The sequence below is a fragment of the Trichosurus vulpecula genome, chromosome 1 (genome assembly GCF_011100635.1).
Source record: "Trichosurus vulpecula isolate mTriVul1 chromosome 1, mTriVul1.pri, whole genome shotgun sequence".
Lineage (NCBI taxonomy): Eukaryota > Metazoa > Chordata > Mammalia > Diprotodontia > Phalangeridae > Trichosurus > Trichosurus vulpecula.
In genome coordinates, this window is record NC_050573.1 from 195,827,211 (window position 1) to 195,899,299 (window position 72,089).

The window sequence follows — 72,089 nt, forward strand, 5'->3', positions numbered from 1 at the left end:
AGAACAAGGAAGATGGCAAGCTCTTAAAATTCTGCCTCAAATTACATTTGGAGTAGCCTATTGTCCTGGACCCTGTATTTCAGAAGGATAGACAATCTGAATAATCAGAGAGGACAAAAAGAATGGTGAGAAGGGAGAATACAATACTTGTCTTCAAGTATTTGAATGGTTATCACATGTAGGAATGATTCAACTTCTGCTGGGCTCCAGGGGACAAAACTAGGAGCAACAAATGGAAATGGCAGAGGACAGATTTAGCTTTGATGTAAGGAAAAACTTCCCCACAATCAGAGATTCCACAACAGAATGAGCATCTGTAGAATGTTCCCTTCACTGGAAGTCTTGAGATCTGTGGAGGGGATCCTTTTTCAGGTATAGCTGCAACTAGAAAGATGCCACAGGCATCTGTGAACAATGAAAGACAATTGGCAATGGGATAGAGACAAAGAGGGTGAGAATGGAAAGGTTATAGGCTCAGGAGAAGTGGGCACACATTCTAGATCTGCCAATAATTAGGCAGGTCACACTTTTTCTGAGCCTGTGACTTATCTATAAAATGAAGGAACTGGGTATATCAGACAGTAAATTCTCTTCCAGTTTTGACACTGTGATTGATCTATCAGAACCAAACATAGAATGTGCTGCTTTATTCCTTTCCCAGTATGAATCAGTATCAATATCTTGTGTTAATTTTCACATACCAAAATTGATGTTGTAGAACTTTCTTTTAAAGTGTGTCAAACATAATAGAAAATTCATAAACTAGAATAAAAAAGCAAAAGAGTCTGGCTCTTCATGCCTTCTGTTGGTGTACAGGAGCATGGTGTGCTCATAATCTATTGAATACTTGGCAATTATTCTAACCAATGTGACATAAACAAGCTCAGAGAGGTTGCCATCCCTCTACAATTAAAACTAAACCCATGTGTCTTGGCCACTACTTTTTGCCCATTTAGCATAGTAGACTTTAGGTAAAAAAATTTTTTTTAGTTTTGTTTATGATGTTTAAAATAATTAGCATTTCATCATTCTTAACATCCAGAGTTTTCTGGTTCATTAAAGTTATATATTGAAATTGGTAGCTTCACACATTTAAGAACATAAGGATAACAGGATTCAGCTGGATGGAACAGTAACACAAACATTATAAATCTGTGTGAAAAAGCAATTTCCTATATTCTAATATCTGACACGCAAAAGTCTACTTTGTGTCAGCCACCATCCCACAGATGTTCTGAGTACAGCTACAAAAATAACTTGCCTAGAATTAACTGCATTGCTAACTAATTTTTGGCTGAACACAAAGCAGGGGCATTAAGGAAGTGAATTGGGTTTTCCAATCCAGAGTTTCTTTAAAATGAGTAGCATCTATCATTATTATTATTAAATCATGCGTATGAAAGAATTTTTTCCTCAGTTCCAACAGGTAAAAATGTGGTCCCCTTAACAGGGCCCCTTTTCTAAAAGGTACATTTTGCTTGCATCTGTTCTCCCAAGATAGCACCTTGGTGCTTCTCCTATTTAAGTGAATTTCCCAGTATCGTAAAATTTTGATGCAGGACTCTCCATCCTTTCCCTGAAGTTGCCCTTTGATTGTTTTACACAGCCAACCACATTCTTTATTTGTCAACATATAGCAGAGCAAAACTAAAAGAAAAACCCAATGTTACCTCTTCATCATAAGTTGAACTAAGCCAAGAACAACAGGGTAGGGAAAATGCGAGAGTAGAAAGAATACAAAATACTCAAGCAAAGTTGTACAAAGCCAGTCTAAAAATATCATTAGTGCAAATCCATTTGTCATTCATATTCTTCAGAATAAACAGTTGGTGGAATCCCATCACGGGCTCTTCATCTACCTTTTAAAAAGAAGGGGGGAAGTTATTCTATAGTATTTGGTTTTTTTTTAATATTTGGTTTTTTATTAAATTTTTACTGACTTTTTTTTACATCACCATAATTTCCCAAGTATCCTTCCCCTCCCTCTCATGCTTCCAGAAAGCCAACCCACATAACAGTATTTTTAAACAAAAAAATAGAAAGATAAAGAGGGAAAAATCAGCATCACTGATCAATACATTGAAAAAGTCTGAAAATATGTGCAATGTACATTTATGGACTTTCCAGAAATCCATAAGGGATGAGGTGGGGATAATTTATCATATCTCTTATTTTGAGCCATGCACATTTTTTCCTAATTTTGAAACATTGAATTTTAATTTTAATTCACAGTTGCCTTATTTATTATAATATTGTAATTATTGTATATATTGTTTTCTTGACTCTGCTTATATAGTGTTTTAAGTGGCATCTGATCACCATTAGTAGGAATTAAATGCTCATCACTATCAGACTGCAATAGAGGAACATATTCCTCATATATCCTTTCTTAATAAAATACTTCTTGTTTATCAAGACAGAAAGCTTCTATAATTTTGCTGTGAATTTTACAACAGTGGGAACCTATACATCAGAAGTGTATTTCATTGTGATGTTCTCCCTTTCCACAACCTTTGAAAAGATATGTGTGTTTCACACCTTTGTTGAATGAAGAATACTAATTTCCTACTCTCCTCTCTCTACTCCATTTTCACAATTGCTTCATTTGCCCAATTTTGTATATTCCTTAGTTTCATTAGCTTTCTGAAGTATGGTAATAAAGACTGCAGTATTATGGAATATAATATTTCCGATGTGGATTTATTAAATAAGGGCAAGATCATGTTTTTATACTTATTTTGATGTCTCTTACTGACATATAGTGGCCAATGTTCTCAGGAAATTATCTACAACAACTACTAGGTTCCTGACCTGAGTTATAGTTGTTGGGTCAGAACTTTGCTTTTTACCTATAATTTAGATAATTTATTTATAAGTGCATAGACTCATAATATCTTTTGGTATTCTAATCCTTATCTGTTGGGCACCTTCCCTACCCAGGAAAGTTGGCTATCATTCAATGATCTAGAGATTTCACTCTTCCAAACCAACCATCATTTTTTTTTATCTTTAAACACATTTGTCCTATGAATTGTCAAAGTATTGTACATGATTTTTCAAAGTATCCTTTGACTTTCCTGATAACCAGTTTATATCTAGCCTACTTCCCTGGGGCTTCTCTGTTCTCACATGACATTTTAATTTTTTAAGGGAAAGAAATCCTTTTCCTTTTACCAAGACAGTTTCTTGACTAGTGCTAGTTGGCCATAAACCCATAGCACACATTTTTCCTGAGACTTCAATATAGTGCTTAAATAGTCTCCAGGTTTCTTATAGGTTACTGACTTCTTTAATTCTATCTCTGTCTTTTCCCCAAACATTTATATTTTTCTTTTATTTCCTTCCATAAAATTGAAGAACCCTTGATGTCTTGGTTTTCTTTCTCCTGCTATGGTTGAATTTACTTATCAATTCTCAGACCAGTTTCTATTCAATAATTAAGCCAAAGTCTAGTAATTTTCCCTTCTATCCTGTCCTAGGCATCATTTAATGCACATAGGTAAAGCTAAAAGGTTTGACAGGATGTATTCAAGGAGCTAGGATAGATCATTTTACGAATGATAAATTCTATGGTGACAGATAGTAGATTACTTCACCCAAGGTTGAGGTGTTTATACCAAAGTTTCAGTAACCTCGTATGGGTAATCTGATCATTCAAGTAGAAATTAAAAAAAAAACCAAGGCTAATGGGCAAGGAAAGAACTTAAAGAGGCTAATGAAAAGATGGTCAGTTTTGAGATCAAGGAATGATTCTGGGAAGTGTAGAGGGATTGCCCACAATATAATAAAGAAATGAGAAACAACATTAAAATTTTGTACTTACCAAATACTCTTCTTATATGCATTAAGTAGCACTGTTTTTTTAAATCCTTACCTTTAATTGACCCACAACCATACTAAGGATACAATTATCTGGAGCTGGTTGGTGATCTTGAGATGTGATACTGTGCTGGATTTTTTGGAATGGAAGATTCTGATAAGAAGGGGGGAGGGAAACATAGGCATAAAATATTTGAACTTTGAATAGGTAAACATTTATTAAATTTTACATGAACAAAAACAACAAATGATACATTTACTTAGGAATTAACACCACTAAATTCCTAGATAATTTTTAGGTAGAAATGCATTATTGCATTTTATTTGTTCAAAAAGCTACCATAAACTATTCTATTTCTGCTATTGCTACGGAACTCTGAAAAATCTAAACTCACTACTCTATTTTTAAAGCTGGATTACTGCAAAGATAGAAGAAAGAAACCCTAAGAGACAAGATGAAAATAAATGGATAGGGACCATTTCATGTTCTAAAATCATATACTCAAAAGTCCTATTCAGATGACCTCATTGTGGTAGGGAAATGATCCTGGTTCTTTTAGGTTTTGCTGATTGAGCACCAATTCTAGCCAGTCCTTTGTGAAAAGACTTCAAGTATTGGATCAGTAACAGACTATGTTCTTCAATATTGATTCCAGAAGACCATTTTCCATCAGCATTATGCCTCCTCAAGGATAAGCTGATCCCCTGAAATCTCATCACTATGCAGATGGACTCAGTTTTTGATTTATAGAACCTTCTCAACTCCTAAAGAGTGCCAGACCTCGAGTCAGGAAGACTCAGCTTCCTGAGTTCAAATCTAGCCTTAGACATTTATTGGCTGTGTGACCCCAGGCAAGTTTCTTAACCCTGTTTACCTCAGTTTCCTCATTTGTAAAATGAGCTGGAGAAGGAAATGGCAAACCGCTCCAGTATGTCTACCAAGAAAACCCCATATGGGGTCATGAAGATTGGGGACATGACTGAAGAACAAAAACCACAACTCAACTCTCTCAGGTACCTCTTTTCTTTGATAAGAGAACTGGAGGGTAGAACAATAAGCTCCTCCCAAAGCCTCCCTTTATAAAGGCCTCAGAACTTTCCAGGTAACCTTCCATTTCCCGTCAGCAGCTCTGCTTGGTTTCAACTCCATAGAGAATCATGTCTCCGTGCTGGGTTACACCCTAACACTCTCCATTTTCAGCTTCCTTTTGTGGGTTGCTGACCCCCATTAGATTGTAAACTCCTTGATGGCAGGGATTATCTTTCTTATTTGTATTGCCAGTGCTTTAAAAAGTGCCTGATACATGGTAGGTACTTAAATGTTTGTTGAATTGAGTTGATTACAAATGTAAAAATATAGACATGGGTACTGTGTCAATTGGTTTTACTTAACTTTTTTTTTTTTGGCAACAGAAGGAGAAGAGGATTATTGAGAAGTAACCATGCCATAAAACAAAAGCATCAATAAAAACTTGTAATGGGGATTTGTCATATGCCCAGATCAGCCAAGATGGAGGGACCCACAAGGAAAATGCCAGGGACCTACTTCTGGGAGAAGACCATGCTGCTTTGGCCTACCACATTGTTGGGAACGGCCTTGGAAATTTCCATGGGCTATACAGCCAGAACTGCCTGTGTTTAAAAATCTGCCTCACTGAGGCACAGTCTCTCTTCTTACAGTGTCAAGGAGCTTATGTAAGAATCCAGTGGAGGAAAGACAACATGGAAACAAATATATACAAAGCAAGCTATATGTGCAATATAAATAGGAAATAATTAACAGAATGAAGGCACTGGAATTATGCAGTAAGTTGGGTAGGGAATGAGACACCTTTTCCTTCCCCTTAGGCCTTGTGGGCCTAAGAAATAGACTTGGGGTTTGGGGTTTGCTTCATTTGTCCTTTTTAGTTCTAAAGGAGGGGAATGGAATTCCAGATATACAAGTTTAAGCTAAAGTGACCTTGGCGGGCAAATTGTTTACATCCCTATATGGGAGAATGATATTTGTTAAAATGTGTTTTAAACCTGGTTCAGCTTTTAGGTGTTCTTAGTTTATTGCAGACATTTTTAATTTTTACCCTTATTACTTACTCCTAATGCCATTTTAAGTTTTTGTACCAATAATGCTGAGCTTTACTGTAGGAAGTAATAGGGTGGAAAGCATGATGGATTATACCTCAAATCTTTAAATTTGCCAGTATATATGTCTAATTTTTTTTTCTGTTGACAAGTAAAAGAAAAACTTTTAAAAACTCAAAAAAAATAAAGTGACCTTGGAGCCCAGGAATACAGGCAGACATTGACACCAGTTTAGCAAGGAAGTCCAGAGAGGCCAGGGAGTGATTAGGGATAAAAGCCTAGGGGGGTGATTTGGACTTGAAACCTGTTGGGATTAATGCTACATAAGTACTGAGCTAAATTGTGGATTTAATTTTCTTCCTTTTCCCAGAAAACAAGGGCATCTAGGAAGGATTATGCCCCTTAGTTGTTGGGGTAAATGTGTCTATGCTTATTCTCATTATACAAGTAAAAATTTCTTCAAAAAGCTAACCCGATTGCTAAATAGTTAAATGGACCTCCGGCATGTGGTCCCCTAAAATTAGGGCAACACAACAGGTTGTGGCTTGAGCCAATAGCACAGACATTCCACAAACTCTTAAGGATATATACAGAAAGCCTTGGAGAATTTGGTGAAAATATAACAGACTTGGTCTTCAGGCAGTGGAAGTCACTGTTGCACACTTAACTGAAAAAGACTACAGTCCAAGGAGGCAGCATGTGGACAGGACATACAGGTACAGTGGAAAGGACATAAAAATTGGGGTCAGAGGACCTTAGTTCAAATCCCAGCTCTGCCACTTAATAACTGTGTGAATGAACTTCGAGTAAGTCACTGAATCTCTACAGACCTCAGTTCCATCATCTATAAAAGGAGGGCTGGATGACTTTTAAGGTCACTTTCATCCCTAAATCTATGATCATATGAAAATTACCTCTCCAGGTAAGTTTGGTGAAGCTCATCACCACAAGGTTTGCCTCCAAGGGATGAATTTTTTTTGGCCACAACAACTGAAGGATTATCTAAAATTAGGCAGCCAGTCTTTTAAGCATTTATTAAGCAATTACTCTGCGTCAGGCACTATGCAAAGGCTGGGGATACAAAGAAAGGAAAACAGTCCTGTCCTTAAGAGGTTCACATTCTAATGGACCAGCAACCATGCAAATAACTATGTATATTCAAGACATATACAGTGTAAATGAGAAGCAACCTCAGAGGTAAGACATTAGCAATGAGGTGGACTGGAAAAAGCCTCCTGTAGAAAGTCAGATTTGAGCAGAGTCTTGAAAGAAGCCGGGAAATCTAGGAGGCTTCCAGGTATGGAGAACATTCAGTATGTATACATGGAGTTGGGAAAAATGGTTTTATGTGTCAAGAATAGCAATTAGGCCAGTGGAGCTGGATAGAGGAATGCAGAATAAGAAATCTGGTAAGGTAGAAAAGAGCCAATATGAAAAGGATTTCATATGCCAAACAGAGGTCTTTATATTGATCCTGGGATTTATACAAAATCACTGGAATTTACTGAATAGTGAGGAGAAGTGATAATGGTCATGCTTGTGCTTTAGGAAAGTCACTTTGGCAGCTGAGTGGTGTATGGAGAGACTTGAAGCAGGGAGATCAATTAGAAGGCTACTGTAATAATATAGGCAAGAGAGGATGGAGGCTTACACTAGGCTGGTGGCTCTGTGAGTAGAGAGAAGGGATGTATATGATTGGATATATGAAGTGAAAGCAAATGAAAAGTTAAGGATTATAATGGATTTTGAGCTTGGCTGATAGGAAAGATGGTGGTGCTCTTGAGCATAATAGGGAAATTGGGAAGAGGGTAGTTTGGGAAGAAGGGGAATATAATGAGCTCTGTTTTAGATATGTTGAGTTTCACATACCTATAAGACATCAAGTTTGAAATGTCCAAAAAGCAGTTGATGATGCAGGACTAGAGCTCTGAAGGGAGACTAGGGCTGGACACATAGATCTGGCAATTATCTGAGTAGAGATGATCCCTGAAACCATAGGAGCTGATGAGATCACCAACTGAGAGTGTGTAAAGAAGGGCTCAGGACAGAGCCTTGGGGGGACAACTAAATTTAGCAGTTATGAACTGGATGAGGAGCTAGCAAAGGAGATTGAGAAGGAGTGGTCTGACAGGTAGCAGGAGAACCCGGAAAGTGCAGTGCCATGAAAACCTAGAGAGGGGAAAGTATCTAGGAAATGATCAACAGTATAAGAAGCTATAGAGAAGTCAAAGATGAAGATGAAACACTCCATTAAATCTGACAATTAAGAGATTGTTTCTGTCCATAAATTGGAAAATGACTAAAGAAAATATAGTGTATGAATGTAATGGGATGTTATTATGGCCTGAGAAATGACAAAAAGAATGGTTTCAGAGAAACTTGAGGAGACTTATATGAACTTGAAAAAGAGTTAAATGAACAGAACCAGGAGAATAATGTATGTAATGACAACAACCTTATAAAGACAAACAATTTTGAAAGACTTGAGAATTTTTATTGATGCAACGACCAACCATGATTCCAGAGGATGTGTGCCATTGACTTCCTGACAGAGATTCAAGATACAGAATGAGACATATTTTGGGCCAAGAACAATTTGAGAATTTATTTTGCTTGAATATGAGTATTTGTTACAAAAGTTGTGCTTTTCTTTTTTCTTCAATGGGAAGGAGAGAAAATAAATGATTGACAAGAGAAAATTTTTTAAATATATAAGCATACTTTAAGAGATCATTGGTAACTTTGAAGAAGAGTTTCAAGTGGATGTTGAGGCTGGAAGCCAAAAAGCAAAAAGTTCAGGAGTGAAAAGAAAGAAAGTAGAGGCAGCAATGATGGACTCCTTTCTCATTGAGTTTAGCTGAAAATGGAGAGATATAGTATGACAGGTACTAAGGGTGATTAGATCAAGAAAGAGGGTTTTTTTTTAAGGGTGGGTGAAAAATAGGAATTTGTTTTTGTTTTTACAGCAGAGAGGAGTCCAGAAGAGACGGAAAATGAGGGAGAGTGTGGGGATGACAGTAAGATCAAATTGATTGAGAAATCATGAGGAAATGCGGTCAAGGACAAACATAGAAGGGTTTGCCTTGGAAAGGAGAAAGGCTACATCCTTCCTGGAGACCAGAGGAGGAAGAGATCATGGAAGGAGAGTGATGTGAGATGGAGAGGAAGGAGGATTTCTTGGCAAATAGCCTCCATTTTTTAAGTGAAACATAAAGTGAGGTCCTCAGCTGAGAGGATGGGGGATTGTGCCATGGGAGAATTGCAGAAGAATGATGCTTTAGGCATTGTGGTAAGTAGAAGAGCAAATCAATTAAAGAGATATAAAAGAACTACCTTGCTACAGGGAAGGTCCAGTTGAAATTATGTACCATAAATTTATAGTGGAGTGGACACAATCAGCACAGTTTCATCATTTTCCCCAGTTCTATTCTGTAGCATGTGAACAGAAGAAGAGAAGGTTGATGTAGGAGTAATGCAAAACATGACCAGTGATAGAACAAGTGGAAAGAAGATTCAAGTGTAGAGGGTAGTGTAGAGTTGGACTGATTTACTTAAGGGTTGAAGAAGAGAAGCGAGAAAATTTAATAGGTGTGGGGGATATGACCTAGGAAAGAATTGAGGGATATAGGGACTTCAGGTGAATATGAAGAATGGGATCAAGGGCCATAAGGCAGAGGGAAAGATGCCATATTTATACTTTTATTCTAGTTTTATATTAACCTTGGTCTTTGTTCTATCAAGTCGGTGCTCTAACTTCACAGGTAGCTAATTGTTGAACAACTTCCATATCAACAATGAAATCTTTCCTTCTCCCCTTCTCAGAGAACTATCCTATATAACAAAGTATTTTTAAAAGGCAAAAAGAAAATGAAGAGGAAAAATTCAGTATGACCTATCAATGCACCGAAAAAGTCTGAGAGCCTATGCAACGTGCAACATCAGTGGAATTCCTACCTCCATGAAACATCAGGTGGGTGGAGGGCAGGATTTGTTAATATCTCTTCATTTGGGTCATACTTGATCTTTATAATTTTGTTAATTCATTTTTGATTTTATGTATGTAGTTGTTCTTTCCATTTACATTGTCTAAGTCCTTGTGTATATCACTTTCTTGGCTCTGCTTACTTACGCTCTGTATTGAGGCCTCTCTGTACCTATCACATTCATCATTTATTACAGCTAGTAATTTTTTACTACATTCATTCCTTCCATGGCATTCACAATTTATTTAGCCATTCCTTAATTGATGGACATCTAGTTTGTTTCCAATTCATTGTCATCCCCAAAAGTGCTGCTGCAAATATTTTGGTGTATATGGGGACTTTCTTCTTATCAACGACTTCCTTAGGAATATAAGCCAAGTAATGGTATCTCTGGCTCAAAGGGTATGACATTTTTGTCACTTTATTTGCATAATTCAAAAGTGCTTTCCAAAATGGTTGTACCGTTTCACAGCTCCACCAACAATGTATCATTGTGCTTATCCCACAACCCCTCTAACACTGACTATTGTCATTTTTAGTTAATTTTGCCAATTTGCAAGGTGTGAGGCAAAACTTCAGGGTTGTTTTTGTTTTGTATTTCTATTATGAGTAGTGATATTTTGTTTGTTTGGGTTTTTTTTGGAGATAATTGGGATTGAGTGACTTGCCCAGGGTCATACAGCTAGTAAGTGTCTGAGGCCAGATTTGAACTCAGGTCCTGATGACTCTAGGGCTGGTGCTCTAGCCACTGTACCACCTAGCTGCCCCTATTATTAGTGATTTGAAGAATTCTTTGCTGTGGTTGGTAATACTTTGTAGTTCTTTCAAGAACTGTTCATATCCTTTGGGCACGTATCTACTGTTGAGTGCCTATTACATATTCAGATAGATGGATATAAATTATTTGTATATCTTAGATACCAAACCATTATCAGAGAAATTTAATAGAAATATTTTTTCCCATTCAACTACTTCCCTTCTCATCGTAATTTTGTCTGTACGTAAGTTTTTCAGCTTCATAGAATCAAAGCTATCTATTTCATATTTTGTAATTATATCCCTTGTTTGATTGAGAATATATTATCTACCCATAGATGTGAGAAGTATATCATCTGTTTCTCTTCTAATTTTTAAAAATCATTTGTCTCTAATATTAAGGTCACATATCCATTCAGACTGTTTTGTAGAATATTGTGTAAAAAATTAGTCTAAGCCTAGTTTCTCCCAGATTGTTTTCCAGTTTTCCCCAGCAGTTTTTTTAATCAAAAAAAGTTTTTTTCCCCTAGGTAATTTGTTTTCCATTTTATCAAACAATGGGGTTGTTGTAATCCATTGTTTCTGATTTTCCCTTGTCTAGCTGTATTGGTAATTAAGGTGGGACTTTTTTTTTTTTACTGTTTTCTCTTTTAGAAATGCTAAAGTAATCAAATGCCCTTGATTAAGCCTTACTAGGTGCAAAGTCCCAGGCCCACACCCTTTTGCTAAGTAGGCTCTGAGCCCTCAGAGCCCTGAACAGGATATAAAAACTCATTTTTTTGAGGTTTTTTTTTGAGAATTTTGTCTAGGGCTCTCACTCCTGGAGGAGCATTGACGTGGAGACTCTAGGCAGCTGTTCTAAGAGCCTCCCAGCTTGTGAAACCAGATGTTGATACTTTCTTGGTAACTATGAATTGTGATTTGGTCTGTTTATATTGTGTATGTTTGTAATTTGTTTGTGTTTGCTCTGAAATTTAGGTTGCTGGCTTTTCCTCCTGAACTAAGTGAATGATATTTGTATGTTGGATTAAAGTAAGATTGTTAACCCCTTAATGTTGCTTTTCAGTAAAGCAGATCAAAGAATCTGTGCAGGCAACTCTTGTTGCTGCTCTTGTTTAGTCTTACAACTCAACTGCAGCTGCTGGCCAAATTGGTGCTAGTCTGTTCAATTAGTCTATCAATTTTTAAATTGATAAAAGATGATTTTGAGGTCCACTGCTTTAATATAGTTTGAGATCTTGAAGTGCCATTCTCCATTTATCCCTACCTCTTTTCACCACTTCTCTTGGTGTTCTATATCTTTTGTTTTTCCACATGAATTTTGTTATTATTTTTTCAAGTTGGATAAAGTATCCCTGTGGTAATTTGATTAGTATAACATTAAACATATGAATTAATGGTGGTAGTATTGCCATTTTTATTATTTTGGCATGGTTATAAGTACTGAATATTCTTCTAGCTATTTAAGTTTTTTTTATTTCCTTGAGGAACCCTTGTAACTAAATCCATATAAGTTTTTTGTGTGCTTTGATAGAACAGTATCCAGATACTTTATGCATTTTGAGAAAGAGAGAGAGAAAAAAGAAAAGAAAGAAGCTTCAATTTGTATTCTGAATCTATCAGTTCTCTATGTTGAGGTGGATAGTTTGTTTCCTCATGGGTCTTTTGAAATTGTAGCAGATCATTGTTTGATAGAGTTACCAAGTCTTTCAAAGTTGGTTATTTTCATAATATTGCTGTTATTATGTAAACTGTTCTCCTGGTTCTGTCTTCACTTTGCATCAGTTCATACAATTCTTCTCAGGTTCTTTCTTAAACCATTTCCTTCAACATTTCTTAAAGCAAGATAATATTCAATCATATTTATATATCATAACTTATTCAATCATTCCCCCATTGATGGGCATTTCTTCAGTTTCCAATTCTTTGACACCACAAAAAGAGCTGCTATAAATATTTTTGTACATAGGGATCCTTTTCCTCTTTCTTTTATCTCTTGGGGGAATATGCAGAGTCTAATAGTCATTTAGAAATAGTTCAAAATTGCTTTAGAGAATGATCAGATTAGTTCACAGTTCCACCAACAATGCAATACTGGACCAATTTTCCCACATCCTCTCTAGCGTTTTTTTTTTGGTCATTTTAGCCAACTTGATGAGTCTGAGGTGGTACCTCAGAGTTATTGTAATTCACATTTCTCTAATTTTTGTGATTCAGAGTACTTTTTCATACTACTTTGAGAACTTTGATATCTCCCTCTGAAACTATCTGTTTACATCCCTTGACCATTTGTAACTGGAGAATGGCTCTTCTTGAAAATTTTACTCAGGTCCCTATATATTTTGGAAATGAGATCTTTATCCAAGAAACTGTTACAAAGGGTTCTCCCAGTTTCCTGCTTTTCTTCTAATTTTAGCTGTATTGGATTTATTTGTGCAAAAATGTTTGTATTTTACTTTAAAATTTTGCATCAATACTCATTAGGGTAATTGTTCTATAGTTTTATCAGTTTTGAATCTTCATGGCTGGGGTATCCAAATCACAGTTATGTAATAAAAAGAAATTGTTAGTACTCCTTTACCTATTTTTTCCCCAAACAGTTTATGTAATTTTTAAATCCTCTTGTAAATACATCTGGTCCTTTTTTTTTCCTTAGGGAGCTCATTTATGGTTTGTTCAAATTATTTTTTCTCTAACATGGTATTAAATATTTTAGCTGGGCAATTTATATTTTTGTAAATATTCATCCACTTTATTTAGACCATCAATTTTTATTGGCATATTGTTGGGCAAAATGGGTCCTAATACTTGCTTCTATTTTATCTTCATTGTGAATTCACCTTTTTCACTTTTGATACTGGCAGTTTCATTTTCTTTTTTAAAATTAAATTGCCTAATGTTTAATCTGTTTTATTGTTTTTAAAAAAACCAGTCCTAGTTTTATTAGTTTAACTATTCTTTCTTTCAATATTGTAAATTACTTCTTTGCTAACATTTCTATTTTGTTTAATTGGGGTTTTTAATTTGTGGTTTTTCTAGGTTTTTTTTTAGTTTCATCCCTGATTAATTGATCTACTCTTTCTCTCTTTTATTGATGTAAACATTTAGAGATACAAAATTTCCCCTAGGTACTGCTTTGCCTGTACCCCCAAGACTTTGGTAGGTTATCTCATTATTGTCATTATCTTTAATGAAACTGTTAATTGTTTTTATGATTTGTTCTTTGACTTCTATGCCTATTTTCCAGGATTAAGTATTTATATAATCTATGCTTCCAAGTTCCTTTATTGAATATTATTTTTATTGCATTTTGGTAAACAAAAGATGCATTTAATATTTCTGCTTGTCTGCATTTGTTTATGAAGTTTTTATGCTCTAAAACATAACCAGCTATTATGAAGGTGCCATGCAAAGCTGAGAAATAGGTATATTCCCTTCTGTTTTCATTCAACATTTTCCAGAGGGCTAGGATATCCAAGTTTTCTAAAATTCTATCATCTCCTTAACTTCTTTCCTGTTTATTTTATGGTTAGATTGATCTAGAGAGGGGGTAATTGAGGTCCCCTACTATTATAATTTTACTATTTCCTCCTATAAATCATTTAACTTTTTCTTTAAAAATTTGGATGATATGCCATATATGCATATTTTCAGTATTGATATTAATTCATTATCTATGATACCTCTTAGCAAAATGTAATTTACCCGTTTTTCTCTTTTAATTACTTCCAGTTTTGCTTTTGTTTTGTATAAGAGCATGATTGCCATTCCTTCCCTTTTTAACTTTAGCTGAAGCATAATACCTTCTGCACCATCCCCTTGTTTTAATTCTGTAAATATTTTCCCTTTCAAGTATGTTTCTTGTAAGCAACATGAAAATATGGAAGGTTTCATGAATTTACATGTCATCCTTGGGCAGGGGTAATGCTAATCTTCTCCTTGTTCCAATTTTAGTATATGTGCTGTCAATATGAGTACGATATAGTTGATTTTTAAGGGTTTATTTTGTAATCTGCAACTTTGTTGAAGCTACTATGTCAATTAGTATCTTTTCTGATTCTTTAGGATTTTCCAAGTATACCATCATCAAATCAGCATAGTTTTATTTCCTTTTCACCTATCTTTATGCCTTTAATTCCTTTCTCTAATCATATTATTGTTATTAGCATTTCCAGCACTACATGAAAGAATAGTGGAGAGTTTAGGCATCTTTATTTTACTCCTATATTTTTCTAAAAGGTTCTAGTGTATCCCCACTGCATATAAAGTATGTTTCTGTCTGAGAGAGATGCTTTTTTGTGATATTAAGAAAGGTCTCTCCATGCCCATATTTTGTAGAGTTTTTTTTTAAACATAAATGAGTGTTATGCTTTGTCAAAAGCTTTTTCTGTATGTCCTGAGGTAATCATTTGGTTTGTAATGTTTGGAGTTTTTAACATGATTAATTCTGTTGACTCTTTTCCTAATGCCGAACCATCCTTCCATTCTGGTATAAATCCATCTTGGTGATAATGAATGATTTCTTGGATAAATTGCTGTAGTCAGTTTTAAAGGATATTTAAAATAATTTTTAAAAATAAATATTCATTAATAATACAAGTCAGGGGTGTGGGTTGGATCTCAAAGCTTTCCAGCTTCCTCTTACACTAAACAATTCACACTTTACCAGCTTAAGGTCTTTATCCCAAGTGACTTTTGAGGACAGAACTGGCCTCTGATGGATGCTAGGCTCTTTCCATCAGGCTTGGTAGAGGGCTACTTAGCCCCACCTACTACTTCTCCCTTCCCTTCCTTCTCTACAGTATCCTATCCTATGTACTTCATTCCACAGTTCTCTGGCCCAACAATATAGAGCATTGTCATGCTAGTACTTTTGTAGCCTGTACTACTAGGGTAGTGGTGTCAGGGTATGAGGTTGAGCTCTATTTCAAGGCCAGATGTGTTCTGCCCCTTTCCCTTTGTCCCCCATGGCTCTGGCTATGAAGCTTCAGTAAATTTCTACAATTTGGATCTTAGACCTCCAGAGCACTGGAAAGACAGAGAAAGGACCATAGTAAGGGAATCATTTTGTTGCAAGCTTGTGGGTACAGTCGTGCTGCTGATAGAAGTAGGGGGTTCTAAGTGAGATCAAATAAAGCATTAGTTCATGGAGTTTTTAATGTTCTTTTGGGTTCTTGGTTTACTAGACCATGGAGACAGCTGAAGTTGCTTTTAGTTTGGCACATAATTTCTATTTAGTACGCCATCTTGTTAGTCACATGACCCATAAGTCATCTCAGTCATACATGCTTCTGAATGATCTATAAGTCTTTGTCTTTTCTCAGTCCTTACTCCTAAACCATACTGTCCATCATAAGTTCTCACATTCCCACCTTTATACTACAATCACAATACAGTAAATGGCTTAATTTGGAGAGTCTTAATACAATTTTTTTGTATTTTTCTAGCTCTCCATCCTTTGCAACAAATGTAGGTATATAAGATACAATTACATTCATGTTGGACACTTTGTAAATAATGATCATAAGCACTGGAACTAAGAATGACCAATGTAGTGACAAAGAAACACTCTTTCTTACTGCCTTTGGATGGTCACATCAGCTCCTACTTTTGTCTTTCCAAGGAGAATTTGTGATCCATCCTTCAATTTGGCTGCTATTTCCTTCTGTGATCTGGATTTGTTTAGATAGAGCAAGAATATGTCAAGATTGGTATGATAAAATTACTCTCATAGCATGTCCACTTAGTCACTAGACAAAGAACTCACCTTTAGAGTATCAATAGCAAAGTTTCTGTTTACAGTCTACTAAAAAATATGATTCTTAGCATCTTATGGTCTCATCATTGCAGAAGTGGAAGAGTGCTGCACTGGACTTGGGGCCATTTTGTATTTTTTGTTGTTTCGTGGATTACTGTAGCCAAGAAAGGCAGCACTGTGTGGCCAGCTTCCTAGTAATGTACCTCTGTGAGCTTAGCTAGGCTTTCCACCTGACACAGTTACCATCTTGACGGGACCTTACTTAAAACACTTATGGCATGGTAGAAATGATTAGAGTTTGTGGTCCATTGCATAGCCTTCAAAGACCCAGGGTCACTTCTTCTCCTTGACCAAGCATCCAAGTAAGACTTTGTGAAGGATAACAAAGGTATAAAAGGTACAACAGCAGTGTGTGAATTAAACAAATGGGTGTTACTAACAAGTGGCCTAGAAGTTTGGAGAAGGGCACGTGGGCTGGAAATGACCAGAAAGCCTTTGTAGGATAGTGACTCATACTTGTTATTCTGTATATTGGTCAACTTCTTTGCAATTATCATACTCCATTCTTAACTGAGAAAGAAATAATAGGAGATAAAATTGTAATCACTGTACAGGGGAGATATTTTCTGTATCCCCAGAATAAACAAATCATAGTTTACCCATTACCCAATGGCAGGAAGGTGGTACAGTGGATAGAGTGCCAGGCCTGAAATCAGGAGGCCTCATCTTCCTAAGTTCAGATCTGGTCTCAGATACTTACTAGCTGGTGACCCTGGGCAAGTCACCTAACTCTGTTTTCCTCAGTTTCCTCATCTGTAAAATGAGTTGGAAAAGGAAATGCCAAACCACTCCAGCATCTTTGCCAAGAAAACCCCAAATGGGGTCATGAAGAGCCAAACATGACTGAGAAACTGAACGACAATTATCCATTACCCATAGTATGTATAGACCCCTACCCTGTAATGACTAGTATATACCATAGGCATGAACAATTCCTCTCCTCCAGAAAATTACACTCTCATCTCAACTAAATGTATTGATAATGTAAATATATAAGAGTGAAGAGTACCTAAATATGGTATATATGTACCAGGTGGGGGGAGTATCCTGATTGAACTGGATATGGGCACTCAGTCTAAAAATTCTTTCTGTCTGGTCAAGAAGGTGTTGATAAAATGATGTATCGATCTGCGAAGGACATGTTTTTTATTTCATCTAATTATAGTCCACTTCCAATCATATTCTCTACAAATAAAACACTAATTTTAAACATTTCATTGAGGCTTTTTTGATAAATTTTTAAAGTATCACTTATTAGATAAATCTATCTTGGCCATGAACAAAATGCAGCAATTCACACATTAGAATGCTTTAAAATATACTAGTTCTTTTCTGGTTACATGAAAATTACTTCTGCTGTCTTTAATGTAAGAGTTTAGCACTTGGAGGAAAGAGATTTAATTTATACTGTTTTACTTATACAGTCATAGGATTCAGAGTTGGAAGGGAGATTATCTAATCTAAAATCCTAATTTTACAGATAAGAACACTGAAATCCAGTGAGTACAAGTAACAACACAGAAGCAAGGAAGGCAGAACTCTAAAGTCATTTAACCCATACCTGAATAGGGACACAACAACTTCCCTAATATAGTTTGAAGTACTGTACAGAGGGAGAACTTTCTAGAGATAAGACCTTTCTGCTTTTGGATGTCTCTAATAGTTAGGAAAGGTTTTCCTTACATCAAGACCAAGTCTTCATCTCAGTAACTTTCACTCAGAAGCTTATCAAGCTTAATCTTCCTTTCATTATGATAGCTATCTTTAAGTATAGAGAAGGAAATGTCAAACGGCTCCAATATCTTTGCCAAGAAAAACCTAAATGGGATCACAAAGTGTTGGACATGACTAAAACTACCAAATAACAACAAATCTTTAAGTATTTGAAGAACTACCGATTTCCCCAACCTCACGTCTTCTCTTCTCCAAGCTAAATATTCCCAGTTCTTTCAGCCAATTCTTATATGACATGGTCTCTGGCTTCATTCTTCTGCATATATTCCAGCAGACCAATGTTTTTCCAAAAACGTGGAACACACAACTGAACAAAATCCTCCAAATATGGTCACCTCCAAGGTCTTGGATACTATGTCTCTCAATACAGAGTAAGATCACACTAACTTTTTTGGCTGCTATATCACCCTGTTGAATCATAATGAATTTGCAGTTCACTTAAAACTCACAAACCTTCTTCATACACTACTGTTTAGCTATGATGCTGTATGTGTGAAGTTGATTTTTTAAAAATTCAAGTAGGAGACTTACAAGTGCATCTATCCATACGTAAATTTCATCTTATTAGAAGCAGACCATCATTTTAGCTTGTTGAGATTTTTTAAAATCTTGATTCCATCATCTAATGTGCTAACTGCTGAGAGAAATGATTATTTCTCTCTTACATTAAAAACTAATTATTGTATTGAGACCAAGGTTTTTCCCCTTTTCTACTTCCTTACATAGAAATCAAGCAGCATAAGAAATCTTAGCCAAAGGCTTACTCAAGCCAAGATCTAATCAAACAGTAAAAGAAATTCTAAGTTTGGGCTAATGGGAGGATTCCTGCTCATTGTATTTACTCAGATAAGTCTGGGAAAATGGGGATTCTCCCTTTTGTCAGACAGGTGATATGGAAATTGATAAATCTCTTTGACCCAGACTTGGGTGATCCAAATCACATACCCCCAACACCCTCATTGCACTACAGCCCACTTCCCATTATAATATGCATTTCCTCATTAATCGTTAGCCAATCAGAGTTGATGGCCACCCTCAGAAACACCCACTCTTCCAACAGTATATAAACTGTGAACCCACCACTGTGAGAGTCTTTGGCATTCAAGAGTGTCAACTGACCTCTTTCCATTAATAAACATGCTAGCCTTATTAATAAAGTTATTAAATTACCCAGAAACTATGTCTCTTGAACTTTTTAAATGTCACACTACCAGTCTAGATTCATGTCATATACAAATTTGACAAACATTCCACCCAGGTCTTTTTTTTCATATCGTCATTAAAAATGTTGATAGGACCAAGGGCAAATTTCTAGGGTACCTCCTTTCAAGCAGATATTAATTAACCCATTAATAGCTACTACATTTGTTCATTCAACCAGTTTTGAATCCCTATAGTTGCATCAACTAAGCTCATACGTAGACTTATAATGCTTTATTAAAATCTAGGTATAGTATTTAATTGATCGACCAGTCTAGTAACACTATCAAAAACTGATTACATAGGCCATCTGTTCTTGGAAATCTAAGCTGGATTTTAGTGATCCCAACTTCCCTTTCCAAATATTCAGAAACCATTCTTATACCAACATTAAATATTTGCTCAAAGTCACATGGATATTGTGTTAATACAGCCATGATTCAAACACATGTCTCCTGACTTGAAGTCCAATGCTCTGTATATTAAAATTGCCTCCCCAACTCCCCTTACATTCTGTACACAAAGCACATACCAGCATCTTCTCCATGATTGCTGATTTCCCTTGGAATTGTTCTCCTTCCCATGACAAACAAGAAGCTTCTGTCTGCATGTGTAGTGGATGTAATAAGGAAAAAAGAAAAAAAAATCTTAGTTTCTTATATGCTCCCACTAACACAGTCAAAAATAAAGGGCAGAAGGGAACATATGTACATTTATCAAGGGAGAAGAGGAAGTATGTAGATTCTTATATTAGTCAGGGTTGAGAAATCCATGATCTGGCATTTAGCAGGATAAACATTAAAACAAACAAACAAATAAAGGTTTTTGTTTTTTGTCTTTATTGTTTTGTTTTTTAAGATGAATTGGGCCAAGGCCAAGAGTAGAGACTGGCTCCTTCAGGGAAATCAATGAAATCCTAGAGTCCAGCCAGGAAGTCAAGTTAGTATATATATCCATCACTATTCAGTAATGATAACCTGATAACCAGCTCCCAAACGAGGAGGACTGGCAGTGAACAGCTTGACGAATATATCCGTTAAGAGCGTCTAACTCTCTTTGTTCTCATTTCATATTCACCAGGCAACTTTCTGGTACTAATTCTCTTCCCCAAGTACATTTTGTGCTGACGTGGGAATGTTTTAGTTCTTCATGCAAATGAGTAAATGGGCTATGAGTCTCTTATGAATTTGGTCATTGTGAATCAATTCTTTAGTGCCTGATCACCCCCTGGGGAAATTGATGATGTCAAATTTCTGGACCTGCCAGGCTGAGAACAGTATCCTGGACCACAGAAGAAACAAATGAGAAAGGCCCTGGATAACTGCTACAGTTTTACTATAGCACTCTTCCTCCCTGTCATGTGGACATCTCCAGAGGAGTGGAACAAAAAATCTAGCCTTGTTAACCACAGTAAATTTCAGTGTAAATTTCCTGCGAATGCTTTTGTAGGGCTAAGAAACAGAGGACCTAAGTCTATCTCTATGATTAGGTCTTTGTAAAAGTCACTCCGCCTGCCTACCCCAAGCCCTCTTTCTTAAAAAAAAAAAAAAGACAAAAACCCAAAACCCTTCCAGTTTTCCAATTGTAAAACGAGATTACATTGAGACTATCTACTTGTAAGGATAAATAGAGGCTAACTATAATTCTAAGAAGCAATTAATATACATACACATAAAATATTGCCTCTAAGGGAATTTCATTGCATTTATTTCTTGTAACAATTAACTTTGATTAAAAAAAAAACCAGTAAGGTTTTGTTTTGGATTGGGATGAGCAGGAGGGGGTTATTTGTTTTTAGTTATTTACCAGACCTATATTTAAATGAAATGAACTGGAAATACAATCAGGATTCTGAATTTCTAGTTTCTCTTTCAGTTAACATTTCCTGAAAGTTTATAAATGGTAATATTCAATGTAGAAAACAAACTTCAGAGCTGAACCTTATTCTATATCCTCTGTACAAGGACTAACAAATAAATAATTATAATAACTTCAATCCAAGTCCACAGGAAACAAACATGGTTTGTTTGGTCACAGGAAATACAATGAGAAGGATAATTCTTCAGTCATATCAATCGATAGCATTTTTAGTGTATGATAACCTAACCTATCCTAACAGGACTAATCACAGGAGAAAAGACTTTTCTTTTATTTAATATTTTAGTTTTCAGCATTGATTTTCGCAAGAGTTTGAATTACAAATTTTCTCCCCACTTCTACCCTCCCCCCCACTCCAAGATGGCATATATTCTGGTTGCCCTGTTCCCCAGTCAGCCCTCCCTTCTGTCACCCCACTCCCCTCCTATCCCCTTTTCCCTTACTTTCTTGTGGGGCAAGATAGATTTCTATGCCCCATTGCCTGCATATCTTATTTCCTAGCTGCATGCAAAAACTTTTTTTTGAACATCTGCTTTTAAAACTTTGAGTTCCAAATTCTCTCCCCTCTTCCTTCCCCACCCACCCTCCCTAAGAAGGCAAGCAATTCAACATAGGCCACATGTGTATCATTATGCAAAACCCTTCCATGATACTCATGTTGTGAAAGCCTATATTTTGCTCCTTCCTATCCCATCCCCCTTTATTCAATTTGGGAGAAAAGACTTTTACTCCTCTAAATAAAAGTACAGGATATTCAAAGGAGAAGGAACAAAGGTTAGGAGAATTTCTAGGTATTTTAATGCTGTTTAACACAACAATATATGCACTTTTAAAAAACGGATGCAGTGACTGAATGTTTATAATTCAACTACAACACCATATATTACATGGAGGTGTATATTAGGGTTGTGGGGGTTAACTTTATTTTTTAACTGTGAAGATTTGTGTAACTTGTGAATATTTCTGAACCTGAAGTGGCAGCAGTAGGCTCTTTCCCAACTCAAACCAGTATAGATGCTGTGATTCTTGTCCTGGATTGTTACATTACAGCCTATTTAGATCTATGGGAGGTTGGGGGAGAGGGGCAGGGTTGGAAGAAGGGAAACATTTGGAAAACACAGATGGTACAAAATTCAAATGCTCATTTGCTTAATGACTTCATCTGTAGGAGGTTTATTAACATACCTGTATGCCAATATCCACCCCATCCCAGATGTATTTTAAGGTACAGCCCCAATCTATTCCTCATAGATCCTTTAAAAAGCAAACTACAGCACTGAAATGGATTAGAACACATACTCCAAGGGCATATTGGGGAACAGATGATAAGATCAATATAATCACCGCTGTGTACTCTAATCAGCAGGAGAGCTGGCACATTCTACACCAACTACACTCTGTATTACCTTTGATATTTCCCTTTGCCACAGAATGTCAAATAGCTGCACAAGATTTGGTTTCTTTCTTAAAGAAAAGAGCAATTTCTTTCACTCATTTTAGATTCGGAAGTTCTCAAAGTGGGCAATATCACTCCTTGGAGGGGGGTGCTGGAATGATGGGGATGGCCAGTAGTAGCCTCCAGTGCAGTTGGGGGATGTTGAATAAAAATAAGGGGGTGGTAGAAGCATAAGGAAAGAAGCGAAGACAAGAAAATTTTAAAAACTGTTCACACATGTTTCACCTGTTGTGTAACAGAGTTAAAGTAGTAGAGATTACATCATTTTCCTAATAAACACACAAAAGGCAAGTTATAACTGATCAGTGGTCAAGTTCCCCCACTAGTTTTAACAAGTAAGTGTTGGCAGGCAAGAGTGTCACGCATTGTCGGGAAGTCCAGCATGCATCAGTAAGAATATGTGCATGTAATGACTTGTTTCTACTTGTATAGTATACGATTGCATGACACAATATTGCAGCATCAAAATTTCAGTGCAGGAAAAAAAACCCACAAATTTACAATAAATTATTAAGTTTAAGATGAGTCATTTAAAAAATGTGTATTTTGAAATGCAAATTTAAAAAAAAATTAAAGGGTTAAAGGAAGTAGATTTCCAGAGGGGTGGTGAGTAATTTTTAAAAATAAATTAATAAATTAAGCTAACAAATTAATTAATTAAAAAACTTTTTAAAGGCAGTGGTAGGCCAAATAACTTTGGGAACCTCTGATTTAGAAGGTAGAGGAGATAACTTCATTCCCACAAGCAAACAATTTTTTGATGTCACAAATTCACAGCTATGAAACTTTATAGACACTTTACCACTTGACTCTTTCTGCCAACACCATCTTCCTCTTGTTTCATCTTATATCCACAGAAGACAGGTGACAAGATGACCTTCAGGCCAAGCTCCAAAGGGCTTCCTTTGTCTGGGCACTTTCCACTCCTCCTTTCTTTGCAGCCATACCCATTCCCTGATTTCCAGCCCCATACAGCTGCCTGATGTCTAGAGTCAGCTCCATCAGAGACTGAACCTCAGTTGACAATGATAACCTACCTGAACTTGTTCCTCAATAATTATTATACTTCCCCTTTGTTCTGTTCATCCCATACCAGTGATTATGAACTGCCGTTGCCGTTGTTCAACTCTATTCTCTTCCTTACTTTCAATAACCACTCCCTTATTCTCATTCTCTTCTACCAAAATCTCACTCTAAGACTACCCAACCCTTGCATTGCATTCTGGAATGCCCGTTCATAGGTACAACTGGATTTCATCTTAAATCTTTTTCCTTCCTTGATCCCTCCAACTTCTTACTGAGACTGGATTCCCTCTTGATGACAAAGATTCCCTGGCTACCTTTTCCAGCACTGCTTGTGCTTTCACTTATACCTCCTGATTCACTGGTCATGGTGAGAATGTTGAATTACTCCTTATTCCCCGCTTTCACTTCCATGCTCTCTCTCTACCACCATCACTCAGTAATTTCTCCTTTGAAGTTCATTCAATCCATATCTATCATCTAACCAAGATTCTTGAAGCTGTCATCTACCAATCTCCAGGAAACTCTCTTTCCTTCTTCCATGAGTTTAGTGCCTGGTTCACAGGCTTGTCTTCTTCCCTACCCCTGCCCTCACACTAAAGGATTTCAACATACTTACCAAGTAATGCTCAAATGCTTTAACTTCCTCAACTTCTTCATTTCTCATGACCTACTCCTCAACTTTACCACAGCTACACACAAAGGTGGTCATCCCCTTTATTTTGGCATCACCCCTAATTGCTCTGTTCATGAACTCCAAGATTCCTTTATCTGTTCATAATCTATTGTCATTCTACTTCTCACTTTGCCTTGCAAGTCCAAACCTCCTTCATCTTTCTCACCACCATCTCCAATCCCCGTATACCTCAGTTCTTTCCTAGGCCTTCACCCTTGCACTGGTTATACTCTCTTCCCTTCCCCATCTTGACCCTTTGGTGAAATTCTTGAGTCCCTTGGTGCTTCATCTTTTCAAAGATCTTGCCCTTCTCAACCCCAGTCTTGAATGGCTTCCACCACCCTCTGCTTTGTCCTTACACAAGAGCTACTGAATGAGGCTAGATCCTCTATGAATTTATGTTACATGATCTCAACTGGGCCCTCACATTGGCAAAGCAATCTTTGCCAATCTCCCTAATCAATTCACTATTGCACTCTGCATAGCAGATTGTCAAAAACTTTTTTGTCTCTGAGTTCAAATCAGGCACTACACATTTCCTTAGCTGTATGACTTTGGGCAAGTCACTTAACTTCTGTTTGCCTCAGTTTCCTCAACTGTAGAGATAATAATATCATCTATCTCCCAGAGTTGTTGTAAGGATCAAATAAGATAATATTTGTCAAGTGCTTAGCATACTAGGTACTATATAAATGCTAGGTATTATTACTATCATGGCTCCCTCTGCCCTCACCCTATCAGCTGAGAGACTCCTTGTATCATATTTCATTGTGAAAATTGAGGCCATTCACCAAGAGCTCCCTCTTCTTCCCTGTTCTTCATCTCACATTACTTAGATGACTTTTGCCATTATCTCCAACTTCATTCATTTCACATGAAGTGGTAGCTGTTCTTACCAAGACAAACCCCTCTAATGTGTACAAGTGATCCTATTCCACCTGATCTCCAGCAAATTGCCTACTCTAGCATCCCTACTCTCATAAATCCTCAGTCATTCCTGTCCACTTACTAGCTGCTTCCCCACTGTCTACAAACATGTCCATGTTGCCTCCACCATCAAAAAATCCTTCCTTGATCTTTCCATCCCCACTAGCTATTGTCCTGTATCTTTCCTCTCTTCCTGACTAAACTCCTTGGGAAGGTGTATACAGTATGTGCCTCCACTCCTTTTCCTCTCATTCTTTTCTTCTTTTTTCTTAAATTTAATTTATTTAATAAATTTAGTTTTTAGCATTGATTTTCACAAGAGTTTGAATTACGAATTTTCTCCCCATTTCTACCCTCCTGCCCACTCCAAGATGGTGCACATTCTGGTTGCCCCATCCCCCAGTCAGCCCTCCCCTGTCACCCCACTCCCCTCCCATCCCCCCCCCTCGCCCCCTCCCTTCTTCTCTTGTAGGGCAAGATAAATTTCTATGCCCCATTGCCTGTGCATCTCATTTCCTAGTTGCATGCAAAAACCTTTTTTTTGTTTGTTTTTGAACGTCTGTTTTTAAAACTTTGAGTTCCAAACTCTCTCCCCTCCTTGCTCCCCGCCCACCCTCCCCAAGAAGGCAAGTGATTCAACATAGGCCACATGTGCATCACCATGCAAAACCTTTCCAAAATACTCATGTTGGGAAAGACCAACTATGTTTTGCTCCTTCCTAACCTATCCCCCTTCATTGAACCCTCTCCCTTGACCCTGTCCCTTCTCTAAAGTGCCTGTTCTTGACCATCTCCTCCCCCTGTCTGCCCTTCCCTCCATCGTCCCCCCCTTCCATCCTCTTCCTCCTTCTTTCCTGTGGGGTATGATACCCAATTGAGTGTGCATGGTATTCCCTCCTCAGGTCAAATCCGATGTCCTCTCATTCTCTTCTTAACTCTTTGCAGTCTGGCTTCATCATTCAACCAAAACTTCTTTCTCCAAATTTACTAATAGTCTCTGAATTGCTAAATCCAATGGCCTTTTCTCAGTCCTCATTCTTCTTGACCCCTCTGTAGTCCCTGAGACTACTGTTCACCCTCTTCTCCTTGATATTCTTTTCTCTCTAGGTTTTTGTGACACTGCTCTCCATTTCTTCCCCTACATGCCTGACTTCTCTTTCTCAATCTCTTTTGTTGTATTTTCATCCAGGTCTTGCCTGCTGATCACTGAGGTCTCCCAAGGCTCTATCCAGATCCTTCTTTACTCCTCCCTCTATACTATTTCACTGATCTTATTAGATTCCATGGCTTCAATTATCATCTCTATGCAAATGACTTTCAGATGTATTTGTTCAGCCCTATGCTCTGCGCTGACCTCTAGACTCTAAGCTTCAACTGCCTACTGGACATCTCAGATTGGATATAATGCAAACATCTTAATCTCAACATGTCCAAAACTGAACCTATTTCCTTTCCTCTTTATGACTTCTTTGTTACTATGGAGGGCACCACTCTCCTCCCAGTTCCCTAGGCCAGGGCTTCTTAAACTTTTTTCATTCATTGCCCTAGGCTAGCAACCTAAGCGTCATTCATAACTGACTCCTCACTCTCTCATCCCCCATATCCAATAAGTTGCCAAGTCCTGTTGTTTCAATCTTCATAATATTTCTCAGATATTCCCCATTCTATCCTCTGACAAGGCAACCTCCCTGGCCCACGTCCTCATCACTTCATGCCCGGACTATGATGATAGTTTGCTGGTTGGTCTCCCTGCTTCATGAATCTCCCCACTCCAACCAATAGCTGTCAAAGTGGTCTTCCTAAAATGCAGGACTATCTGTATTACCTCTTTATTCAATAAACTCCAGTGACTTGCTATCATCTCAAGGATCAAATATAAAATGCTCTGTTTGGCTTCTAAAGCCCTTCAGAACCTGGCTCCTGCACATTGCAAGAAGGGACTGGTTTTTTGCCTTTCTTTATATCCCCAGCACTTAGCATACAGTGAGTGCTTAATAAATGTTAGTTGACAAGAGAAGATGCAACTAACTCCCTTCTTGTAAGGCTAATGATCATGTACATTTACTCCTCTTTGAGGTGTAAAATAATTATGAATATTGTGATTCCAGAAGATCTGTAGAATTATTGAAATGAACCCTGGGTTAAGTCAAGAGGGCTGGGTTCAGATCCCAGCTCTTCCACTCTCTAGCTAGATGAATTTGGACAAATCACTTCACCTTTCTGAGTTTTTGTTTCCCTATCGTAGACTTCAGTTTAATAACACATGCCCACTTCACATGGCTGTTGTAGCAACTGAGATAATATGTGAAAGTTTTCATAATTGGTAAAGACTGAAAAGTTGTTACTCTCATAGATATGTAGAAGTTGTCTATTCAAAATGCTTATGGTGAACTTAAGGTTAATTATTAAATGACATTAAATTAAATCTCCTCTCTTCCAGAGGTGACATGAATAATAGAAAATATGAAAGACCAAAAGAAGAAACTGGATTTCAAAACTACAACAAGTGTTTTGTTTTGTTTAATCATAAGGATAATGGAATGAGGCTTCTCACCAGTAGGCTATAGCCAAACATTCAAAAGAAGAAGCTCACTCATCAGATTGGCAAAGTTGACCAAAATGGGAAAACTGACACATGCTGCAGGGGCTGTAGGAAAATAGGAATATTAGTGAGCTATTGATTGAGCTATGAACAGATCCAGCCGTTCTGGAAAGTGATTTGGAACTGTCCCCCAAACTACTAAACTATGTATACCCTTTGACACAATAATACCACTCATATATCTATACCTCAAAGCGCTAAAAGAAAAAAGGAACGGATCCATATGTACAAAAATATTTATAGCAGCTCTCTTTTTTTTTGTGGTCCTAAAGAACTGGATATTGAAGGATCTCTTATTAACTGGGAATTGATTCAACAAGTTATAATGTATGTATGTAATGGAATGTTATTATGCTATAAGAAATAATGGAGGGGATGGTTTCAGAAAAACCATCTGTATTAAAATCACAGAAAACTTGTGTGAACTGATACAGAATGAAGTGAGCAAAGCTGGAAGGCCAATGTACACTATAATAGTAATGTTGTAAAGACAACAATTTTGAAAGACTTAGAAAATCTGATCAACACAATTCTCAACCATAATTCTAGAGCACTCAAGATGAAATGTGTTACTCACCTCCTGACAGAGAGAAATGATGGATTCAGAAATTGAGACATATCAATATATCTATTTATCTGCCTCTATCTATCATGTTCAAATATATAGATAGATATTGATAGATAGGTATATCTATACCTATCTATACATATGGATAGATTGATAGGCATACCTATCTATCAAATCTATCTATTTGGACATGGCCAACAAGAGAATTTGTTTTGTCTGACTATATATATATTACATATATATATTTTTTATATATATTTATTTTATATATATATATATATATGTATTTGTAACAAGGGTTTTGTTTTTCTTGCTTTCTCAATTAGTGGGGGTGAGATGGACAGGGGAGATGGTGAGGAAAGAATGTGGATCTGAAAATAAAATTTAACCTAATGGAAAAAAAGAAGAAATAAGCTTAATTATTTAAGACGACATTAGTTACTTTAAGTTTAAAGAACTTTATTTCCCTTCTTAGCTTTTCATTTAGCTAAGGGATAACTCCCTCAATACCAGTGTTTGGCTAGGAGGAATACAGTCGGGGCGAGGTTCTGGTTGGTGGGTCATCATTATCTTTACAGAAATGGCAGCTAGTCATATAAAACCCTAGTCAAGAGTATTCAGAACCCTATGATTGCTGGGGGTGGAGGAAAGTCAACCCCATATATTTCCTTTTTATATTTTCCTCAGTACCTGTGTACAAATATGTACCTGTGTACAGATATTTGCCAGAAATATGCAGCTTCCAATAGCTGTGAGCTCATATGAGACACTAAACACTTGAAAAATTAAAAATCAAGTTAATTCCCACTTTGATCACAACAAACGAATCATTTCTCTGCATTGCAATTCCCCAGGCTAAATACATAATATCAGACTTTATTATTTATTCGCTGAGAACATCTACAATAATTGATTCCTCCCACTTTTTATAAACTTCCCACCCCACCCCATCCCAATCTCAGTTAGAAAATGGAAAAAGTAAAATACATGTAAATAGCTCTGCTGTAGGACATCAAACATAAGCACTGGACCAAAAAATTAAGGGTCATACAGTTTGGGAGGAAGGGTGCTCTGTTCATGTATACATTTATCTTAAAAATGTTACCTTTCATAAAGAATTTTCTGTCAGTTTGTAAAGTACACTAAGCCCACCAGTCCCCAAAATAAATTTTGTCACTCACGTAGATCAACAATGAAGAAGAAAAAAATAGTTTAATCACATTCAAATTGGTACCTACATATAGAGCACTTAGTTGTACCCTGTCAGCATCAAAGTGGCGGTAATAGAGATGCACAAAACTTGCTCCAACTTGCTCCCACATAGGACTTTCAGCCATTTTTCATTCAATGCCTGTCAAAGAAGCAAAGACTGCTTTAAAGACCTTGTGCCAACAACACAAAATGCTACCATGTTAGTAAGATTGCTGGAAAATGCAGACAAATTTTTAAGACAAAAGGAGAGGGGAAACGTTCTTTCTTCCACGGTATGCAGTGGGAACACTACATGCTGAGTAAATGCTTTTCCATGAAAACACTTATATATCAATTCATTTCCTACTTACCACGCTATTCAGGACCCACCACAGGAATTCATTAAAAATAAAGTGACAGGCCACATGCAGAGCCTATATATAAACTCACAAAAGAGCTTTTTTTAAAGGGAAAGGGCAGAGCACAAAAATTTCGATGAAATTTTTCCACCACCAAACTTATAGAAGATACCAAGTTGAACATGAGAATAAAAATGAAAGTTCTGAAACACAGCTAACACCCACAATCTTTTAAAAGAATGAGAGGTAATCACAGGGCTAGAAACTAATCTTCAGGGACTACCTTTTAAAAAAGGAAATCTGGAAATTAGAAAGTCAAAGTGTAACTAAAATATCTGTCAACTTTAACCTTGTTAAATGCAGCCAAGATATTAGGTTCAGATTGGACTAGGAATGAGAAGACATGAATTTAAATCCTAGCTCCTACTTGCTAGTTACATCACCTGGAAGAAGTCACTTTTAACCTCTATGACCCCTTTTCCTCACCTGTAAAATGAAACTATACAGACTATATCTGCACTACTTAACCTCCCAGGATTGTTGTAAGGCTCAAATGATATAATATGATGCAGTTTCTCAACAGCCATTTATTAAGCACCTTCTAGGTTACAGGTATTGAGGAATACAAGTCTAAAGGATGAAACACTCTCTACTCTCAACTTTACATTTTAATAGGGGAGACCTATAATACACATACATACACATACACACATATGTATACACATATATACATATATATCTATATCATACATAAAGTGGATAAATACAAGTACATGCAAAATAGTTAAATACAAGGCAGTTTGGGAAAGAGGTAACTAGCAGTTCAGGCTCTCATCACCTTTCACTTAGGTTATTTCAATAGTCTCCTTTCCTCTCCAGTCCATCCTACACACTACTGCCAAAGTAGCGCAGAATTCTTACGTGCAGATCTGACCATGTGTTACTCCCCTACCCAGTCAATTCCAGTGGCTTCTTGTAGTCTTTAGGATCAAATATAAACTCCTCTGTTTAGCTTTTAAAATCCTGCACAACCTAGCCTCAACCTACCTTTCTAATCTCACTGACATTCCCTCCCCCACCCCACCTTCCTGCACTCTCCAATCCAGCTAAATTAACCTCCTCCATTTCCCATCTTTTTGCCTTTGCATTTGCCATTCCCCATACCTGGAATGCACTAGCTCCTTAAATCTACCCCACAGACTTCCTCTCTTCCTTTAGAATATAGTGCAAGCACCATTTTCTGCATGAAGTCTTTCCCGATTTCTCCCCAACCCCAATTGCTAGTGACCTCCTTCCCAACCTACCTTATATTTAACCACTTTGTATATATGTTTCTTTACTACCTCTCTATTTCTATGGTGTATACAATATTTATATATGTACTTATTGTCTCCTCAGTTAGCATGTAGGCTCCTTAAGAGTAGGGACTATTTCATTCTTTGTCTTTAAATCCTAGCACCTAGAACAGTAACCAGTACATAGTAGGCCCTAAATAAATAGATGTTTTTTTGTTGATCAATTAATCCTTTTTGCCTGGGACTTCTGAATAAATTCTATAAATAGAATGGTAAACAGGTAACAAGTTTTGTTTTTTTTTTAAAAGGACAAAAGGACAAAGGTATAGATTTTCATCCCTTTGCCAGTTTGGGGCATTTTTAAACAACATGGTCTCATGGGCTACTTGTAGGGTCTGGTGAGGATTACAAAGTGATTTACCAAATACCATGCAAATCCTGTTTAAGTGTTATAAGCCAACTTCTCCCTCCTCTGAGGCAGGTGACCCTAGAGCCCATCAAGGGTGCCTGGAGTGCCCCAGACAGAGCTATCACCAAATGGGAAAGTCTTCCCTCTTCCACACCCATAGTCCACTCACCAATCTTCCTATCAGTTGCTTCTTTCTCCTTTTCCTCTTCTGGCCAGACTAACCACCTCCCATATTTCCACTCATGCCAAAGGAAACCCAGAATACCCTCTCCACTCTGACCCCTTAAATTTATCACCCCTCCCTCCCTTTCCAATGGGAGTGGGCCACTCCTGTGAGACATCCAAAGGATTCCATGCCTTGCCATTCACTCTGTAACAGCACCTTCCTTCTTTTCTTCACATGTTGTCTTCCCAGAGTAAAACTCCTTGAGGACAAGTACTGTTATCACATATCACATGTGCTTATTTTTCTATGTGTATCCGAAGCACTTAGCACAGTGGTTGACATACAGTAAGTACATACTTAATAAATGTCTTTAATTCATTCATTCAAAGCCAATTACAAAGCTTAAAAAAACCCTAGTTCTCTGAGAGCTCAGAGTCTAAAATTTAGTGATTTGAGGCCAACACCAACTAATATTTATTTAATGCTATACTAAATAGTCTTCAACTTAAGTCCTGCTCTGATGACTTCTCACAGTATGCATGTATTCCAGGTCTCAGTCCTGGGTCTTCTCCTTTTTATCTGACAATAGTATGAAGATTAGATTAGGGGTGGGGTCAGGGTAGAAGATGCTTTTGCAATCTTCTAGGTGAAAGGTAATGATTAACTGTACTGGGATAGTGGCAGGAAGGGAAAAGAGGAGACAGATGTGAGATAAATTTTGTTAATCCAGCAAGCTGGAAAAGTTTTCAGTAAATGTCCAGTGATGAACTATATTAAATTCAGCAAACAAAAATGTAATAAAGGGTCCTTTCAACCTTTATTTTTTCTTTCAAATAGCTCCCCAGGCCCTCTCCCAACCTTGCAATATGGGGACTTTTTGGCTCATATTTGCCCACAGAGAGAAAGGAAGGGGAAGTATCTGGTAGGGACATTGTGTTTCTTGGCCTGACTCTAGCTTCCCCGCCCCCCACCCCGCCCATTGACTTTAGAACATTTTCCATTCAAACTAGAGCCACATGGTTAAGGTAGCATTCTTGGGGGGAACTCCTAAACTCAGAAGACCTTAATTTTTATTCCAGGTCTGATACTTAATTCTAGCCTCGTTTTTTTTTCAATTATTTAAAATGGAGATAATCCCCTTGTACTACATACCTCACTAGTTGTGAAGAAAACACTTTGTATCTTAAAGCAATGTATACTTACAAATTATTATTAGTAGTTCATCAGATGAGAAGTAACTAGTTTTCAGTAAGGAAGTTAAACCTTGAAGTTTGGAAGTTTCAATTATAGTTGCTACAATTTTAAATATAGCACGTTCAACGTTACCAGTCATCTCTAAGTTTTCATAAATTAGTTCAAATAAAAGAAATGGAAGCAAATACTGATTCTTTTAATTTTGTTTTTTCCCCTTCCTCCCATATGAAGACCTATTTAAAGATGTCTAAACACATGGTCCCTTCACTGCAGTTATCTTATGAGGTCTCCTCATAGCTGGGATTTGATTCTGGCAATAGAAAGAGCAATTCAAGCATTTACTAAACGCTCATCGTGTGTCAGGCGCTGTGTTATTAAGGACCTGAGATAAAAAGAACGGCAAAAATGCATAAAACAGGCATTGCTCTCAAAGATCCTACACGTTAATCAGGACAAAGATAGCAGCTGCTAATCTACATTAGTGGAAGTAGCTTCTACATTAAGAATTTCTCTACACTGAAGAAATCACAAATCCAGACCAAGTTACAAATTAAAGTGCTTTTTATTAATTATTCTCAAAGGCTATGTCTACAAAGCACGAATTCTAGCAGGTCCTATCAAAGAAGCACAGTTCTGGTTATGAAATGTACATCTATTGGTCAAAGACCAGTAGAACATTTTAGAGGGGCTCATCATCAGGTTGGTAGCAGAGTGATAGATATTTTTAGCCACAGCAGATCCTGAAAGCAATAAGTTGTAGAGGGTTTATGATCTTCACTGCTCGGAGTAACCACTCTGACCCACGGATCACTTAAATGCAAACATATGGGAGGACAAGAAACTTCTCTAGATATCAGGTATCGCAAACAAGAGTATGACAATATTTATTATTTCCATGGCTCTAAAGACTATCCTCATTTTGCATCAATACAGAAAGAGACTACATCCCAAACTACAGAGTTCTTGAGGAGGAATTTTTAAACAATCTCCTCTACAAAGCTGGGGAAAGGGTGGCTCATCCACTCTGGAAGGAAACACCAAAACCAAGCCAACTGCAAGCTTTGTCAACTGTTTCCTTGATAAAGTCCAGAAGTAGGAAATGATAAAAATCTGAAAACACACACATATGCACAATGAATCTTTGTGGGTTAACAAACAACTTTTATCCATCTCTAGCAAAGAACTAGTTTAGCCTATTGAATTTTGGGTTAGAGTACAAGTTCTCTTGGGTTTTTCACAGGATTTGGTCTCAACAAAGTAAAGAAAATTCGTTTTAAAAGAAGAAAACTGGGGCCACATGATGCTGTATTACTATATGAGTGCTTCTAATCCCAGTCTTGGGGTCTTGTGAACCCTAGAAAAGGAAGGCCTCTGAAGGTGGAGGTGCCAATTAGGTGAGGAAAAGGAATCTTCCTATTCCAAATGTTTCTTGCTTCCTCTGTAGCCTACAAATTGGACCTTAGAAAGCTGCCTTCAGTCTGTGGACAACGTTAGCCGTAGCAAAATAAGGTCCCATTGTAGTGTTGGAAGCTTACCCTATTATCACTAACCCAACTTGGAGGGTGGAATCGCTGCCCTGGGAGGTTATGACCAAAGCACCTCCAATACAGCAAAAAGGCTTTCATTCATCTCAGGAGAACTGGGGCAAGGCAAGCTTCTTACACCAGCTCCATGATCCAGCTTAACCTCCAGCTCTTCAGGACACCCCCCTTCCCAAGAGGAAAAACTAAACCGCCTCTCTCCCCTCTACCTAGGCAGCAGCAGCCACAGACCGGAACGCGGAATTAAAAAAAAAAAAAAAAAGTGGAGCTTGAGAGTACCTGAACCTCGTCTTCCGCTGCAATGAGAGAAGATGAGAGGCCGATCTCGGCTTAAAACTTTTTGCAGCACCGATTCTCAGCGGGTTTCCCCCTCCATATTGCCCTCCCCCCGCACCCGCCCCCACGCCCCAGTCAGAAATAGCCGCAGGAAAAGCTTGCACGACCGCCCCCGCAGCCATCGCTTCGGGGCATTTAAAAAAGGTTTGGTCCTTCTTCTTCTCCTCCACTCTTCCTTCTCCCCCGAAGTACCTTAAATCACAAGGTGGGTTTTTCTCTTTTTTCTTATCCCCTATTCCAAAAGGCAAGCTAATATCAGCACCCGCCCGGCCGCCTCCGAAAACCCCGCGTGCTCCCAATCCTAACACACTTTCCTGCTCCCAGAATTGGGATACTCTCAGAAGCTGTGTTCGGGAACAAGCCCTCCTCTGGCCGCGTGCACACGTGCATGTCACCTACAGCAGCAGTAGCAGTGCCGCCAACTCCTCCCTCACCGCCTCTGCCTCCTCCCCTCTCTTTCCTCCTTCCTCCAGAGGCTTGGGAGATGTGGGCAGTGGCTCTCCTGGGTACAAGTCTCCTTCCTACCAAGAGGGGCACATACATGATATGCATTTTCCAGGTCTCCACGGTCCCGTTCCCAGGTAGTAGAGACTGTAGCGCGGTGGGGGACCTGCTAGGAAGCGAACAGTTCTGCCCCAATCTCCTCCCACCCCCAGGGGCACAGGTACAATACTTATAGAGATGCTAGGACCAAGGAAAGCTTCAGCCGCACTCCATTTCTCCCTAGCTTTGGTGACAAGCCCCCACGCCCAAATTCTAATCCTCTGTACACACAACACACACCCAAACACACCCACTCTGACGCGCGTGCGCACGCATACACACACACACACACACACACACACACACACACACACACACACACACACACACACTCCCCCTTCTCTGACATCTGGAAATGGCCCCCTCCCCGGATGCTCATACTTACTCAAGTGCCTCATTCTTCTCTCCTTACCCAGTCCTTCAGAAGCAGAGCCCCGGGAGCGGCGCTCCATCCTTCCTCTCTGTACCCTGGCCACCCCTGACCCCTTCTTCTCAGCCCTTGCCCCCAAAGCACACACGTGCGGTGGGTCTGCAGAGCCCTCGAACCACGCCCTCCGCACCCCGCTCTCTGCAGCACGCGGTGCAACTCCTCTCCAGCCGCTGCAGATATCCCGCTCCACCGCCGTCGCCTCCTCCATCTCCAAGCAAAATGAGTGCCTCGAGTCTGGCTGCCTTCCCCAGCCGCAAAAGGCTTCACTTTCCCGCGAGCAAGGCGGGTACCCGCTGCCGGGAGCTGACTCTGTAGAGTCCAGGTCGCTGCCTGACCATCCCCTCCAAGCCCTTAGCATCCCACTGCTTTATGAGGGATAAAGAAATGAACTCCCTCGTCTCTCAACGACCTACTCGGCTCCCGAAGCAAAGTTGATTCCTTTGCAGCTTCTCGTCCAACTTTGGGACGATTAGAAAGGGAAAAAAACAAAACAAAACCCAAACCCTCACCCTTGCAACGCCGGGATTTTGGTGGATACTGCATCTTGTGCCATTCCGGGGCAAACTTCCAGACCCACATCCTCTCCCATAGTTCCCACCCTAAGATGCCTCCCCCAGCACCCCATCTTCTTACCTGCCGCACTGGAGCGGAGGAGCCGGGGAAGCTAAAAAAGAAAATCGTGCAGGAGTAGCGGCAAGACCTTATTGGGTAGTACCCCCTTCCCGGGCGCCGGGTGGCCGGTAGGTGGCGCTGCTCTGGTGGTCTTGGGACTCCCGGACTAAGAGCCGAAGCAGAGAAAGCAGCCTTTACAGTTGCTGTCTGAACCCTGTGCCTTGTCTCCGGACGGGGGCGCGAAAAATTTCCAGAAGGCAGCGAGGTGTACAAGAACCTGGGGAGGAGGGTGGCAATTCCCTGAGCTTTCTCCCTGCCCCCGTAGGAATCCTCATAAAAACTCCTTCACTAGGCCGTGCTCCCCCACGCGTGAACTGGAGGTTAAGGAGCATGATTAATGGAATCGGAGCAGCGTTTGAAGTAGCTGTGCAGGGGCGTGCGGAGGAGAGAGATGGGAGGGGGCAGCTGCAAGCTGGAGATGCCCGCTTAGGGTAGAGAGTGGGTAGCGGAGGAGGAGCGTCCCCAATTAATTTGTTTGGCAATATCTGCCAGTTACTTTGATGTGATGGGGAAAGTGTTTCTTCTTAGGCATAGATGGGTGCTGAGAGAATCTCGCGGGAGGGAGTGGGGGGGAGCGGGGGGAAGAGAGAGAGAGAAAGAGAGAGAGAGAGCGCGCGCTAAAAATAAGTGGAAGACCACGCATTTGGGCTTCGAACATCTGGTTTTGAATCTGAACTCTGTCTAGCTGAGTGACCTTGGGGGAGGAGGGAAGGACTCATTTCACCTAGTTAGTTTCAGTTTCCTTGGGAGTAAACTGTGGGCTTTGAACTTGTTCTCATCCCACTCTAAAAATCCTTTGATGTTAAGTGATGCATATTTATCTCTAGGAAATATGGAGGCTAGGACATCTGTGGAACAAAGCCTGCTTTGAGACTGGCAGCCCCAAGATTACCCAAGAGATTTTTAAACGGGGTTACGGCTTTTCAGGCTCCTCAGCTTTAAAAAGCCCCATAAGACCTATAATTTGACCCATAAACATTCAGATTAGCAAGGTACCCTGGAAAAAGCAGTGGCTCTGGAGTGAGAGATGTGGATCCAAATCCTGCCTCTGATAGTTACTACTTGCGTGACCTTGGGCAAATCACTTAGCCCCTCAGTGCCTCAGTTTCATCATCTGCAAAATGAGAGAATTGAAAGAGCTTATTCCTATGATCCTAACTGAAGTGCTTTAGTGACTCAGAATGATCTAAGCATCCACAAGAGGACCAGATCACACAGTTACATATCCTTATCAACAAAATAAGAATAATCATAATGCCTACTATCCAGGGTTGTTTGTAAGGATAAACTGAGTTAATATTTTTAAAGCACCTTGCAAACCTTAAGGAGCTATGTAAATGTTGGCTAGCTATTCTATTCCTATTGGTAAACCCTAGTCAAGGTTGAGCCTAGATATTCAGTCTCCTTCTGTGCATATATGTACACAGCTGATCTTCTGAGATTGGTCTGCACTCCCTCTTTATTTCTGTTTTTCATAATCCTTCAAGATCCAGCTCAGGGGTACCTCAGCAATCCTTTCTCAAATACTCTCAGAACATTTTGAATATCTCCTTTATTTTTATGGTTTTCCAACTCTTACTATCCATGAACATATTGCATTCCCATAGAATGTAAGCTTCTTGAGGGCAGGTACTATTTTATTTTTCCTTGAATCCCTAGCAGAGTTCCTTGTATATTGTAGGTGCTTAATAAATGTTGGTTGAATTAAACTGGTACTTACCTCACACCTAGACAAATAAATTAATATATTTAATATTTTTCTGTTTAATGTATTTCTGTTTTAAGTATGCTTCGGGGTAAGTAAGGCTAAATATGTGGTAAGTAGTTATAGGATTTAGAGCTGAAAGTGACTTTAGAGAGCATCTGGTACAACTCTCTTATTTTACAAATGAAGAAACTGAGGGACGGAGCTTGCAAGTGACTTGTTCAAGGTCATTTAGATAATTTATACCATTATTTGTTTTATAAATATATACTAATATATTATTTAATAAGTAATAGAGGTGGTATGCAAAACCAGTTTCTCAGAGAGATAAATTAAGTTCCTTCCCACTACACAAGGTTCCTTGTTGCATAAATATGAGTGTTCTGGATGACTCCATTTTGAGGCAACTAGACATGAGTGCCTCCATCTCTTACGGCTAAATCCCAGGGATATTTATTTGAGACACTGATTTAGACAACAAAGGATAGCCTGCTTTCAACCTCTGAAGCTGTTATGCAGAATAACTAAGTGTAACATTTCATATATTTAGCCTATTCTCTTACTCCCCCCACCCCAACTTTATGTCACTGATTAAGAAAACTGTTTTCAAGTATGTCCAAGCGAGCATGTTTGACTCTAGCACTTCTTTTTCTTCCAGTATCCTTCTTGTTGATCCTGTTGCTTTTTCATTGAATATTTAGTATAATTAAATATATCATCCAGCTGTGCCATATCCTGCAACGCATAGCCGTGTGAATGAATGAATGAAGCATATCTTAAGTGCTTACTGTGAGCAAAGCATTGTGTTAAGTGCTAGGTATATAAGTACAGTTATCCCTTCCAGATCATGACCTTCGATATATCTCTGGTTGACTTAAGAAATTAAATGAGAATTTTGGGGGAGTTTTGGGGAAGCTGCAGATGACTCATGAAAGCCAGCAGATGACACAGAAAAAGTTTAGAAACTCAGAAATGCATGAAATATATGTATAGTATTATATAATATCAACATATTGTATCTTTTAATACTGAAATGCCCCATAAAAGAAAATGAAAAAATTCAGATTTCTTCTCTCATACGAAGGGAGGGGCCAAAAAATTTTACATGAATTTTCCAGATCATAGAGTTGATAAGCCTCTAATCCCCAAGATGTGGAAGGGATATCTGTAAAAGAGTAAGACAGTTTCTACTCTCAAGGAGCTCACATGCTATTGGAAGAGATAATGCACATGCAAGGTTTTCAGTTGCAAGTCAGATGGAAAGGTCTCATGGTCCTTAGGGTGCAGTGGAAAAAAGATGGTAATGCCTCTTTTTAAATGTCATTTCCACCAACAAAATCCTATCAGTTTCAGATGTTGAATCATTTGATGATGCCAGGAACTTCGATGGGAAGAATTTTCTCTTCTGGATCTTCAGTAACTGCAGCTATATGACCTGTAGGAGCAATTGCCAGGCTGCATCTCCACAGACGATGCTTCATAGAATGATAGCTACATGGGATGGAAGCTCTGTTGTTCCAAAGGCTCAGATTCAGGGTCTCAGATTGTCTCCATCAGGATCTGAAGGGAAATGGTAGTCAAGGTAGTGGTAGTAGTTTGACCCATCTGGCATATGCTGCCTCCCGTCTCTCCCACTGCTTTAGCTAGACTGCCTTAACTGCCTGAGAGTGTCAGTTGGTTGGCAATTGGGGATGGATGGCCCCTTTTCCATAGGATTGGCCTCCTGGGATGATGGCCCTGAAGGCTAGGCTGGAAGCAAGAGAGAAATGCTACCACACTAAGGGCTTGTGTGCTCATCTGCATCTCAGTGGTTGCTAGTAGTTACATATGTATAAGTAAACATACATGTATACACACATGGATGTATGTATAAGTACATGTGTGTCTATATGTATATGTGTGTCTATATGTCCTTGTAGTCCTCCTCTGTGCTCTGCGATGAGGGGGACACCAGCCTTTTCACTGGGCTATTGAGCATGGCTAAATATAGTACATTGATACAGCAGCTCAATATACTATATGTCTTCAGGTCTCTGGGGTTAACCTTGAAGAGTTGTGGTGATTTCTATAGTCCTATAGCTGATGGGCTCCCATTGTCATGCTTCTCACCTGTCATATCAAATTGGTCACTCGGTTCTGTCAATTCTTCAAAATATTTCTTAAATCCATATCTCCCTTTCTTTTTTCACTGCCACCATTCTTGATTAAACCTTTGTCTCATGCCTAGACTATTAGTTATTAGGTCCAAGAAGTTCTTCAAGATGTAGAATTGTGGCAGAGGGAAGAGTCAGGATGGCAGAATAAAAGCAGTATTTTTCCAACCTCTCCCAGCAACCACTCTTCCCTCCCCCCCCAAAAAAAACCTAAAAATGAGTCCAATGGGTTTGTGGGCAGAGATGTCAATTAAAAGTCACAGTGAATCATTTTTCCAGCTCAGGGAAGCTTAGGAGGTCAGAAAGAGGGGTCTAAGCACACTACTGGGGTGAGGAGGGGTCAGAAGGACAGTACAGGAGTGGGAGTTAATCAGGAGCACAGTACAGCAGAAGCAGCACCAGTGGTGGTAGCAACACCTGGCTAAGGCAATGTTAGCAGTGACAGGTAGTTACCCAACACCCAGGGATAGTAATGGGACAGATCACCTGGTCAGAAAGAGATCCTAGGAAACCCCTCTACTAGCAATGAACACAGAATTGGGAGCCATCTGGCAGCTCTGTCACCCACTACTTGGATAAGGACCAGAGTGCAGATCAGGTAGGTAGTGAGGAGACCTCTTCTCAGATCACACTATGTTGGAAGCACTGAAAACTTAGAGCCCCCCAATTGAGCTGTAAAAGCAACAAAAGGACATAAAAGACAGGCTGGGGCCAGATATCCTCCCTACTCCAGAGGTTAGCATAACCCAACTCTAACATAAAGTCCAAAGTAAAGAAATAGGATGTGAAAATGATCTAACAACAGCAACAACAACAACAAAAAAACTGATCATAAAAAGCTTCTCTGATGGCAGGGAAGCTCAAGATACAAATCCTGAAGAAATCGATGACTTGAAAATATCTACAAGCAAAGCCTCAAGAAAAATGCAGAGTTGGCACAAGCCCAACAAGAATTTCTAAAAAAGTTAAAAGAGTTTTGAAAAAAAAGAGCAAAAACTGATTTTAAAAATCAAATAAGAGTGGTAAAAGAAAAAAATTGGGAAAAGAAATGAGTGCTATGCAAGAAAACTATAAAAGAGAATCAGCTTGGCAAAAGAGGCATAAAAAACACTGAAAAAAATGCATCAAAAATCAGAATTGGCCAAATGATAAAGCAATATGAAACTTCACTGAAGAAAATAACTCCTAGGGAGGTGGGAGAAGATAAAGGAGGGATCTTTAGAGGGTGGAGGAATAGGTTAAAAGTGGGGTATAGAAGGGTGTTTTGATTTAGGGGAATGGGAGGATAAGGGAGGGATCGCTAGAGTGGGATTAGGTTAAGTAATAGGAGGGGGCAAGGTAGCAGGTAGAAGTAAAGTTGAGGAGTTAGGAGAGATAGGAAAACAGAGATATGCACAAACATCAAAACAAGATTAGGAGTAGAATCTCTTAGGGAAAGTGTTTATGTGCGTGTATGTACATATTAATATCTATATATAAATATATCCATGCCCAACTGTAGCCTTGGGGTGGCAGGTAGTGAGAAGGAAGGGGGAAAAAAAGAACAAAGTAAAAAGTGTATAGCAGAGATTTTAAAAAAAGCCTACAAGGAAGCAAAGAAAAGATGGACAGTTTTCAACTTAACACACAGTATTTAATATATAGGTTTTTTTGAAATGACAAGTTATTGCTATATATTTTGAATCCTCTTGTATCTTCTACTGTGCACATGATATGTTTTTTATTTTCTTATTTTATATTTAAGTTTAATATTTAAGTTTATAATGTTTCTTTTTCTTTTCTTATTATATATTTGTTTTAGTATTTGTCTAAAATTAAAAAAATTAGAAAAAAGAAAGTAATTCTTTAAAACTTAGAACTGGACAAGCAGAACCCAATGACTCCATAAGAAATCAAGAACAATAAAACAAAGTTGAAAGAAAGAAAGGAGAAGAAAAAGAGAAGGAGAAAAAGGAAATGGGAACTATCTTGTAGGAAAAACAACTGACCTGGAAGATAGATTGAGGAGAATTACTTTAAGAATTATTGGACTACCTGAAAGTCATGATAAAAAATAGCTTAGATATCATATTTTAAGAAATTATCAAGGAAAACTCTCCAGATATCTTAGAACCAGAGGGCAAAGTAGAAATTGAAAGAATCCACCAGTCACCTCCTGAAAGAAATTCCCAAATGAAAGCTCCTAAGGCTATTACAGCTAAAATTCAGAGCTTCCAGGTCAAGGAGAAAATACTGAAAGTAGCCAGAAAGAAAAAAATATTGAAATACTGTGGAGCCACATTCAGTATCACACAAGATTTAGCATCTTCCACTATAAAGGAGCAGAGAGCTTGGAATATGATATTCCAGAGTGAAGGAGCTAGGATTACAACCAAGAATAATCTACCCAGCAAAACTGAGGATAATCTTCCAGGAGAAAAAATTGGATATTTAATGAAATAGTGAACTTTCAAGCATGTCTGATGAAAATATCAGAGATAAATAGAAAATCTGACTTTCAAACATTTCAAGACTCAAGAGAAGCATAAACAGGTGAACACGAGTGAGAAATAATAAGGGATTTAACAAGGTTAAACTATTTATATTCCTATATCTGAAAATGATATATGTAATCCCTAAGAACTTTATCATTTTTAGGGCAGTTAGAAGGACTCTCCTTAGAGATCATGTTAGAATGATCTCAAAAGAAGAATGAAAGGATGAAAGAAGGAGGATATACTAGGAGAAGGAGGAAGAGAGAGGAAGAACAGGAAAATTATCAAAAGTAGTGTGCAAGGAGGAGTTTATACAATGGAGGGGAAAATAGAAGGGAGTGGGTAATGCTTGGCCCTCATTCTCATCTGACCTGGTTTAAGGAGAGAAGAATAAACACACACAAACATACACACATGCATATACACATATTTATGTATGTACATAGTTGTGTACAGTCATTTATCTTACCTAATAGAGAAGTAGGAAGAGAAGGAAATTTTAAAAAAAGGAGTGAGTGTTAAGAAGGTAAGTAGGTTAAGGGAGGAAAAGGTCAAATGATGTTGAAATATGTGGATTCTGACCTTTTTTTTAAAGGTCCACAAATGATATAGTTCTATTAATAGAAAATTTGAATCACTAGTGACCCTGACAATGCTGGTTTAGTTTCTTATTCCATCATAATTTTTTTGAGGGGGGAAGGCAGGGCAATTGGGGTTAAGTGACTTGCCCAAGGTCACACAGCTAGTAAGTGTGTCAAGTGTCTGAGGCTGCATTTGAACTCAGGTCCTCCTGACTTCAAGGCCAGTGCTCCACTCACTGTACCACCTAGCTGCCCCTTCCATCATAATTTTTTTACCTAGATTTTCTTTGATTCTTAGTCATTTTTTCATTCCACCTTCTTTTCTATATTCGTCAAGGCCCCTCAGGAGTGACTAACTCACGGTAATTCTGTATCTTTCCGAACAGTTTGTGTTTTTGCCCCCGGTAAATTTTTTTAATATATGGTATGGTTGTAATATCAATTAAGTTGGGATTTTTTTTACTGTTTTAGAATGATGAATTAATTAAGTGTCTTTGATAGAGCCTTACTAGGTGCAAAGCCCCAGGCCCAAACCCCTATCTACTAGGTACTAAGCCTATGTGGGTGTGAAGCCCTCAGGGTCCTAAGGGGAGTTGCTGGGACCAGAGCCAATAGTAGGAGCCTAAGTTCTGGTTGCTCAGATGATGTTTGATGATGGCTAAAGAGTGTATAAAAAGAGAGAACAGAGCTATTTGCAGAGGCTTTCACTCCTGGAGGAGTGTTGGCATGGGACTCTGGGCAGCCACTCTAAGAGCCTCCTGGCTCACCCAGATGTTGATGGTTTCTTGGTAACTATGAATTGTATTTGGTCTGTTTGTAATGTATGTTTATAATTGTTTGTGCTTGTTCTGAAGTTCAAGGTGCTGGCTTTTTCCCCTGAACTAAGTGAATGATATTTGTATGCTGGATTGAAATAAAATTGTTAACCTCTTAAAGTTACTTTCCTTAGTAAAGCAGATCAAAAGAAGCTGTGATGGCAGCATTCTTGTTGTTGGGCTTGTGTTGGTCTTTCACCCCCACACAGCTGCTAGCTGAATTGTTACAACAGTGGTCGAGAGTAAAAGAGTCTGTTATATTTTCCCCCATCTCATTGGACATCATTAGCTGACAAAAAAAAATTCTGAGTCATATTTGACTCTCCTGCCACCTCTGTGAGTTATGCTAAGACCTCAAAGATTGAAGGATGGCAACAGTTATTTCCAGTGACTACTAAATCAGACACATATATAAAGTCTTCTCCAAGAGACTGACTTCACTCTTTTTAACACCTCTGAAATGGTTTATTCTGTGCTTTACGGTACTGTTAATTATACAATACGTGACTTTCTCTCATTCTTTCACAAGGTGCCCCATATGTGTAATGTAGTCTTTCACTCTTCCCTCTCTGTCACCTCTTAGTTACTAAATCCTGGAGATTCTACTTCCACAATCTCTTTCACATCCTCCCCCTCCTCTCCTTCCCTGCTACCACCATCCAACAAGGAGCCTCATTACCATCTATCTGGACTATTAGAATGGCTGCCTAACAATTCTTCCTATCTCCCTTCCCCTCCTTCCAATCTTTCATACCAGTATTAGAACAATTTTTCTTGTATTCATAAGATATGGCCATGTTACTCCTGTGCTCAAAAATCTTAGTCAGTTCCTTGTTGCTATTTTTTTCTAAGTAAAATGCAAACTCCTTTGTTTAACTTTCAAGCCCTCACATTCTACAACTATCATAGCCTTTCCAGGCTTATGTCATATTGCTCCCCTCCATGTGTTCTATAGATGACTCATTGCCCCTTGTACGCCATCTTTGTGTCTTTGTTAACAGTTACCTTCCTCATGTAGAACTGGCCAATGAGAGTTCAATCCTTAGGAGCATGCAAAATGTGCTCTGCCTGATGCAACTCCCCACATGGAGCCTAGGTGATATTGTCTATGGAAATTCATGATGGTATAGAAGGAAGGGGCCTGGTGTTTCACCACAAGGCGTGTGCAGGTATTCAATGAAAATTTTCTGTCCACTTACTGTGTAGTGATGAAAGAGCCTTTTGGTTGGCTGTTGAGCCAGAAATGGAAGTGTATACAAAAGACTCCAAAAGAGAACTTTACTCTCTCTCTTTCCTGTTGGCCATGAGTTTCATTTTATATTATTTTTCCTCTTCTTAAAAAATTGGTTTTATTCTTAACTTAAGAAATAAAACAAGCATTTCCATGACAAAGTGGAGTAGAAAAACAGAGGATTGCACCTGAAATTGCAGATCCATTATGTACAATTTCCTATTCTTTTCAAATATACAACAAAGTTATCATGTGTCTTTCTTTTGTGTCCCTTTCCCCCACCCCAAACTTTGAAATGGCCAGCATTAGGCACAGATCTGTATGTGTGTGTGTGTGTGTGTGTGTGTGTGTGTGTGTGTGTGTGTGTATAGATAGATAGATAGACAGATAGATATAGATATAGATAGATATAGATATAGATATCTGTCCTATATACATACATATACGTATACATATACACATGAACGTACATATACATATGTAAGTTCTTTTTTTGGATTCAAACTACATCTTCCTTCATAGGATCTTTGTGGTTAATTTGGGTATTTAGAAAAGTCAGAATGACTTGGTTGCTCAAAGTTATTATTAAAACAATACTGGTGTTACTGTATACAATGTTCTCGTGGTCCTGCTCATTTCACTCTTCATTATTTCATGGAGATCTCTCCATGTTTTTCTAAAATCGCTGAGCTCATTATTTCTTATAGCAGCGTAATATTCCATAGTGAACATACATACCACACGTTGTTTAGCCTTTCCAAAATTGACTGGTATCCCCACAATTTCCAGTTCTTTGCCACCACAAAGAGAACTGCTATAAATATTTTGGAACATGTAGGTTCTTTTTCATTTTCCCTAATCATCTCAGGAAACAGATCTAATGGTGTATTGCTGGGTCAAAGGGTATAGGCAGTTTAATAACTCTTTGGGCATAATTGGCCATGAGTTGTAAAGCAGTTTCTTTAAGTTCCAGAGAGAGAGTGTGTGTGTGTGTATGGGATGAGGGAGGTTGTCTTCCACAAGGCCCCTTTATTAACACACTGCAAGTATCCTGGAAATAGTCGCTGAATATCTACACAGGCTTGGAAGTGGAGAGCCAGGCCCCTCCCTTCTACATTATGACTATCTCCTCCCCCAGATGCAGGCTCTTCCAGATTCTACATGGCAGATCACATCAGACAGAGTATACTGCTCATGCTCCTAAGGACTGGGCTCTCATTGGACAGTTCTAGAATATTCTTCATACCCTTCTTTGTCTTTGTTAAATTCCTTTGTTATTTAGTTGTTTCAGTCCTGTCCAACTCTTCATGACCCCATTTGGGGTTTTCTTGGCAAAGATAATGAGATGTTTTCCCATTTTCTTTTCCAGCTCATTTTACAGATGAGGAAACTGAGGCAAACAGGGTCAAGTGACTTGCTTGGGGTTACACAGCTAGTATCTGAGAATGGATTTGAACTTAGGTCTTTCTGACTCCAGGCCCAGAATGCTATATATTGTACCACCTAGCTGCTAAATTCCTACCAGTCCTTCAAAGGCCAAATCCCATCTTCTCCTTTCTCTTCTGGTATATTTTCCCTATAGTCTTCCCTTTCTCTCTCTAATCTTCAATTTCTCCAGATTTACTGGTTTTCCTTGATGCTTACAGACATGTCCAGATCTCTCTTATCCTTACCTAGCCTTAAGGAACCATTGCTGAGTCACCACAGGGTCTGGAGATACTGTTTTCACTCCCTACTGTATACATTTGTACCCAGGCATGCAGTTTGGACTGGGTTTAGTCCTGGGGAATCTGTATTCTAATGGGAGGGGGCATTTTTTCCCATACTCTTTGGATAGTTAAGTATCCTACCCTGGTACCCCCAGGAAACATTTATTTATGACTTATGTCTAGTACCTCCCCCAAAAGAGGAGAATTTAAAAACTATTCAATGTACAACATGAATCCATTATAGGAAAAATTTATTCTAACACAGAGAAGGCATACATTAACAAAGAACAATTAAAACAAGATTCTGTGATTTAAATTACAACCACTGTTAAAAATCTTCTGGAAGGTTGAAACTAAAATCCATTAAAGCAGTGTGTAGGATTGCTGGTTAGGTGTTTTATATTTTACCTTGTCTTTCCACCATCACTCCAGTCTAAACCCAGACTTCCTCTAAACTTCTTGATCAGCCATTTCTGTGGTCAACTACTCTTGCCTCTGCCAAAATTAACCATCCAGCTGGTTGCCTCCACACTCTTGAACACTAATGGTATCCTCCAACTCTGGACATCTCCACCTTGAGGCTGATGCTTAATCACCTATGCAAGAAAGAAAGTATAAATCAGAAAAGGCACCTAAAGGTCCAGATATAAGCTCACCTAGTTGAGTCCACATTCCATATGGGAGAGGTGTCAGAATGGCCAATAGAGCACTACACATCCCTCCATCCTCTTCTACAAGAATCAAAGTGATTTACAATACAGGAAGGTTGTAGCCAAGAGGGTTAACCTAAAAACTATCTGTTCTTTTAACTCAAATACCCTCTGGCCCTCTATAGCTGTTACAGTGTAGGGACCACTAAAGATTTACTGAGTCATACTAAAACACGAAGACCTTTCAGTGGTAGGCTACCACATGATTGGAAACAAGTCCCAAAGCACCCCTGTTATCACTGGACCTAGGAATGGCAAACTGAGAGCATGCTCCTGGGCTGGGGGATGGGGAGACAATTTCTCCCACCACACTTAAAAAACTCTTAATTGATTGTACCATCCCCTTAAGCCATAAGCTTGTATCTCTCCTCCCTTTATAGCCAAACTCTTAGAAAAATCTATTTCATTTCCTCTACTTCCTCTTCTCTCAGCCCCTTGCAATCTGGCTTCTGACCTGATCACTCAACCAAAATTCCTCTCTCTCAAGTTACCAATGATCTTTTAATTGCCAAATCCAATGGTCTTTTCTGTCTTTACATTTCTTAATAATGTTCAACACCTTCTCCTCTCAGATGTTTTTTTTTCTCTGCAGATCTTTGTGATACTTACCCATTGTGATTTTCCTCTTACCTGTCCAGTCATTCCTCCTCAAGGACCTTTGCTGGATGCTCATCTGCATCCTATGTCTTAACTATGGGTACTTAAGGCATTTTCCTGGGCCCTTTACTCCTCTCTCATTATATAATCTCTCAGGGATCTCATTAGCTCTCCTGTATTCAATTATCATCTCTATTCAGATGACTCCCAAATCTACTATCTAGTCCCTCTCTTTCTCCTGAGCACTTCTCCCACATTATTAACTAACCTATTAAACATATATAGCTAGATTTTTTTTTAATTTTTAAAAAATTTATTTAATATTTTTGGTTTTCAACATTGATTTCCACAAGATTTTGAGTTACAAATTTTCTTCCCATCTCTCCCCACCCTAAGATGGCATAAATTCTGATTGCCCCTTTCCCCAGCCTGCCTTCTCTCCCATCACCCCACTTTCCCATCTCTCTTATCCCCCTTCCTCTTACTTTCTTGTAGGGCAAGATAGGTTTCTATACCCCATTGCCTGTATATCTTATTTATCAGTTGAATGTAAAAACAACTTATTTTTTAAACATTTGTTTTTGGAACTTTGAGTTCCAAATTCTCTCTCTTCTTCCCTCCCCACCCACCCTCCTTGAGAAGGCAAGCAATTCAACATAGGCCACACATGTATCTTTATGCAAAACACTTCCATAATAGTCATGTTGTGAAAGACTGTATTTCCCTCCATCCTATCCTCTCCCCCTTTATTCACTTTTCTCCCTTGACCCTGTCCCTTTTCAAAAGTGTTTGTTTTTGACTATCTCCTCCCCAATCTGCCCTCCCTTCTATCATCCCCCCACCCATCCTTTCCCCCCCTACTTTCCTGTAGGGTAAGATACTCAATTGAGTGTGTATGTTATTCCCTCCTTAAGGCAAATCTGATGAGAGCAAGATACACTCATTCCCTTTCACCTACTCCCTCTTCCCTTCCATTACAACAACTTTTTCTTGCCACTTTTATGTGAGATAATTTGCCCCATTCTATCTCTCACTTTCTCCTTCTCCCAATATATTCCTCTCTCACCCTTTAATTTTATTTTTTAGATATCATCCTTTCATATTCAGCTCACCCTGTGCCCTCTGGCTTTGTCTCTGTCTCTCTCTGTCTTTCTGTGTGTGTGTGTGTGTGTGTGTGTGTGTATGTATACATATACATATATGTATATATATATTCCCTTCAACTACCCTAATACTGAGAAATGTTTCATGACTTACAAATATCATTTTTCCATGTAGGAATGTAAACAAAACAGTTCAACTTTAGTGAGTCCATTATGATTTCTCTTTCCTGTTCACCTTCTCATGCTTCTCTTGCTTCTTGTATTTAAAAGTCAAATTTTCTACTTAGCTCTGGTCTTTTCATCAAGAATGCTTGAAAGTTCTCTATTTTATTGAAAATCCATATTTTGCCCTGGAGCATTATTCTCACTTTTGCTGGGTAGGTGATTCTTGGTTTAATCCTAGCTCCTTTGACCTCTGGAATATCATATTCCAAGCCCTTCAATCCCTTAATATAGAAGCTGCTAGATTCTGTGTTATCCTGATTGTGTTTCCAGACTATTTGAATTGTTTCTTTCTGGCTGTTTGCAATATTTTCTCCTTGACCTAGGAACTCTGGAATTTGACTACAATATTTTAGGAGTTTTCTTTTGGGGATCTTTTTCAAGAGGTGATAGGTGGACCCTCTGGTTCTAGAGTATCAGGCAGTTTTCCTTGATAATTTCTTGAAAGATGATATCTAGGCTCTTTTTTTGATCATGGCTTGCAGGTTGTCCAGTAATTTTTAAATTATCTCTCCCAGATCTATTCTCCAGGTCAGTGGTTTTTCCAATGAGATAGTTCATATTGTCTTCCATTGTTTCATTCTTTTGGTTTTGTTTTACAATTTCTTGATTTCTCATAAAGTCACTAGCTTCCACTTGCTCCATTCTAATTTTTAAGGTAGTATTTTCTTCAGTGAGCTTTTGGACCCCCTTTTCCATTTGGCTGATTCTGCATTCTTCTCCTCATTGGCTTTTTGGAGCTCTTTTGCCATTTGGGGTAGACTATTTTTTAAGGTGTTATTTTCTTCAGTATTTTTTTGGGTCTCCTTTAGCAAGTCATTGACTTGTTTTTCATGATTTTCTTGCATCATTCTCACTTCTCTTCCCAATTTTTCCTCTACTTCTCTAACTTGCTTTTCCAAATCCTTTTGGAGCTTTTCCATGGCCTGAGACCAATTCATATTTTCCTTGGAGGCTTTTGATGTAGGCTCTTTGACTTTGTTGACTTCTTCGGGCTGTATGTTTTGATCTTCTTTGTTACCAAAGAAAGATTCTATAGTTTGAGTCCTTTTTTGCTGCTTCCTTATGTTCCCAGACAGTTACTTGACCTTTGAGCTTTTTCTCAGGGTATGACTGCTTTCAGAGTGCTTTGTCCCAAGCTTCAGGTGTTTTGGGCTGCCGTTTTCAGAGCTACTTCTATTCTGACATGCACCACAAAGCTCTGCCACACCAGCACTCCTCCTCCCCCAAGAACCACCAACCAGGACTGTGACCCAGATCCAAGTACGTCAAAGAAAGAGAACCTTGCCTCAGTGCCAGCAAAGCACTCCCCACACTTCTGCTCTGATCAGCTGCTTGATTCCTCCCACCATGTGGACCTGGGGCTGGAAGCAGCTGCTGTGCTGTTGCTGTTGCTGCTGCTGCTGCTGCTGCTGCCACTGCAGTCACCTCTGCCACCCCGGGGCTGCGGCAGGATCATGCACTTTCCTCACCCATATCCAGCAGTTTTCCCACTGATCTGCTCTGTTGTCTTTGGCTTTTGTGGGTTGAGAAGTCTGGTAACTGTCACAGCTCAGTGATACAGAGCTCTGAAGCCTGCTCCACACAGTCTACACTGGCCTGTTCTCTTCCAGCATGGCCCATGTTGGGCTGTACTCCACTCCCAGTATGGTGAGATAGACCCTTCCCAGGAACCATCCAGACCATCTTGGGCTGGAGATATGTTTCCCTCGGTTATTTCGTGGATTCTGTAGCTCTAGAATTTTTTTAGAGTCATTTTTTATAGGTTTTTGGAGGGATTTGGGGGAGAGCTTAAGTGAGCCCCTGTTTTTAAGCTGCCATCTTGGCTCTGCCCCCTTGGATATTTTATTAACATCGCAAGCTCCACATAGTTGAAAGAAAACTCATCATCTCTTGTTCTAAACACATCTGATCCACTTAACTTTCTTATTTCTGAAAGGGCACCTACATCCTTCCAGTCAGAGAGGTTCTCCACCTCTTCATTTTCCTTTATTCCCTATATCCAATCAGTTGCTAAGTTTGATTTAATCTATGTCCAAAGCATCCTAACATTGGTCTCTTTACTCAGATCACATCTCATTAGCCTGAGTGCAGCCCTCATCAACTGTTGCCTGAACTATTGTAATAGTTTCCTAACTGGTCTCCTGCATCCAATGTCTCTCTTCTCCAAACCATCCTCCATAGAACTACCAAAGTGATATTTTAAACAGATCTGACCAAGTCATTTCCCTCCTCAAAAAGTTCCAGTGGCTCACTTTTTCTTCAGATAAAATACAAAAGTTCCTCCTCTGTTTGACATTTAAAGCCCTTTACAATAGGACTCCAGTTTACCCCTTCACACACTCTAAATTCCAACCAAATGGGCCTACATTCCAAACATGAAGTTCCTATTTCTATCTTGGTATCTTGTCCTCTGTATCTAGAATATAATATTCTGGAGTCAGGAAGACCTGAGTTCAAATCTGGCCTCAGATACTTAATATCTGTGTGACCCTGGGCAAGTCATTTAGCCCTGTTTGTCCCAGTTTCCTTATCTGTAAAATGAGCTAGAGAAGGAAATGGCAAACCACTCCAGTATCTTCACCAAGAAAGCCCCAAATGGGGTCACGAAGAATCAGACATGACTGAAATGACTGATATCATCTCTGCCTCTTAGGATCCCTGGATTCATTCAGAGCTCAGCTCAAACCTTCTCTCCAAGGCCTTTCCTGATCCCCCACAGCTACTAATACTTCTTCCCCTTTAAATTACCTTGAGTTCACTTTCTATATATTTAGTTTTTACTTAGATGTATATGCATTGCTTCCCCAATTGAATAAACTCCCTGAGGGCAAGGACTATTTTGTTTGGATTGTTATCCTCATTCCTTAGCATAGGGCTGAACAAATAGTTAGGCACTCGACAAATGTTTGTTGATTGAAATTGAAATGCCAGCTTCTCTGGACAGTCTCTTGCAACATTATGATGCACTTATCATATTTTATCTCCCTAATTAACAGTAAGCTCCTTGAGGTTAGGGACTTCTGGCCTCAAGAATGGTACTCTGCAAACAGCAGATGATTAATAAATGCTTTCCAAATGAATGAATGAAGAGGTGATGGAGTCAAGACCCAGAATGAGACATACTTTTTGGATGTGGCCAATGTGGGAACTTGTTCTGCTTGACTATTCATATTTATTACAGGGATTTTTCCTTTTTTTCCCAGTGGGGGAAAAGTAAAAGGGTTAAGGATATGACCCAGAAAAAAAAGAAAGGAAGGAAAGAAGGAAGGAAGAAAAAAAGATGAGACAAAACCAGAAAGGAAGGTCACTGAAACATTTTTCTAAAAGTGCACAAAAGAGAACAAAGGAAGGCCAAAAGGAATCACATATAAGCAGGACAGCTTTGAAAGTTACAGAATGATTTTATTATATACATAAAAAGAAAAGCAAGTTGCACACAATATCTTTAGTTTCACATAAAGAGAATAAGTAACAGAGCAGCTATGAATGACTTTGCTCTTCCCAGCCATACAGTGATCCAAGACAATTCCAAAGGACTCATGATGGGAAATGCTATCCACATCCAGAGAAAGAACTGCTGGACTTTGAATGCATGTTGAAGCATACTATTTTCACTTTATTTTTTTCACAGTTTTTTTTTCCTTTTGGTCTATTTCTTCTTTCACAACATGACTAATATGGACATATGTTTTACATGATTGTACTTATATAACCTATATCAAATTGTTTACCATTTTAAGAAGAGGGGAGGGAAGAGAGGGAGGAAGAAAGATTTGGGATTCAAAATTTTGTAAAAGTGAATGTTAAAAATTGTCTTTACATATAATTGGAAAAAATAAAATACTATTTTAAAAAAGAAAGGAAATGAGTTACAACAATAACAACAAGAAAAAAACCACACCTTTTTCCTCTCTCTAGAAAGGCAGGGAATTACTGGGGCAAACTGTTTATATACATTATCAGATATAGTTACTATATCTGAGATTTTTGCTTAACCATTTTTCTTTGTTACAGAGTTCGGTTTGATTGCAAGGTAAGCAAAATAGGGGTGTGTGGGGACTCGGGGAGAGGCTTTCAGAGGGGGAAGGATATATCCAGAAAAGACTGTAATATAAAAACAAAAACCATTGATAACACTTTACATTTTTAAATTTTATTTTATTTTTAATTTGAGGAATAAGACCTTTTCATAACACAATATAATAAAAAAGATGATTGCACATGAAACTGCAAATCTATTATGTACAACTTGCTATTCCTTTTAAATATATAATAAAGGTATCATGTAAATTTCTTTTTTCCTTTTTCCTTTCCCTCCTCCCACTCCACTCTAGAAATGGTTACCATTAGACACAATAGGTATATATATATATATATATATATATATATATATATATATATATATATATATATGTGTGTGTGTGTGTGTGTGTGTGTGTGTGTGTGTGTGTGTGTGTGTAAAATTATTCTATACATACTTCTATTTATCAGTCCTTTCTCTGGATGCAGATAGTATATTCCATCATATGTTCTTTGTAGTTAATTCGGGTATTTATAACACTCTGAAAGAGTATGATCCAAAAAAATTAATAAATGAACCTTTTGTTAATGTCAATATGTCTTATTTTCTCTGCAGTCTCTTTCAAGAACCATGCGCTGCTTAGAAAGGAAGTCCCATTTGACGGCTCCTCTACATAGTTACTGCTACTTGACTAAAACTGTGGGAATCAATCAATCAATCAATAAGCATAAACAAGTGTTAACAACTACATCCTAAACGTAGGATGTGACCACAACAGATACTCTAGTGGGATTGTTTCATTAAACCAAGGTTTTGTCACACTAAAGAGATCTAAAGTGCAAAGTATACTGCTTGGGAACTTTCTTTGTCAGCTGCTAAGTTCCTCTTACTGTAGGTCCAGCAGTGCTTGCTATGGCTTTGGTCACAGGCTTTGTCAGTAAAATGTGAACCGTCTCTCTTGTCAATTTAAACTGCTATATTTTAATCTCCTATCAAAAAGACACAGAGAGATCTTGTGATTTCATCTTACAGCAGCTGCAAAACTTGGAGGGTAGGTGATTGCTAGGGGTGTCTCCTCCTTGATATATGTAATTTTTTTGTTCTTAGTATGTTAATATCAACCAAAGAGTATTTAATAGGAAAAAAGTATTTTTTCTCCTCCTATGGCAAATGCTTCTACTTCCATGGACCTGTGAGTTTACATCCTCCAAAGGTACACCTTACAACTAGGCCTTCTCAACCTGTTTTATAGCATCTGATGACTTAAAGCTGGGTCTAGTTGTTATGGTTGTTGTTAGTACATACTAAATGGTACTGCTCAATAAAATGGAAAGAGAGAAAATGGGAAGGAGAGTAGGAGATTTGCTGTACCCTAATATAAGAGCAATTAGTCTGAAATATACTCGTTTCAAGTGGAATATGATTACCTTCTTAAAAAAAAAAGTATGTCTAATTACATTACGGGAATTCTTCCAGAATAGCAAAAATCAGTGTTCCTATGCGTTCATTTATAGTGAGATGATAGAGACCAACTGGTATATATTGCTTGCTTCATTATGTTGAATGTTTTATCATCATATATTCCCACTTTGCACGTTGTCAGCAGCAGTGAATTAAATGCATGACAAAATTATGAGAGCAGCAGTTTGGGGTTATAGCAAAATTTCACCAATGTGGACTTAAACAACAACTGATAACACATCTTTGTCTCTTCTATTTTCTTTATTCCCGAGGAGACAAAATGTGGTCATTTGATCACCATTACAATTTCTTACTCTTTCCAACTTCCTTCAGCTCATGTTCATTTTGAGACAATCCCTTTCTTTTTGACCTTTGCTTTATTATATAGTGAATTCCTTCATTTCAACCAGTATTTCTTTGTTAAGCATTTGCTATTTGCTTAGCCCGGTCTCCAAAGAGCATCCCTGTGATTTGGTCAGTCCTCTTAGAGTTCCCCGGAGGCTAGAATGTCTATAAACTCATTATAAATCATTAAAGCAGGACTTGTACCGGCAATAGTTTCTAGTTTATTGAGAATGATTATACAGGGTGTTCTTGAAAGTATGCAAAATTGCACCTCTTTATACAAATTCTAAAGTTCAGGTTGGCTTTCTTCTTCATTAATTGGAATTAATTGGGTTTTACAGTGGGGGACTCCTCTGATTTAAATGGACCTCCTTCTTCCCTTGTCCTGCTACTAAAGCTGCCATTATCCCTTGGCCTTTGAGTCAGTCTTGGCTCATTGCCTAGAACAGTCACATAAAACTCTAATGACTGTGGGTGCTTCTGAAGGACAGTATAATGAATTTTAAGCCAATTGTTGGAACAAATTGCCAAATGATTATGTGTACAGGCAATGTGCTCTCACTAGTCTTCTGCAGAGTGATTCAGACAGAGCTCATCCTAAACAAAATTGTGAAGCAGGTAAAGTGTATTTCTGCCTCTCTCTTCCACACTCTTTCTTTTCTTCATCCTACTCTCTCTAATAAATTCTCCATACAGCTGTCAAATTAAGGGCAAGTGGAGAAGAGAAAAAGCATCTATTAAGCACCTATATAAGCACCAAGTTCTATGCTAAGTATAGTGCACATATTATCTTATTAGGTCCTTCCAAAAACCCTGGGAGGTAGGTACTATTATCTCTACAGTTAAGGAAACTGCAGCCGTCAGAGGTTAAGCGACTGACTCAAGATCACACAGCTAGTAAGTATCTGAGGTCATATTTGAACTAAGGTCTTCCTGACTCCAGGACCAAAACTCTGTCTAAATGTGCCACCAAGCTGCCTAAAGTTCAGTAGTGAGCGCTTCATGCTCCTACTCAAGCATCTCAGTGGTTTCCTATTGCCTTTAGGTTGAAATACAAACTCTTAAACTTGGCATTTAATAAAAGCTAACATTTTTATAGTACTTGGTGCTATTATTATCATTTCCATTTTACAGATGAAGAAACTGAGTCTGAAAGAGACATACCCAGGCTCAAGTATTTGAGGTAAGACTTACTGACTCTAAGTCCCATATGTTATCACCTGCACCATCAAGCAACCTGGCCCTAACCTCCCTTTCCAGACTTTTTTCAATTATTTCTCTATATACTCTGTGTTTCGATCGAGCTAGTCTACTTGAACTTCCTGAGACTTAGATAGTTCTTGTCCTCAAGGAGCTTATACTGTAGATGAGAGAGACAACACATAAGGGAATATTGACCAAGGAAGGATATTTTGATTTGAGAAGTCAGAGGAATAGTGGATAGAGTCACAGAACAGGCAATTTACATGGTCTTTTCCAATAGCAATTGTATTGATTTGATTGCTTTCTACTTGGGAAGTAAGAACATGGAACTGGGATATTGTGAGGTAGCAGGGTGGAAGACAAAGAGATGGTTAGGGTTTACTGTCAGTTGGGAAATAAAGCATGGTTTAGAGTAGATATAGTAGGCTATACGCCTTTGCACTGGCTGAATCTTCAATCAAGATTCCTTCAGGGCAATTGATTTCCAAAGCCAGGTGGATTAAGACACTCAAGGAATGGTCTTCAGTGATTAGAAGAGAGTATCTGCAGGGTGGATGGCGAAGGCTTGGCTGAAATGGGAAGGTCAGATGAGATGTGGAATGAAATTTAGGAATCATTTTGTCTAATACCTTTATTTTAGAAATTAGGTCAAAGAGAGAGGAATTGAATTGCTTTAAGTCATACAGGTGGTAAATAGTAGAGATATAAATCAAATACATGTCTTCTGGCTCCAGAGCCAGCCAATGTTCTCTCCACATGCTTTGCCAATAATAGTAGCATAGGTGATCTGGTTGCTGTACCCAAAAATTAAATAGGGCGCCTATTCCTTGTTTTATTACTGAACTATGTCATCACTATCACTCTGCCTTCAGAAGGTTGAGTCCTGCCCACCCTGGGGTCTTGTAGTCCTGGGCCATATCTGTAATCCTTTGAATTGTAACCGACTTGGATTCCACTCTCTGCTTTGATGCTGACTCACAAATCACTTAACCTCTGCGCCTCTGTTTTGTCATTTTCAAGCTTTTATTCAGAAATATTCATTCCCCATTTATAAAATAGAACTGTTTGCAATAATTCTTTACAACCACTTTTTAAACAGATGTTTTATATGAATAAAGTCATGTATCTACATACATTTTCTGTCTTTTCTGATAGCTTGTATATACTGAAGTTCTGCTTATTGGACTGCCCATTATAAAACATGTCACTATCCATGCGTTTAATTATCCTGTGTCTCCTGTGTAACCCTCATATATTGAGCACTTCTCACCGTAACACAGAAAATCTATAATCCAGGTATTATTCTTATGGCATCATAACAGGTTCTTTTTATTTCCTCGTTAGATTTGTTATTTTTGGGGAGGGGAGAGCCAAATTTTAAAATACCATACCCTGTCCCCTGATTCTGAATTTCCCAGTGGGGTAGGTGGGGGTACTTAATACAAATTTCTCCTATTAGGAAAATACAGAATAAGCAAACTATTTAAATGAGTAACACTTACAAATATTCCTATGAGACTTTTTTAGGAGAAGGCCACCACTAAATCTTCTCATTTGGAGGAAGAGAGACAAAGATAGAGGCAGACAGACAGCAGAGAGAAAGAGACAGAGACAAAGAAAGGAAAACAGAGAGAGACACAAAGAGAAACAATGACACAGAGAGACAGAGACAGAGAGACAGAGACAAAGAGAGACAGAGACAAAGAGCTACTTAGAGGATCTGGGTGAGGCACTTTTTGCTTGAGCTTCTGAACGTACTGTTACAACAGATTCCAGTTGCATGGATGGGGACAGGCAAGGATTACAGGCTATTTTGCACCAGTAGAACATTCCCATACATTCGTTCATTATAGAAGAGAGTGAAACACTTCCAGTAACTCTCTGTAAAAAACAAAAAACACAAGATCCCATCTTTCAGACTCCACCTACTCACTGACCATGATGAGGATTATGTTTCCCTAGCACAGTCAAGCCCACGGAACAAATGTCAAGGTCGATTGCAAACCTCTAAAGCAAGAGGATGTTTGCAGGTTTCTGTGGCCATCTCACCAATTAAAATGCTCTCCTTTAAAATATTGCAGCTTTAATGACTTTTACATGCATGCATGCACACACACATGCACATGCAAATGCATGTCTTTTTAATATAGCACTGGTAGGCTCAGAGTTATAAATAGAATTCAGGCTAGAACCTGCAGCAAATCCTTTGTCATTTCTCAATGGTTATTACTCTGCTTCTGCTGATCCAGTTGCTAAAATCCAGCAGAGGGGGAAAACTGTCTTTGCCATATCTGCTGAGATTAATGTGCTCTTGAAAAGTTGCTTAGAAGGCAAACGTATCAGGTTAACATGTGACATCTTTACCTCAGCCCCTCCTTCTAAAAAATGGACATTTAGATGTTCATAAAATGAACTGGTGGTAATGATGTGTGGGGCTAACAGCAGCAGAAGTATCATATTTCTGTGCCCGTGGGTCTGAGCATGATTTGAGGCTACTCTGAAAACTGAACAACAAATTCAAAAGCTCAGACCCCACCCAGACCGTACTGTGCAGCCATGGTTGAGCATATTTCTGCATGCAAGTCAGTGTTATATGAAAATAAATTGTCTGCTCTTCTTCTGCCATTTCAAATCTCCCCCAGAGAATAAATACCAGCTGTGATTTGCATCTCTTTCTGTCACTGATTTGTTTCCAACTTGAGTAGCCTTTTCCTGACTCTCATTTCAGCAGAGCTGGTTATCAAGCATTTCGCTGAAGCCCTCCACTTGGAAGATCTAATTGCAAGCAGAGGGAAATATGAAGAGAATGTTGATTCCTCCGGCTGAGCAAGAAAGTTTTTGTTGCATACCAAGATTTTCCAAGTGTGCCATTTCTGCAGCTGCAGGTTCTTAAGAACTATACCTAATAATCCAGGTCACTCTACTAATAGTTACTTGACATGTCCAAATCCATGGCCTTATTGATATGACTGAGTCAGGAGGAAAGATATCTGCACTTTGTTACAGTATGGGGGTGGAGAACACAAGCAGTCACCATATTACCCGGAAGTCAGGAAGAGCTATTTGAATTCTGCCTCAGACCCTTACCAGTTTTGTGACCCTGAAAAAGTCACTTAGGCTCAGTTTCCTCATCTGTGAAATGGGGATGATAATAATAGCACCTGTATCATAGGGTTATTGTGAGATTCAGATGAGCTAATTTATGTAAAGTCTTCGCAAATGTTAAAGCAGTATATAAATCTTAGCTATTATTATTAAAATTGGAAGTTTGGGGAGATAGATAGATTGAGTGATCCAGTCACTTCCTCCAGTGTTCCCCTTATTGTGCCTTCTGATCTGATAATGACCTCTCAGTCTGGATCTTCACTCATACAACTGCTCATCCTAGTCCCTTGGGATTTAAAAAAATAGATTTATTATTATTTTTCATTTTTATACCACAATTATTTCCCCTCAATTCCCTCCACCCTCACTGAATGTATAAGAGTAGGGCGCTACAGGTAGCTCAGTGGATAGAATGCCAGGGCTGGAGTCAGGAAGACCTGGGTTCAAATCTGGTCTCAGATACTTACTGTATGACCCTGGGCAAGTCACTTAACTCTCTTTGCATCAGTTTCTTCGTCTTGTAGGCAGATAGAAGTCCAGCTGAGCTTTTGAAAACCCTAAAAGATGATGCTGTTAAAGTGTTGCAATCAATATGTCAGCAAATTTGGAAAACACAACAATGGCCACTGGATCGAAGAGATCGGTTTATGTCCAAATCCTAAAGAAAGGCAATGCCAAAGAATGGTCAAATTACTAAACAATTGCCCTTATTTCACATGCCAACAAAGTTATGCTTAAGATTCTGCAAGCTAGACTTCAGCAATAAGTGAACCAAGAATTATCAGAAATTCAGGTTGGTTTTCAAAGAGGCAGAGGAACTGGAGACCAAATTGTCAACATTAATTGGATTATGGAGAAGGCAAGGGAGTTCCAGAAAAACATCTACTTCTGCTTCATTGACTACATTAAAGCCTTTGACTGTGGATTACAACGAAATGTGGCAAGTCTTCAAAGAGATGGAGTATTAGATTATCTCACTTGTCTCCTGAGGAAGCTATATGCAGGTCAAGAAACAACAGTTAGAACCAAATATGGAACAACGGATTGGAAAAGAAGTATGACAAGGCTGTATATTGTCATCTTATTTATTTAACTTCTATGCAGAATACATCATGCAACATGCCAGGTAGGATGAATCAAAAGCTGGAATTAAGGTTGCCGGGAGAAATAACACTCTTAGATGCTCAGATGATACCATTCTGATGGTAGAAAGTGAAGAGGAGTTAAGAAGCCTGTTGAAGAGGATAAAAGCAGAGTGTAAAAGCTGACTTGAAGCTTAACATAAAAAAAACCCCAACAAACTAAGATCTTAGCGACTGGTCCTGTCACTTCCTGGCAAATAGAGGGAGAAGAAATGGAAGCAGTGTCAGATTTTGTATTCTTGGACTCAAAGATCACTACAGATGATGACTGCAGCCATGAAATTAAAAGATGCTTGCTCCTTGCAAAGAAAGCTATGACAAATCTATTCAATATACAAAGCAGAGATATCACCTTACTGATAAAAGTCCATATAGTCAAAGCTATGGTTTTTCCAGTAGTAGTGTATGGCTGTGAAAGTTGGACTCTAAGAAAAACTGAGTGCTGTACTCATTAATAATTCAATGCCTTTGCATGATAGTGCTGGAGAAGACTTTGGAGAGTCCCTTGGACAGCAAGGAAGTAAAATCAGTCAATATTTAAAGAAATTAATTCGGACTATTCATTGTGTGTGAGGTAGTGAGAGAATAAAGTGTGAAGACTTCACAGGGTATATGTATATATATATATGTATTATTAATGTTTGAGAATCAATATTAGAGAAAAGGGAAATGGGATACATTTGAGTCAGTGGGAATCTGATTATTTAGCCTTTAGGAATGTCTTTCTCCCCCTTCTTCTTTAGATTTGTAGATGTCACCTCAGCTGTGAATGGAATACAAGATTGTGAAAGCTTCCCTATGAATAACTCAGGCAAGGTGATACTCAAATAGTACAAATTTGGTTAGGATGTGGACCTCACTAGGCCTAAGTTTTGTTTTCCTGTAAATCATATGATTTCGGGGAAATCAGGTGGTATTCCCCTCTCCCCCTCCCCTAGCCTACTCACAAACTGCCATCTTAACATTAAAGTTTCCTTATAAGGTAATTCTGTAGTTTCTGTGCTGGTATTGGGTAAAACTTATTCTTGGTTAGATTGTGAGGCCACCTGTCCCCGCAAATGGGGACAGAGGTCCAGCCTCTGGGGTGGAATTTCTTAGAATTGTTTGTACAAGGATATATATCCCCTTGCTTGCCTTCTACCCCTTGCCTCTCTTCACTACCATCTCCGCCCTGGTAGTGGGAGATGCCCAATTCTCGCGAGACTTGATCAAATAAAGCTTCTATTTTGTTTCTACCTTGAGAAAACCTAGACACCTCTGTTTTTTTATTTGAGCCAGTGGTCTGTTGTCCCACACAATTGGAAGGTCAAATACTGAAGCTGAAGGTTAAATACTTTGGCCACATAATGAGAAGACAGGACTCATCAGAAAAGATCCGAATGTTAGGAAATATTGAAAACAAAAGGAAAAGGGCATCGCAAAGGACGGGATGGATAGATAGTTAAATGGAAACAACAATTATGAATTTGGATAGACCTCAAGAGATAGTGGAGGATAAAAGGGACTGGCATGCTATGGTCTATGGGGTCACAAAGATTCAGAAACAAGTGAATGACTGAAGAACAACGTAAGGGTAGGGTTGAAATTACCTTATTCCATTTTAGTTCTGATACTTTAACTGAGTGAGAACACAATCAATCAATCAATCAACCAGTCAAAAGACCTTTGATTCAGTGTGAAAAATCTTTGAAAGTTAGTGGAAGAAGTGAAATGGTGACAGACGAAGTCTTTTCCAATAGACTGGGAAACTTGGTCATAGATGACCATTGGGGGTCATCTGTGAACTATCAATTTAGTTGAGAAGGGATTCATTTGAAAAATTAGCTAGTATGGAATTTTAGCTGAACCCTCTAAGGATGAAATATCTGGAAGAGAAGGAGAATCCTTGGCTTCAGCCTTGGTCAGGTTTCCTCCTCCCCATCCCCACCGCTTTGACTGGAGTAGTATTTCCAGCTTCAAAAGGTCCCAGGGATTTAAGAAGTTTTATCTTCTCTTTTATCTTCTCTGCCCAGATCAATTCTCTGAAGTATCTTTAATCATTAAGAGCCAAAGACAGACTGGACTCATAATTCCATAGGGAGCCTAGCAAAGACACCATATCATGCCTAAGGGAAACTTCTTGAGCACCCCATGATGAATAGGAGCAAAGGGCTTTCTGAAACCAGGAGTTATGTTACCCTTTTCCTAGATGTCTTCTCTAAGCTTGAACCCACTTCTCCTCTGACTCTGTATTTATTTGTGGAAGAGTATTTCACAGACTTTCGGGAGGATGTTTTGTACCAAATGTTATTACTTTCCCACATGAGTAAATACCCTTTTCTAAAAGCTACTTAAGTCTGCCTGACTAATGTATATCAACTGAGAATCTTGTGAAGAAGGCATACTGGGTGTGGGCTTGGCATTAGGAAGATAGCCCCAACCCCTCAGTGCTAAACCCAGAGCTCTGACGGGATGTAATAGTAGCCATGCTTTGGGGACCTGCCTCATCAGTGTAAAGAAGAATTGAGATGGTCACTTAAGCGAGTGTGCTACAGCCATAGTCAAGTCATCTTTACCTTTGCCACTGAAAAGGATGTGTTAATGGATTGTTCTACTGAACCCTCATCATCTCTGTGCCTTCCCACGCTATAATTCCTTTCCTGTCCACTAGTCCCTTATATATGTTATTTTCCCCTTTAGAATGTAAGTTTCTTGAATTCAAGGACTATTTCCCTCTTTTATTTGGATCTTTAGAATTTAGGACAGTGCTTAATAAAAGCTTTTTATTCATTCGTTCACTCATTCTGTATCACTCCATACAAGGCCTCCCATGTTTCTCTTAATTCCTCATATTTTTTTATTTTAGGGGGAGGGTGTCTTATGGTAAAGTAATATTACATTCTATTAATTTAACAAAATCTAATTAACCATCCAACAATTGATGTCAACTCTTTGGATTTTGATGCTACCCCCCAAAGTTTTTATTAATCTTAACTCGACTTAAAATTGTTTGGCTTCTGATTCAGACCCTGCCATTCTCTCCAGGAAGTAATTTTCTTTCCCTTACCTCAGTGTTTGCTTAATCACTGGCACCTGATGGCCTTTTTTTCAGGTGAAATGTGACAGAAGAACTTATATAGATCCACTTGGAAATGCCTATGGAATTTAATGGTTTTTCAAAGACATATACTTCACAAACAAGGAAAATTTTATCCAGAACTTCAGGATTAAAATTATTCTTCTTGAGCTCAGAAGGCTAAACTAAGATCAATGTGTGGAAAATGTGGAGACTTAGTTTATCTGCCATGACAAATCCAGGAACTATATGAACACAGTTATAAAGTATTTTTCACACAAATAAAGTCTGATCTAAAGAATGGGAGAAATACTAATTGTTCATGGGTAGGCTAAGCCAATGTAATAAAAATGACAATTCTACCTAAATTAACTTACTTATTCAGTGCCATACCAATCAAGCTACCAAAAATTATTTTATAGTGCAAGAAGAAATAATAAAAAATATTCATCTAGAAGAACCAAAGGTCAAGATTATCAAGGGAATCGATGGAAAAAAAATGTGAAGGAAGGTGGCCTAGCTTAACCAGATCATAAAAACAATCTGTATTGGCTAAGAAAAAGAGTAGTGGACCAGTGGAATAGATTAGGTACAAAATTCACAATAGTAAATGACCATAGTAATCTAATGTTTGATAAACTCAAAGATCAAAAGTTGGGATAAGAACTCACTATTTGACAAAAAAAAATTTCTGGGAAACTTGCAGAAACTAGGTGTAGACCAACATCTCACACCGTATGCCAAGATAAGGTCAAAATAGCTACATGATTTAGACATGAAGGGTAATATCACAAGCAAATTAGAGGAGCATAGAATATCTTAACTGTCAGATATATGAATAAGGGAAGACTGACAAAACAAGAAATAGAGAACATTATAGGAAATAAAATGGATAATTTTGATTACATTAAATCAAAAAGTATTTGCACAAACAAATCCAATGCAGCCAAGATTAGAAGGATAGCAGAAAAATGGGGGATGGGGGGCAAAGAGAATGTTACAGCAAGTTTCTCTGATAAAGGCCTAGTTTCTAAAATTTATAGAGAACTGAATCATATCTATAAGAGTACAAATTCTCCAATTAATAGATGGCCAAAGGATATGGACAGGCATTTTTCAGAAGGAGAAATCAAAGCTATCTATAGTCATATGAAAAATGCTCTAAATCACCACTGATTAGAGAAATGCACATTAAAACAACTCTGAGGTACCATTTCACACCTATTAGATTGGCTAATATGATAGTAAAGGAAAATAATGAATATTGGAAGGGATATGGAGAAATTGAGACACAAATGCATTGTTGATGGAGTTGTGAACTGACCCAACTATTCTGGAGAACAACTTGGAAATATGCCCAAAGGGCTATAAAACTGTACACACCCTTGTGTTGATAAGCAAAATGGGCTCCTTAGCACTTAGTTCAATAAGGGCCCTTGAAGAGTTTGGCTTTTGTTTGCTTTGAGTAATTCAGTATATTTCACTGAGCCTTACACTAGGTGCTAAGCCCCAGGCCTAAACCCCTATTAGGTGTGGAACCTACGTGGGTGTGGATTGGTGACGGGGGGGGGGGGGGGGGGGGGGGGGGGGGGGGGGGTGGCCCAAGGTGGGGCTGGCTAAGGGGAGGTGCTAACCCCTATTAGGTGTTAACCTAACCTATGTGGAAGTGAACCTCCCAGGGTCCTAAGGGGAGGGGCTAACTCAAGAACCAATCATAGCAACCTAGGTTCTGATCATTCAGATGACGTCTGAAGCCTTATAAGAAGAGAGGACAGAGCCATTTGTGCAGGGCTGTCACTGGTGATGGTGCTGATGCAGAGACTCCAGGTAGCTGTAGCTAAGGAGCCCTCCAGCTTGTAAACCCAGATGCTGAGACTTTGTTGAACTCTGGTAACTATGTATTGGGATTTGAATCAGACACGGTCTGTCTGTTGATGTTTGCACTTTGTTTGTATTTGTTCTGAAGTTCAGTATGCTGGCTTTTTTCCTTGAACTAACTGAATGATATTTATATGCTGAATTAAAGTAAGCTTGTCAACCCCTTCACCTTGCTTTCCTTAGTTAAGCAGATCAAAAGAACCTGTACTGTTGGCAGCTTTCTGGGTGCAGGCTGTGGGTGGATCTTACACCCCCACAGAAGCTGCTAGCCGGATTGTTGAAACAACCCTTTGATACAGCAATACAACTACTAGGTCTATATTTCAAAGAGTTTTTTTTTTAAAAAAAGGCAAAGGACCTATATGTAAGGTTCTTTTTGTGGTGGCAAAGAATTGGAAATCAAGGAGATGCTCATCAATTGTAGAATGGCTGAACAAGTTGTGGTGTGTGATTATGATAAAATACTATTGCGCTGTAAGAAATGATGAGCAGGATAATTTCAGAAAAAAACCTGGAAAGACTAATATGAACTGGTGCAAAGTGATGTGAGCAGAACCAGAATAACATTATACACAGTAACAGCAATATTGTACAATGATCAACTGTGAGTAATTTAGCTATTTTCAGTCATACAATGATCCAAGACAATGCCAAAGGACTTATGATGAAAAATGCTATCCACCTCCAGAGAAAGAACTGATAATGTCTGAATGCTGATCAAAGCACACTTTTTTTACTTTCTTTTTTTACTTTTATTTTGGTCTGTGTTTTCTTTTGCAACATTGCTAATATGGAAATATGTTTTGCATCACTTCACATGTATGATCTATATCAAATTGCTTACCTTCTCAAGGAGGGGGAGGGGGCATGAAGAATAGAAAGAATTTGGAACTCAAAATTTTTTTAAAAACAAATGTTAAAAATTGTTTTTTCATGTAAATGGAAAAAATATAAATCTATTTTTTTAAATGGGGGGACTCAGATTGAGGCTTAATATTTGGAAAAGTTTCTTAACAACTCGAGCCATTCCAAACTGAAATGGGCTATCTTGGGAGGCAGAAGGCTCCTTTTTCCTTTGAGATCTTTGAATGAAAGTTGGATTACTACTCAATGGACCTGTCATTGAGGAGAATCTTGCTCAGGAATGGGTGGGCTAGAGAACCTGTGAGGTTCTTTCCAATGCTATGATTTTGTTATTCTGTTTCTGAAAAATGTTGCTGGGCTACACTTTGTCCCATCTTAGCTGAAGAAGGATAAAAGAAACAGTAGAAAAGATAGTTTATTCCATAATTCTTCACTATAAATGTGGGCTCCAGTTGGAGGAATAATTACATGTATCTTTCGTGTGTTACTTTTGGCATGTTGACATGTCTGTTGTCTTGGATACATTTTCCTCCAAGAATCCTAACCTGTTATGAAATATTCATTTTTAAAAATGGATGCTTTTGTATTGTTTTTGTTTCTTTTTATATCATAATCATTTGTGAAATACTCCTCTGCGCATAACATATACCCCAAAAAGGACGATGAGAGTAAAAGCAGCCAGATGTACAAAAATATTGATAGTACTTCTTACAGCAAAAAACTGGAAAACAATGTGTGTTCGTCGATTATTATTATAATTATATATGATAATTATTATAATTGTACATTATAATTATTATAATTGTATATTGTAATTAAATAAATTATAATGAATGAATATAATGGAACATTATTGCAACAGAAGAAAAGATGAATATGACAAATTCAAAGAAACCCGGGAACACTGACATGAACTGATGTAGAGTGTATGAGCAAAACCAGGAGAACAATTTACATAATGATTATGACAATATAAAAGAATTGAAAGACTTAAGTATTCCAATCCACACAGCTACCAATTGTGAATTCCAAAGACTGATGAAGAATCATATCCTTCACCTCCTGACAGACAGTAGAAGTGATTGAGTAGAAGTGAAGAGTGAGACATACGTTTTCAGACAAGTCCAATGTGTGAATTTGTTTTCCTTAATTATGCTTATACTTTACGATGGAAGATTTTTATTTAAAGGGGGCAAAATGTGGAAGAAGGAGGTGGTGGGTACTGATGCCACCGCAAAAAAAGAAAGAAAAAAACATTAATGAAACAAATTAATTTTAAAACACATAGAAGAGAGGATACAGAGTTTTAGGAGCCATACAAACAGGGCAGTTTTATTACTACTAGCATGTAAATTTAATTTTAAAAGTAAACTGTACATAATAGAAATTCATACTTTGATATGCAATCTTCTTTTCTATTCTTCTTTGTTAATTGAAATGTTAATGTTTGTGAATGTTTAGGTTCACATAAAAATAAGAAAAAATTAAAAATACCCCTCTCTTCCCCTTTCCTACACCATTCTCTTCTCTCTACCTTCAATTCAACCCTCCCTTTGTAACAAAGGAAAAACAAAGAAATATTTGCTATACTGTCTATGTCTGGCTGCATTTTTAAAATGTTTTTTTAAAATTTATTTATGTATTTTTAGTTTTCAATATTCACTTTTATAAAATTTTGACTTCAAAATTTTTCCCCTCTCTCTCCTCTCCTTCTTCCCCAAGACAGCACGCAATCTTATATAGGTTATACATGTACAATCATGTTAAACATATTTCCACATTAGTCATGTTGTGAAAGAAGAATCAGAACAAAAGGGAAGAACCATGAGAAAGGAAAAACAAGAAATAAGAGAAAATAGCATGCTTGGATATTCATTCAGACTCCAGTTCTTTCTCTGGGTGTGGATAGTATTTCCCATCATAAGTCTTTTGGAATTGTCTTAGATCATCACATTGCTGCGAAGAGCTAAGTCTATCAAAGTTAGTCATTGCACAATGTTGCTATTACTATGTACAATGTTCTCCTGGTTCTGCTTACTTCACTTAGCATCAATTCATATAAGTCTTTCAATGTTTTCCTGAAATCTGCCTGCTCATCATTTCTTATGGAACAATAATATTCCATTACATTCATATACCACAACTTGTTCAGCCATTCCCTAATTGATGGGCATCCCCTGAATTTCCAGTTCTTGGTCACCACAAAAGAACTGCTATAAGTATTTATGTACTTGCGGGTCTTTCCCCCCTTTTTATGTTCTCTTTGGGATACAGACCTAGTAGTGGTATTATTGGATCAAACAGTCTGCACAGTTTTATAGACCTTTGGGCATAGTTCCAAATTTCTCTCCAGAATGGTTTGTTCAGTTCACAATTCCACCAACAATGCATCAGTGTTCCAATTTTCCCACATCTTCTCCAGCATTTGTTATTTCCCTTTTCTATCATATAGGCCAATCTGATAGGTGTAGGGTGGTACCTCATGGTTGTTTTAATTTTCATTTCTCTAATCAATACTGATTTAGACCATTTTTTCATGTGACTATAGATAGTTTTAATTTCTTTCTCTGAAAACTGCCTGTTCATATCCTTTGACTATTTATCAATTAGGGAATGACTTGTATTCTTATAAATTTGATGCAGTTCTCTATATATTTTAGAGATGAGGCCTTTATCAGAGACACTGGCTGTAAAAATTATTTACCAGTTTTCTGCTTAACCTCTAATCTTGGGTACATTGGCTTTGTTTGTGCAAAACTTTTTTAATTTAATGTAATCGGGGGCGGAGCCAAGATAGCGGCTGGAAAGCAGGGACTAGAGTGAGCTCCCTGCCAAGTCCCTCCAAAAACCTATAAAAATGGCTATAAACCAATTCTAGAGCTGCAGAACCCACAAAATAGCAGAGGGAAGCAGGGCTCCAGCCCAGGACAGCCGGGATGGTTGCTGGGTGAGGTCTTTCATGCATGGAGCCGGGAGCGGAGCAGAGCCCAGCATGTGCGGTGCAGACCAACCAGATCAGGAGCCAGGCGGAACAAGCCCTAGCGCCCTGAATCAGTGAGCTGCAGCAGTTACCAGACTTCTCAACCCACAAACACCAAAGACAACAGAGAAGGTTAGTGGGAAAAGCTGCTGGGGACAGAGTGAAAGAAGGAGTTCACAGTTCGGTCACTGCCCTGGGGGCAGCAGAGGTGGTGCAGCTACAGAACTACAGCTGCAGTTGCTTCCAGCCCCAGGCCCACCTGGTGGGAGGAATTAAGTGGTGAATCAGAGCGGGAGTGCAGAGCCTGCTTAAGATCTAAGTCCAGTCCGAGTTGGGGGTTCTTGGGGAAGGAGGAGTGCTGGTGTGGCAGAGCTGGCTGTAATAGCTCTGAAATCAACAGCGCATCCCCCCAAGCTTGGAACATAGTACTCTTTACTCTACAAGCAGTCATACCCCGACGAAAAACTCAAGGGTCAAGTAAATTGGCTGGGAACATGGCCAGGCAGCAAAAACGCACCCAGATTCAGTCTCAGACTTTGGAATCTTTCTTTGGTGACAAAGAAGACCAAAACATACAGCCTAAAGAAGTCAACAAAGTCAAAGAGCCTACAACAAAAGCATCCAAGAAAAACATGAACTGGTCTCAGGCCATGGAAGAGCTCAAAAAGGATTTGGAAAAGCAAGTTAGAGAAGTAGAGGAAAAATTGGGAAGAAAAATGAGAATGATGCAAGAAAACTATTAAAAACAAGTCAATGACTTGCTAAAGGAGACCCAAAAAAATGCTGAAAAATATACTGAAGAAAACAACACCTTAAAAAAATAGACTAACTCAAATGGCAAGAGAGCTCCAAAAAGCCAATGAGGAGAAGAATGCCTTGAAAGGCAGAATTAGCCAAATGGAAAAGGAGGTTGAAAAGACCAGTAATTTCATGTAATCAAAATTATCCATTTTGCATTTCATAGAGTTCTCTATCTCTTTTTTGTTCATAAATTCTTCCCTTCTCCATTGACATGACAGGTAAACTATTCCTTGCTCTCCTAATTTGTTTATAGTTTCCCCTTTTATGTCTAAATCATGCCCCCAGTTTGACCTTATCTTGGGATATGGTGTAAGATGTTGTTCTGTACCTAATTTCTGTCATACTATTTTCCAGTTTTCCCAATAGTTTTTGTCAAATAGTGAGTTCTTATGCCAGAAGCTAGAGTCTGACTGCATTTACATAGTGCTTTGAAGTTTGCAAAATGTTTTCATATAATTCCATAAGGTAAGTAGAGCATGCACTTTTATCTCTCTTTTATAGATGAAAAAACTGACATTCAGAGAAGCTGTCAGTGACTCCAAGTACAATTCTTTATCCATTAACCACATTACCTCTCATTAAGACACCATCTTAGGCATGAGACAAACCCTACTTATCCAATCTTATTTTCACAATGAGAGACAGCATGGTTGAATGGAGGGAAGAGCTGGATTGGAGTCCAGAGAGCCCAGTGCTTGAAAGACATTTCTGAGACTTAATAGTTGTGCAGATATCATAGAGTATGTGAGGTGTTAATGGGTTAAATGAAGGGAAAAAATGTATCTATACCACCCCCACTTAACTTTACAAAATGTGAAGAGGTTTCCCATTGTAATTGGAAGGCAGCTTGCCATTGGCTATTCAAAGATTGGTCAAGTCCCTGGTAGCCTTTAAGCATCTGTGATTGGTGTAAATTTTTCATTACCAATTAATTACCAATACAAATCTCAGTTCTTAGAAGACAGTCTCAGAAAGCTGTTGTGACTGAAAAATTTGTCACTTTATACCTGTCCTGGAGACGAGCTTCTCTGACTTAATTAGTATGGCCCTCAGAACACAGAATGGTTCTCTATCACCAGGCCCATGCTAGATGCCTTTCCAGCTTGGCAGGAGCTGCCAGAGTTTAAGTTCTAACAACTCAACATGTCTAAAACATAACTCCTTATCTTTCTTCTGTTGAGGACACCATTCCTGCAGTCTTCCTGGTTCATAACTTTTGTGTTATCCTTGGCCCCTTACTCTCCCTCACCTCCCATATCCAGTTAATTGCTAAGTT

At 38.4% G+C, this 72,089-nt stretch overlaps 1 protein-coding gene and 1 non-coding gene across 2 annotated transcripts; both read right to left on the bottom strand.

Moving 5' to 3' along the window:
* Positions 1-1,044: 1,044 nt before the first annotated feature.
* LOC118834070 (nuclear transport factor 2-like) lies at positions 1,045-36,669 on the bottom strand. The gene is made up of 5 exons (XM_036741517.1): positions 36,617-36,669; positions 29,758-29,870; positions 19,922-19,993; positions 3,875-3,973; positions 1,045-1,859 (listed from the first exon to the last, which is right to left on the bottom strand). The coding sequence occupies exons 2-5, from the start codon at positions 29,854-29,856 to the stop codon at positions 1,746-1,748; spliced, it is 384 nt and encodes a 127-aa protein (XP_036597412.1). The 5' UTR covers positions 29,857-29,870; positions 36,617-36,669; the 3' UTR covers positions 1,045-1,745.
* LOC118835028 lies at positions 14,512-14,615 on the bottom strand. Its single transcript, XR_005009393.1, has one exon. It is a non-coding gene; the product is annotated as a U6 spliceosomal RNA (small nuclear RNA).
* Positions 36,670-72,089: the final 35,420 nt, after the last annotated feature.

Excerpts from the sequence above, each read along its gene's own strand:
- LOC118834070 (XM_036741517.1), bottom strand. The coding sequence starts at position 29,856 with ATGGCTGAAAGTCCTATGTGGGAGCAAGTTGGAGCAAGTTTTGTGCAT. Across the intron at positions 19,994-29,757 it reads TACAACTAAGTGCTCTATAT|ACAGAAGCTTCTTGTTTGTC; the intron begins GTAGGTACCAAT and ends CTACACATGCAG. Across the intron at positions 3,974-19,921 it reads CAATCATGGAGAAGATGCTG|AATCTTCCATTCCAAAAAAT; the intron begins GTATGTGCTTTG and ends CCTTCTTATCAG.